General features: G+C 41.3%; 2 protein-coding genes and 1 long non-coding RNA gene across 9 annotated transcripts in view; 2 read left to right on the top strand and 1 right to left on the bottom strand.

Moving 5' to 3' along the window:
• SCAPER (S-phase cyclin A associated protein in the ER) overlaps nucleotides 1-7,645 on the bottom strand; it is a 591,234-nt gene extending 583,589 nt beyond the window's left edge. For 5 of the 7 annotated variants that reach the window (XM_058428043.1, XM_058428044.1, XM_032176149.2 and 2 more), the window contains exon 1: nucleotides 7,548-7,641. The gene's annotated coding sequence lies outside the window, so the exon portion shown is untranslated. Of the gene's footprint in view, nucleotides 1-7,547 lie in introns of all 7 variants that reach the window. The other 2 variants (XM_058428046.1, XM_032176146.2) reach the window with 2 other exon arrangements.
• Nucleotides 7,646-17,350: 9,705 nt separating this feature from the next.
• On the top strand, nucleotides 17,351-19,047 carry LOC131381258 (uncharacterized). The gene is made up of 3 exons (XR_009209881.1): nucleotides 17,351-17,497; nucleotides 17,744-17,806; nucleotides 18,695-19,047. It is a non-coding gene; the product is annotated as an uncharacterized LOC131381258 (long non-coding RNA).
• An 18,786-nt stretch (nucleotides 19,048-37,833) lies between these two features.
• RCN2 (reticulocalbin 2) lies at nucleotides 37,834-56,007 on the top strand. Its single transcript, XM_032174388.2, has 7 exons — nucleotides 37,834-38,244; nucleotides 38,620-38,725; nucleotides 41,778-41,974; nucleotides 50,227-50,340; nucleotides 53,855-53,951; nucleotides 54,844-54,986; nucleotides 55,506-56,007. Exons 1-7 carry the CDS (start codon nucleotides 37,939-37,941, stop codon nucleotides 55,656-55,658), a joined length of 1,116 nt encoding a protein of 371 aa, XP_032030279.1. The 5' UTR covers nucleotides 37,834-37,938; the 3' UTR covers nucleotides 55,659-56,007.
• The last annotated feature ends 16,082 nt before the right edge of the window (nucleotides 56,008-72,089 follow it).

Here is a 72,089-nt window from a genome sequence, read left to right as displayed (position 1 = left end):
TCATGAACTGGAAGAATTAACATTATTAAAATATCCATACTACCCAAAGCAATCTACAAATTCAACATAATCCCTATCAAAATCTCCACGATGTTTCTCATAGAAATAGAAAAAACAATCCTAGACCTGGCATAGTAGTTCATTCCTGTAACCCTATAATCCTAGCACTTTGGGAGGCCAAGGCAGGCAGACCGCCTTGAGTCTCAAACAAGAGTTTGAGACCAGCCTGGGCAATGTGGAGAATACACCAAAATACAAAATAATACCCGCAATCCACCAAAAATACAAAAAATAGCCAGGCATGGTGGCACACACCTGTAGTTCCAGCTCCTTGGGAGGCTAAGGAGGGAGGCTCACTTGTGCCCAGAGACAGAGGCTGCAGTAAGCTCTGATCATTCTACTGCACTCCAGCCTGGGTGACAGAGTGAAACCACATCTCTAAAAAATTATTTTTTTAAAAAACAAGAGTAAGTTCTGAAGTCAGACACAAATCCATATCCCAAGTCTGCCAATTACAAACTACACAGCCTTTAGGTAAATTCTTTAACATTTTTGAATCTCAGGGTACAGTGCTATAAAACAAGAGTAAAAATATCTACTTTGTAGGGTTATTTTCAAAATCAAAGAAAGTAAATGTGAAGAAATGTTTGTTGGCAAACAACCAGCACTAAATACTTGGTAGCTGTGCACCACAGGATTATGGGGAATTTTTTTGTTATTTTCAGATTTTCTGATACATGATTGCACTGCACTGCAATTACAACTTTAAAAACCTGTAATGATTTAAACTATTTCCAAATTACAGATTAAACTAGGCTCTGACTTAAAATTTTTCAGTCCAGAGTTTTTAAACTCTTAATTACAGGCCTTTTCCTCCAAAGAGGGAAAAAAAAAAAAATGTTAGTTCAAGATTGGCCAGGCACAGCGGCTCACACCTGTAATCCTAGCACTTTGGGAGGCTGAGGCGGACAGATTGCCTGAGCTCAGGAGTTCAAGACCAGCCTGGACAACATGGCAAAATCCCATCTCTACCAAAAGTACAAAAGCTTAGCTGGGTGTGGTGGTATGCCCCTGAAGTTCCAGGTACTCGGAAGATTGAGGCATGAGAATTGCTTGAACCCGGGAGGCAGAGGTTGCAGTGAGCCGAGATCACGCCACTGCACTCCAGCCTGGGTGACAGAGACTCTATCTCAAAAAAAAAAAAAAAAGAAAAAGAAAAAGACTGAATTATTATTTCTTAAGTCCCACCAGACACTGATTAACTTGAAATCCTTACATCACTGCATCTTGTGCACTACTGTTCAATTAGGCATCTGACAGATTACTGTTTCTGCCTCTGAACTGAAAGTCAGTGGTACTTAAGATGCATGACTTTTTTTTTTTAGATAAATTCCAGGTATTTCCAGGTGCACTTAGGTAAACAGGTACTACAATGTAATAATAAACATAAGTAGGAGATGTATATTTCACAGATTACCACAAAGGATTTCTGGGGAGCAATTCACTTGATTATATGAATAAAAAGCCAACAGAGAGCAACCAAGAGGAAGAATAAGAACCCATGTCAGGTTAAATAGCACCACTATGTCAGGTTAAAGGGTTTATGTTCTCATTTCTCCAAAAAATGTATATGAATGGCTAATAAACATAAGAAAACATGTTGAAATCACTAGTCATTAGGGAAATACATATCAAAGCCACAATGAGACATAACTTCGTACCCACCAAGACGTCTACGGTCAAAAAGACAGACAAAACAACTGTTGGAGAAGATGTGGAGAAACTGGAATCCTGACACACTGCAGTGGAAATGTAAACCGGTACAGCTGGTTTGGTAACAATCTGGCAATTCCTCAAAAAGTAAAAGATAAGTCACCATATAACCCAGCAATTCTATTCCTAGGTTTATACTCAAGAGAAATGAAAACACAAGTCCACACAAAAACTTCTATAGGAATATTCACAGCAGCAATAGCCAAAAAGTAGAAACAATGCAAGATGTTCATGAACTGATAAATGAATAAATAAAATGTGTTATATCCATATGATGGAATATTATTCATCCATAAAAAGCAATGAAGGGCTGATATGTGCTACAAAATGGATGAATCTTGAAAACATTACATTAAATGGAAGAAGCCAGACACAAAAGGCTTCGTATTGTATAATTCCATTTATGTGAAATGTCCTGAAAAGGCAAATCCATAAAGACAGAAGGTAGATTAGTGGGTGGCTGTAGCTGGAGATAAGATGGGGAAGTAGGGAGGGCGGCCAGAATGGAAAATGGCTGCTAATGCTTATGGGGTTTCATATTGGGATACTGAAAATGTTCTAAACTTGATTGTGGTAATGGATCCACAACTCTGTGAATACATTAAAATCACTGAAGTGTACATTTTAAATGGGTGGATTTTACGGCATGTGAAGTATAGCTCAATAAAGCTTCAAATTAAAAGAGAAAGCAAGCTATGTCCTAATCCAAAATGTCCAAAATTGCAATCATTCAGTTACTACCTTCATGATATTTGCCATAACTAAGTACCACCTATAAAATAATTTACATAATTTTCTTTCAATAAAATGACATTTACTCAAATAAAAATCTGTAACACTATCTTAAACATAAAATCAGTCAATATACAAGAAATATGGATATGGCGAAATATTGACAGTGGTACTCAAATAAATGAAATTTGAGAAACTCAGGGCTGCAAAAAAACAGTGGCCAAGCAGAAAGTGGAACACCCAAAAAAAAACAAAGAAAAAAGGTGGTAAACCGGGAATGAACACTAGGCCTGGCTGAGCCCAAAGTGTCTGAACAAGTTCCTGCCTTGTTCAGAACTGAAGTCTCACTTGTCTTATTCTGCCCTGCAATCCCAGAATATCTGTGGAGATGCCTAAGAATCCTAGAGATGGAAATGTAAAGATGGGCTCAAGTGCCAGGAAAGGCCTATCTTTTCTTTATCCAAGTTTGGGTATACAGGTTGTAAAAGAGCAAGGAGTAAATGGCAGACCCAAAGCAGTGAGAAGCCTGCTGGTAGCACTACTCCAAAATATAGGGGCCCATCTAACTGAAGCCAGGATAGTACATCTATGAATTATCCACATATTGGTCAATAAATTGTAGAAAAATTGAGGTTTGCAATCACAGTTCCTCTCCAGGATTCACAAAGTCTGTTACCCATGTTTTTGCCTTTTCCAACATTTAAGAAAATCTGAGTATTTGCCTTTCTGAGTCTGATACTTTAATGTTGTAAGAGACATACTCAAAAACTACCGTTCACATTTTTGCTAATTGGAAAATATGTGTATTATGGTAAAAATGAGTAGTTTGTAGCCAGGTGTGGTGGCACGTGCCTATAGTCCCAGCTACTCGGGAGGCTGAGGCAGGAGAATCGCTGGAACCCGGGAGGCAGAGGTTGCAGTAAGCCGAGATTGCACCACTGCACTCCAGCCTGGGGGACAGAGCAAGACGCCGTCTCAAAAGAAAAAAAGAGTAATTTGAAGAGCAATATAGACATCTTAGAATTCTAAATTGTTTAATAAGATTTTCAATTCTGATTACTTTCATATATACTGCCATGAATATGTCAACCAAGTTATTTATTTTCTCTCATGAATGTGGCATGCTCAATTGAAAATACTGAAACTATCTCTCTTTTCCAATACTGTCTTAAAAGCAGGCTTAATGCATACTAAAATCTTGACAAATTAAATATGTCTGAAACTTGCTTCAAAACAATTTAGTGGGGAGGTAACTTTTATGGAATAATATTGCCCATGTATAATGTATAGCTAATTTTTGAAATAGATTGATACATGGCAGTTCATCATACTATTTATCTCTTTTGCGTATGTTTCAAAACATAAAATGAACTTATTACTTTAAGAAGTTATCATTTTAGCAAAACTTTATGAAATCTTTAGTGTTTCATGTCATAGAAAAAAAAGTCTGTCCATAACTAATTTCTAATAATTTTTTTTTTTGAGTCAGAGTCTCGCTCTGTTGCTCAGGCTGCAGTGCAGTGGCATGATCTCAGCTCACTGCAACCTCCACCTCCCAGATTCAAGCGATTCTCCTGCCTCAGCCTCCCGAGTAGCTGGGACTACAGGCACGGGCCACCACGTCCAGCTAATTTTTTGTATTTTTAGTAGACACGGGGTTTCACCGTGTTAGCCAGGATGGTCTCCATCTCCTGACCTTGTGATCTGCCCACCTCAGCCTCCCAAAGTGCTAGGATTACAGGCGTGAGCCACCATACCCGGCCTCTAATAATTTTTAAGGCTAGTTCCATCATTGGACTCTAGATCTTTTCACTCTTTATATTTCACAAGACCCATAGCCAATTAGTGAAAGCCAAACATGTTTGTGAAAAAGGTTAGCTACAAATGCACCATGAAATACTATGCAGCCATAAAAAAGAACAAAATCATGCCCTCTGCAGCAACACGGATAGAGCTGGAGACCACGGTCCTAAGTGACTTAACATGAGAAAAGAAAACCAAATACTGTGTGTTCTCTCTTATAAGGGGGAATTAAACACTGAATACGTGATCGTAAAAGTCACAAACAACAGGCACTAGGGATCACTAGACCGAGGGGAGCATGGGCTGAAAAACCACCTGTTGTGTACTATGCTTATGGCCTGTGTGATGGGATAGTTGGGACCCCAAGCATCAGCATCAAACAATTTATCCATGTAACAAATCTACACATGTACCCTCTACTATATAATAAAAGTTGAATTTTTTTTTAAAAAAAAGGTTACCATCCAGCAGAAACTGCAAACAGAATTTTATTAATGATTTAATTTTTGCTATGCCAGCCATTTACAGTTTTCTCTTCTACTATTTCAGAAATGTCAATTCCACAATGGATATCGGATTGTACCCTTACAGAGAATTCTATTAAACTTCCCCCTAAATAATACCACCACTTTCTAAGTGTTTAAGTAACATTCACATGTGATCCCAAAGAAGTTGTTTATCCTTTAAAACTAGTCTGGGCTGTGGTCAGGTATGAAAGTGAAAGAGGCCAGGTGCAGTGGCACACGCCTGTAATCCCAGCACTTTGGGAGGCCAAGGCGGGTGGATCATCTGAGGTCAGGAGTTTGAGACCAGCATGGCCAACATGGTGAAACCCGGTCTCTAAAAATACAAAAAAAATTAGCCGGGCATGGTGGTTGAGTGCCTGTAGTCCCAGCTACTCAGGAAGCTGAGGCAGGAAAATCGCTTGAACTTGGGAGGTGGAGTTCGCAGTGAGCCAAGATCGTTGCACTCCAGCCTGGGTGACAGAGTGAGACTCCGTTTCAAGAAAAAAAAAAGAAAGTGAAAGAAATGACAGAATCTCAAGTCCCTTCATCTTACTTATCTTTAAAACATTCCTGCAGGCAAATGAAGACATTAATGACCTTAATACCAATCTTTTAGGAGTTCTTAAAATACCTATGAAGCACCAATGGCAAACATTTTTAAAGTCTGTTTAGAATACTATATCCTTTGGACCAGTCACCAAAAATTTATTTACAAACACATTTGTACAGTACTGCTGATTACACTTCCATGGTTGTTTGACCTGAACAACCGAGTGATTAGCCATAATGCTATGGTCTGCATGTTTGTGTTCTTCAAAATTCTTGTTGAAATCCTAGTTTCCAAGATCATATTAGGAGGTGGGGCCTTTGGGAGATGACTGTATTATGAGGGCAGACCCTTAATGAATGGGATAAATTCCCTTATAAGAGGCCAGAGAGAGACCGCTTCATCCTTGCACCATGTAAGGAGACAGCTAGAGGGTGCCATCTATTAACAAGAAAGCAGGCTATCACCAAACACTGAATCATCAGACATCTTGATCTATGACTTCCCAGCCTCCAGAACTGCAAGAAATGAATTTCTGTTGTTTATAAGCCACTCAGTCTGAAGTATTTTGTTATACCAGACCCAAATGGACCAAAGACACATAGAGAATATTTTTAATGCAGCTCAAAGGAGTGTGGAGAAAGAAGGAAAAGAGCATTTGTTGAGGGCTTACCATGGCCAGGAACAGTTCTCAATACTTTACAGACACCTAATTTATTACTATCAACAAATTTTTGAGGTGGATATTATTCCTACTTTACAGATGAGAAAGGCTCAGAAAAATTAATTTGCAAAAAACAAGGGGTGGGGCTGAGATTCAAACTCAAATCAGTCTGCCTTCAAAGCCATCAGATTACTTCTCCCACAAAGACAACCTTCCAAATCACATTAAAACTTGACTCTTTGATTGATTAAAATTATTAATTTTTTAGTGGATATCATTCTTCAAGTGGCATAAATCATCTGCAACCAACAAACTTTGAGGAAAAGTCATAGTTAACAGAAATAACAGAATGGACAGAGCACCAGTATAGGCCAGAGTGGGACATTGGTCAGACTACCAACCTTAGGTCAGAAAACTTAATCCCAGATTTGCCACTCGCCAGCTGGTGATCTAAGGCAAGTAATAACCTTTTGAGCCCCCGTTTCTCCATTCATAAAATAAGCATTACTCCTAGCCCAATTCATCCTTCTACCAGATTATTTATGAAGATGAAAAGTTAATGATGAAATTAATCCATAAACTAAGACAAACTATAATTCATATAAGGAATTAGTATCTGTTCGGTAAAATGACTATTAGTGAACAGCTATTTTCATGGAAAATAACTTGTCACAACTAGAATAAGAGATGCAGTCCACCAGCAACAGGAAGCTGCTCACAAACAGGCGGCCTCATCTCAGCTGGGGCCCCCTTAACAGCAGCAGGTGTTGCTTAGAGGACCAGTTTTGTGCCTGCTTTCTAACAATCCCGTTCCTCCCCGGTGCGGTTCCCATGAACTCGACTGGAAAACGGTGTAGAGGGAAGGCGCAAAGGAAGTGCTGGGAAAAGAGCAGCAACAGAGGCACGAGGCTGCGTCCCACTACTCCCAGGTGCGAGGGGATCTTCACCCCCTCCAGGCCTCAGCGCACGCATCTGGAAGACGGAGAGGCTATTCCTGCCCTGTTGCCTGGGCAGAGCTAAGATCAGAGTACAGGGAAAGCATGGTAAACCCCGCTGAGAATGAGAGAGGACGATGACGATCACCTGTCAAACGAAGGGAGGCTCCTCCAGGAGCCCCTCGCATTTAGACATTCCAGAAGCCTCGTCACCTGCGGCCGGGGCTGCCCCCAAGTGAGGTGACGCGGCAGCCCCCCACTCACCCCTCAGACCGCTTAGTGTGCGAGGTCTCACGTCCCTCACACCCCAGATGAGCCCACGGGGCAGGCCCGGACACGGCTCACCCGCGCCCCCGTCCCGAGGCCTCAGAGGCCGACCTCTGAGCCCTCCCCAGGCGACCGCGGCTCCCCTCCCCCAGCAACGATCCCTGCCCAGCTCAACTCGCACTCCCAGGTGAGGGGAGGGGGTGAAAGGGCGTACCCCGCCGCCATTTTGTCCCCCGGTCCCCGCAAGGCATTCAGACGGCCCGCGCCCCAACTCGGACCCGCCCGGGTCTGCGCTACGCACGCCCCTCGCGGACACTCACCCCCGGCCGCCCTGCGCAGTTCCGCGCGGCTCAGAGCGTCCCGCCGGGAAAGGGGCGTGGCGTGGCGGGGCGGGGAGGCCTCGGAGAGGCGGGGTGGCTTCCCGGCGCACCACGTGATCTCAGCCGCTGCCGCGCCGCTCCCGGCTGCAAGATCTGTGTCGTCCGCGCGCAGGCGCACGCCAGTTCGTGCCGTTGGGGCGCCCAGGCGGGAGGTCTGAGAGTTGATTTGGTTCGATGTCCCGGCGCGGCTTTTCCGAAGATGTTTCTTTTCCTAGGTTAAGCTTACACCGCCGCTTTTGGCCACACAGGTCCTTCTCGTACTCAATCTCTTCCCTCCTCCTGCCTTATCACCACAGTCAATCCACAGATTGAGGACTTAGAGAGGCGCCTCACAGAAATCTGTACTGGTGAAAGCACTTGACAGGAGCACGCTGGGCTGCGCTGAACACAACTAGGCCTCCGAGAAGCTTTATCAGGGCCCTTCTGTGTGCCAGGCTTGGAAGGTCGAAGTACAGAGACCTAACAAATACGTTTCATCTACTTCAAAGACAAACACATGATGAATTAAATACTTTAACGTTTAAATCAGTCTGAACAAAATAGAAAAAAGATTCAATGCAGACCGTAATTATCAAACGAATATTCCCCGTCCGTTTTCATCCAGCTGGGAAACAGCTCTTTACCCTTCCCTCTCCCTCCCCACCCGCAGTAGGCGGGAAGTCCTGGACTCACAAGCGCTGTGGGGGCAGGAACCATATGGCTATGTTCTGGCTCCCCTTCTCTCTTGCCTTCTTAGAGAACTCGCTTTTTCATTTATTCAGCAAATGTTTATTGACCACATACTATGTATCAGATGGTATTTTAGATGCTTGGAGTTAATACGTGAGCAAAATAAACAGAAATCTCTAAAAAACCTCCGACTTCTTGGAGCAGAGTGAAACCAGGCAAGTGTTACATCAAGTTTAGCCAAAAGCTGTGTCCTTACATATTTTAAGTTCAGCCTGAAGGTTTCTCCGTAAATAGTAAACTATAACCTAAATGGAGGTGTAAATACACTGCAACCTACTCGCGCCAATCACCAAGTTTTGGCCAAAGACGGCCAACTGTTCAAACCGTGTTCAAATAAGGTAAACGTCTAGCTATAACCATTCCGGCTGTTTCCCTACCTCACTTTTCTTTCTTTCTCTATAAACCTTTTTCCACCATGTGGCTCTGCGGGAGTCTGTGTGAACCTACTCTGGCTCAGGAGGCTGCCTGATTCGGGAATAGTACTTTGCTTAAACTCTGTTTACTTTGGCTAATGTTTTACTTTTAACACAAGAAATAGTAAGCACAATAAATAAGTAAATTCTATAACATAATAAGCACTACAGTAAACAAAATGAGTAGGATAAGGGGGATAGAGTAGGGAGCATACTACAATTCCATAAAAGGTGGTCAGGGCCTCATTTCTTAATTCCTGCTTCCTTTCATACTCATAAGCATGTAAACAACCTGAAGTCTCTCCCATCTTGAAATCTCCCGCCGAACCTACCAGACTCCACTTCAACCTCTGCTTTCTTTCCTATAATACATTTCTCCAATTATCTAAACAAGAGTGCCTCCAATTACTCAACCACTACTCAAGTCTGGACTTACTGCACTCTGGTTTCTGCCCCACCACCCCACTGAAACCATTCTTTCCAAAGTCACTAGGGGCCAGCTGCCATGGCTCACGCCTGTAATCCCAGCACTTTGGGAGGCCAAGGCAGGCGGATCACAAGGTCAGGAGATCGAGACCATCCTGGCTAACAAGGTGAAACCCCGTCTAGACTAAAAAATAGAACAAATTAGCCGGGCGTGGTGGTGGGTGCCTATAGTCCCAGTTACTCGGGAGGCTGAGGCAGGAGAATGGCGTGAACCCGGAAGGTGGAGCTTGGAGTGAGCCAAGATCACCCCACTGCACTCCAGCCTGGGTGACAGAGCGAGACTCTGTCTCAAAAAAAAAAAAAAAAAAGGTATGTCCACGTTGTAGCATGCATCAACACTTCATTCCTTTTTAAGGCTGAATAATAGTCCATTGTATAGAATATATAATCACCTTTTATTTATCCATCAGTGGAAAGACATACAGACTATCTCCACTTTTTGACTATTATGAACAGTGCTGCTATGCACATTCATTTACAAGTTTTTGTGGGGATATATATTTTCATTTATTTTGGGTATTCCTAGGAGTAGAATTGCTGGGCTACATAGTAACTGTATTTTTAAATTTTTCTGGAACTGCTAGATGATTTATCAAACCAGCTACACCATTTTATACTCCCACCAGCAGCATAAAGAGTTCCAGTTTCTCCACATCTTTTCCAACACTTATCGTTGTCTGTCTTTTTTATTACAACCATTTGAGTGAATGTGAAGTGGTATCTCTTTGTAGTTTTGATCTGCACTTCCCTGATAGCACAGTTTCATGTGCTTATTGGCCATTTGTGTATGGTATTAGATAAATGTCTATCGAAATCCTTTGCCAATTTTTTAATCAGGTTACCACTCATTTTCTTTTGCCACAAAATCTATTCCTATTAATGATATGCCAAACAGTCTGGTTCCCCTCCATGACGTGCTGCTTGCTGCCTTGGCCCCACTGATGGCAGACATATAACTTGCTTCAGCCAATAAAATGTAAGCAGGAATGTCAGTTCCAAGCAGAATTTTTAAGAGCTAGCTTGTGGGTTCACCATGTCTCTTTTCTGTCTGCCACAAGCAATTTGTTTTAGAGAGAAGCTATTCCATCAGCATAAGTTCCATACCAGAGATGACATGGAGCAGAACTGCAGCTGATCCCCAGTGGATATGTAGCATTTGATATGGTTTGGCTGTGTCCCCACCCAAATATCATCTTGAATTATAATCCCCATAATCCCCACATGTCTAGGGAGAGACCTGGTGGGAGGTAAATGGGTCATGGGAGCGGTTCCCCCATGCTGTTCTCATGATAGTGAGTTCTCACAAGAGCTGATGGTTTTATAAGGGCCTCTTCCACCTTTGCTCCTCATTCTTCTCTCTCTCACCTGCCCTAATATAAGATGTGACTCTTCCCCTTTCACCATAATTGTAAGTTTCCTGAGGCCTCCCCAGCCATGCAGAACTGTGAATCAATTAAACCTCCTTCCTTTATAAATTACCCAGCCTTGGGTATTTGTTTATAGCGGTATGAAAACGAACTAATACAGCATTTGTTTTTGTAAGCCACTCAGATGCTTTGGGACATTTGTTACTGCATCATAATATAGCCTGGCCTAGAGGACACACTCATCCTATGTGACTGGCTCCACTGTCCCTCCAGGCTCCTTGACATGGCCTACAAGGCCCTGAAGATCAGGCTTGTTGACCTGTACAGCCTCATTTTTAGGCAATTCCCTTAACCACCCTATCCTCCAGACAAAATAAAATGCATGCAGGCCCTGGAATTTACTTCTTCCTCTCTCTTTCTCCCTCCCCCTAACCTGACTTTGCCCAAGTATTCATTATTGCTGGATTAATATAATATTAATAGCTATCTTTGCCTAAATATTTTCTATGCCCACGACATATATGTGTGTGTGCATGTGTACACACACACATCTTGTGCTTTGTTGTCAGATACACACACACACACACACACACATATATATATATTTGGTCTGACAACAACCCTAAGAATTAGGTACCATATCCCATTTTACAAATCAACAAAGACCCTAGATTTACTTTTCCTGGCGCTAGGAAGGGGTAGGGCCAGAATTTGAACCTAGGTTTATTTGATTCCAAAGCCCTTCTTTGGGTCATTATGCTGTACTAAGAGCTAAAGGTAATTGAATTTTAGTAAGCATTTACTATGTGGCAGGCATTATGCTAAATGGATATTAGCATGGACTTTTCATGTATTATATTTAACGCACATAGAGAAATCCATGCACTCCAAGTATAGAATAGTGATATCCCACAGCAGTTTAAGACCCTGAATTTGGAGCTAGATAACATAATATGCAACCTTGAGCAAATTACTAAAACTCTCTAAACTCTACATTCATCATCTGTAAAATGGAGCAATAAAATACACCTCAAAGGGTTTTGTGAGTATTAATGAATCAATTTTTAGAAAGCACTCAGAAAGCCTTAGCATAGAGAAAGAGGTCAAATTATACCAACTATAATGTTTCTTTTGTCATCTAATCTCACAACAAACATATGAGGTGGGTACTACTGTATAACTACCCCCTTTGCTTCAGCTGCCCTGTCTTTTCCCACCTCCTGACTTCTACACGAGTCCTTCCAGAATGTCCCTGCTCCTTTTTGCTACCTGATCAACTCCCACCCACCTCTAGGACTTGCCCCAGATATCCTTTCCTGCACTTTGGCAGCAAGCTTGGTTGCTTCTTCCTCTGGGCTTCCATAGCATTTTTTATGAAATTCAATAGTTAGACTTCTTTGAAAGCAAGGAACAAGAATCCACTCAGCTGGGCATGGTGGTTCACGCCTGTAATCCCAGCACTTTGGGAGGCCGAGGCAGGTGGATCATGAGGTCAGGAAATCAAGACTATCCTGGCTAAAACAGTGAAACCCCGTCTCTATTAAAAAATAGAAAACATTAGCCAGGCGTGGTGGCAGGCACCTGTAGTCCCAGCTACTGGGGAGGCTAAGGCAGGATAATGGCATGAACCTTGGAGGCGGAGCTTACAGTGAGCCCAGATGGCGCCACTGCACTCCAGCCTGGGTGACAGAGCGAGACTCCATCTCCAAAAATAAAAATAAAAAGAATCCACTCAACTGTTTACTATACCATGCCCAGCCCAGACCCATTTCTAAAGTCAAATCTAGTGACTCAGGAGAGAAATGTAAGGCCTATTCCAAGAAAAAGAAACTTATACACCAAAACCACTGCAAAAACACGTGTATTTTCGTCAGCAGTAACCTGAAAAACATTTATGGGAGTAGATTCTAAGGATGTTTTATAAGAAAAGATAGAATATGATAACAGACCAGACTAAACTTACAATATGGATGTCTTTACCTGAGGTTCTCCTTTTAATGTGCTAAATTGAGTGACTGGGCTGAGCACAGTGGCTCACCCCTGTAATCCCAGCACTTTGGGAGGCCGAGGGGGGCAGATCATCTGAGGTAACGAGGTCGAGACCAGCCTGGCCAACATGGTGAAACTCCATCTCTACTAAAAATACAAAAATTAGCCAGGTGTGGTGGCACATGCCTGTAATCCCAGCTACTCAGGAGGCTGAGTCAGGAGAATCACTTGAACCCAGGAGGCAGTGGAGGTTGAAGTGAGCCAAGATTGCGCCACTGCACTACAGTCTGGGTGACAGAGCAAGACTCCATCTCAAAAATAAATAAATAAATAAGTAAGTAAAGCAAGTGGCAGCATCTCTAATGGTTTGCTTGGCTGACTGACTGAAACTAAGGTTCAGTGGTGGCCTACATTCAATGAAGCTGAGCTGAGATGCCAGAATATCTCATATAATGTAGAAAAAGCAAAGGTTTCATTTTTTGTTTTGTTTCGTTTTGTTTTTTTGAGATGGAGTCTCCCACTGTCACCTGGGCTGGAATGCAGTGACACAATCTTGGCTCACTGCAACCTCCGCCTCCCGAGTTCAAGTGATTCTCCTGCCTCAGCCTCCCAAATAGCTGGGATTACAGGCACCCACCACCACGCCTAGCTAATTTGTTGTATTTTTAGTAGAGATGGGATTTCACTACGTTGGCCAGGCTGGTCTCAAACTCCTGACCTCATGATCCACCTGCCTCGGCCTCCCAAAGTGCTGGGATTACAGGAATGAGCCACTGCACTCAGCGCAAAGGGTTTTATTAAAAAAAAAATAAAAAGTCAAACTACAGGGTAATATACAAAAGGATCAAGGTTATGAGAGGGTTGGAGTGGATTTATTATGTGTAACCTGTTCACCCACTTCCTGACTATGTTTCCTGGAAGGACCCAGAGGGCCCTAAAGCATTGAAAAAACATTAGTCAGAGAAGCATAGGCATCCTCAAAAGTTCTGCAATGGCTGTCCTTTCTGGACTAAGGATGATTGAAAAGGTCATCTGATTTCTACGGGAATGTTGGCATGGTGGCAGGGGCCATGTAGTAATACTTCACCAACAGAGACAAGGAGGCACAATTACCATAATGGGCAGCAGGCAGTCAGAAAGTTTTTACATTGAGAGGTCTGTGGGGGTGCTAACTCATGACAGGGTCCCTAGGAATAAAATAGATGGGCAGCCTGCTGAAGTATTCCTTGATATATGCAACTAGCAAAACTATAGATCAAGTGAGCAGAAACCTGTCTTGAGTTGCCACAAAAGGAAATTGTAGCCTCTCATTTAGTTCCCAGACCTAAACTTCTTCACATTTGCAGGGTCCAGGGATTGAAGCAGAAACTGAGTCCCCTTGAGGAAAGAAACTACAACACTCTCACAACTGTATACTATAAATATTTCTCCAAGCCTGTCCCAAAAGGACCTGTGGCTATTATCAGGATGAGTGTGCACTGAGGAAAGGGACATACCTAGGCTTTGAAGGATTATTACACACTACTCTGAGTTTATGCTAATCCTTGAGAACCCCTGGATAGATTGAGAGCTTTAGGTGGTCAAGTAGAAAATGAAATTTATAATCAAGTCCATCACTCAGAGGGCTCAATAGGTTCTGTGGACCCACTCTGAAGTTATTTGGACTAGCCATACTTGTCAACTGGCAAAATCCCTGCACTGGCTCCCTGACCCATAAAGAGAGGACTCTTATGGTTAGGTAGAGCCAAGTAGAAACCACTGGAACTGCTCTTCTCTAACAAAATGGTAAGCCAAAAACAATACCACATCCCTGTGGGAATTGCAGACATTAACTAGTGCCACCTTTAAAGATTTGATAGATACAAGAGTAAGGATTCTCATCACACTTCTGCATAATTCCTGTGTTTGACTAGTGGCAAAACTAGACAGTGGCTTCACTTGCAGCTTCCAATTTAGACATGGTATTGTTGCTGGAACAAATCAACATAGTCCTGCCATCTATTATGTAGCTATTGATCTGGAAAATCATTTCCCCTCATATCAATTAGCAGGAAAAATCAGAAAGCAGCAAATTTTTACCTGTCAGAAACAGCAATTCACCTTCACAGTCTTACTTCAGGGCTATGCCAGCTCTCAAACTCCGTAACAGTCTAGTCCACAGTGACCTTGGTCATCTAGACATGCCATAGAACATCATCATGTGATGCACCACATTGATAACATCATGCTGATTGGCTTGGTGAACAAAAAGTAGCAAATATTCTAGATGCCTTAGTAAATCACATGCATGCCAGAGACATAAAAATTCAGTGAAAGGAATGTTGGCATATCCCTGTATAGCAGTGTTTTTCAACCAGGTGATTGTGTCCACTAGGGGACATTTTGCAGGAAATGTATAGAAACATTTTTAGTTGTCACAACTGAGGATGGACAAATTAGTGGCTACTGGCATCTTGTAGGTAGGGGCCAAGGATGCTGATAAACATCCTGCGATGCAGAGGATAGCTCCCCACAACTAAGAATTATCAAGCCCAAAATAAAAAGATTGAGATCAAGAATCCCTACTGTAACTTATAGTAAGAGACAACTTTCTGCATCTTGCACATCCTAACACTAAGAAAGAGGCACATATACCACATTTGGGTGTATTTCTCTAACCAACTTACTGAGAACCCTTTTCTCCCAGAAAATTAAAGGGCTCTGTAGCAGGTCCAGCGTGCTAGGCAAGCTATCTTGCTACTCAAGCCTAATAATTCAGAAAACCCAAAGCGTCTATGGCAAGTAAGGATGCTGTATGGATCCTCTGGCAAAATAGGGGTCCAAAGCACAGAATCCCAGGGTTTTGACACAATGCTATGCTCTTTTCTGCTGAAAGAGCACTGGATTCTACTAAAGGCTAGATCTTGATGACATCAAGATCAATGGGCTCTGAGCTGCCCATCATGAACTTCCATAAGATTGGGTGTGCATACACAGCAACAATCCATCGTCAATTAAAAGTGCTATATAAAAGGTCAGGCTTTAGAAGATCAGGAGGACACAAGTAAGTTGCATAGGCAGGTGGCTCAGACTCTAGGGGCTCAAAAGGAATTTCCTATAACCAGTTATCAGAGGGGTGAAAAAAAACTTAAGGCTGATTTAAAGATGGGTCTGTACAATATGTTGGCATCAGCTGGAAGTGGACTACTGCAGTATTACCATTCTGTTGAGAAGTGTTTCTGAAAAAATGATGAAAGGCAATCCTCTCGGTGGGGAAAACTTTGGGCATATATTAGGATGTCCTCTTTACCTGGAAGGAGACAGGATTTTTGTATGAGGATTTTTGTGACCCATACGAATGCTTACAAAACGGCGTCCACTGAATAGGCTTTCAATAATCAGATGGGCAGGCCAGGCACGGTGGCTCACGCCTGTAATTCTAGCACTTTGGGAGGCAGATGCAGGCAGATCACAAGGTCAGGAGATCGAGACTATCCTGGCTAACACGGTGAAACCCTGTGTCTACTAAAAACACAAAAAATTAGCTGGGGGTGGTGGCACATACCTGTAGTGCCAACTACTTGGGTGGCTGAGGCAGGAGAATCGCTTGAACCCGGGAGGCAGAGGTTGCAGTGAGCCAGTATTGCACCACTGCACGCCAGCCTGGGCAACAGAGGCAGACTCCATCTCAAATGATAATAGTAATAATAATAATCATCATCATCATCAGATGGGCAAAAAGATCCATTCTGTGGATGGTGGTCAGCTTCTTTATTCAGCTACACCAGTTGTTGTTCAGTGGTCCCATATGTAACTAACCATGGCAACTGGGACGGGGCTATCCATGGGATCAAAAACATGGACTTCCCTCTCCAAGGCAGAAAACGCAGCCTGCCAACAAGAGAAGCCAACAGTGAGCTCCTGAATGCACCATTCCTTGGGATTCAGGGGACATATTGATTATGCTGGACCTCTTCCATCATGGAGGGGCAGAGATTTGTCCTCATTGGAATAGACACTTTTTTTTAAAACTTTTCCTATTCAAAATGGTTCTGCCAGCATCACCATCTGTGGACTTATGGAATGTCATGATGCTGTGATTCATTTTGAGGATATACACTGTTGCTTCTCTCCAAAGATATCATTTGAAAGCAAGAGAAACTGGCTCGTGTTCTTGGAATTCACTAATCTTATCACATACCCCAACACCTGAGAACAAGTAACCTGGCAGACTGGTGGATTGGACTACTGAAGCCATAATTAGAGCACCACATGTGAGACAACACCCTGTGAGATCAAGTGCTGTCCTACGGGATGGAGTATATGCTTTGGGCCAGTGACCAACAGATGGTGCTATTTCTCTTATAGCCCAAATACCCAGGTTCTGGAACCGATTACACTTTATGACCCACTGACAAAGTGTATTTTCCTTTCTCCACGCCTAGAGACTCTTGTGGTTTATAGATCTTTGTTCCTGTCTTAGTTTGGATTCTTGTCCTAAGACAAGGTATTGGGTGCAGATTGCTTATCTGGGTTGTGATCCCACTAAGCACAAGCAGGAAAAGAGGAAAATGAGTCAGAGAAGGGAGAAAAGCCAGTAAGGTGTGTAATGATGAGCAGGTGACTGCTGAGGGCAACTGAAGCTCAATCTCACCAAGAACTCTCTGAAAAAATAGTATGGAACAAGCTTTAGAATTGTCCTTTAAGAGGTTGGGAAGGCAAAGCGTATACCCACCAACTCCAATTCACAGGGTGATACGCATTTTCCTTTGGCAGAGTACAAGAGAAAGCCCACATGAAGAGAGGACAAAGGAGGAAAAGCTGTCATCGTGCAGGAAACTCTCTATCACAGCTGCCAGTGAAGTCAGGTGGGCCAAGGGGACATGGAGAGAGACATCTGCCTCAGCTGATAAATTTCCCAAGGGAGGTATGCTCTCATCTTTGGAGTACATAATAATGGTCTCATTGAGTGAGAAGTTGAAACTACCACCTGACTATTTTGGGGTCCTCATCCTACTGAACCAACAGGGAAATGAGGAATTATAATGGATGGAGTGATAAGTTCCAATTAACAGGGGAAATTTGGGTTGCTGCTACACAATGAGGGCAGGAAAGACCCTATCTAGAATCCAGTGGGAACCATTGGGGCACCATTTTGTTCTTCTACTTCCAGTAGAAAATGTTAAAAGAAGAACCCAATAAAGACAAGACCCAGTAAAGGCAAGACTCAATAAAGGTAAGACCACTAAGGACTCAGATCCTTTAAGAACAAGGGTTTGGATCACTACTCAGATGAAGGACCACAACCAGCTAAAGTGTTAACTAAGGACAATGGGACCAGGGAATGAGAGTGAGGGAAGGAACTGATAAGTATCCACTGTACCCTTAAGACCAGTTATGGAAATGACTATGCATATATTTGTTATGTATATATTAATATTAACCAATTATTTTTCCTCTTTCTTCCTATTTTGTACAAAAAGGTCAATGGTATTTAATTTTGCCAGTTAGTTCAGATATTACCAGACCATGAAAAGCCATAGTTTGATGGAGAAAACTGTAAATTCACTGAACATCTTGGACTCTAAGATGGCAATGATGACTAATCTCCCTATGTTGAGGAGACAATGAGGACATCTTCATTTGTATAAAGTATAATTACGTTGTGTTGGACAGAAACATGAAGTTGTTGTAAGATAGGAGGTAAATATAGAAAAATAGTAAAGATGTGGACTGGCTGGGCTCAGTGGTTCACATCTGTTGTCCCAGCACTTTGGGAGCCGAGGCAGGCAGATCACTTGAGCCCAGGAATTTAGGACCAGCCTGGGCAGCATGGTTAAACCCCATCTCTACTGAAAGTACAAAAATTAATGGGGCATGGTGGCTCATGCCTATAATCCCAGCTACTCAGGAGGCTGAGGTGGGAGAATTGCTTGAGCCCAGGTGGTGAGATTGCAGTGAGCCAAGATCATGCCACTGCATTCCAGCCTGAGCAGGAGAGTGAGACTCTATCTCAAAATTTAAAAAAAAAAAAAAAAAAAAAGATGTGAACTGTGACACTTATTTGCCTGTTAGTTCTTGGATCCATTCCCTGATCTTCCCCTATGCTGGTCTGATTTTCAAGGAACTACATTTCCCAGGATCCCTTGACAAATCGCTTCCAGGTATGTTTGGCCAGTGGAAGACCCTGATAGAACACCAGAGTATGGAAGTAAGGAATCATCAAGGCATTTCTCTCACTCCTTCCTCAGGCAGCATCTGCAATAGTGGCTATGTTTCCTCCGTGTCTCCAGCTCTCACTAAACAGTTCCTTCCTTCATGATCCAAGCACCTTGCCATGATCCTAGCTCTTAAGCAGCACCAGTTGCAGCCTCTGGTAACACTACCTCCTCCTGTTGTCCCTCTATCGCTAGAAGTGGCAGCAGCTGTGTAATGTTGCTAATACGTGGTTTGTCTAATTGTCTACTATTTGACTTCTCAACCCTTCTATCAATTTGTATAAGTAAAACCCTGAATTAAATCTCTCTGCTTTTCAGACCTAGGGTGGGTTATGTTTTCTTGATAAAGCTAACTGATACATAACTTAATGTTATTTCATCCCATGCCCAGTCTGGTTCTCTATGGGTGTTTATAATCTGCTGGTGGCTGACTTGGCATAGTGACAAGGGTCTGAGCTGTAGTCATCATCTCAGTGGTGAATGTAGGCAGAATAAAGTACCAGAGGTGAAAGCTACAGCTATGGGTTGGATGTGAGGAGCACATGGTCCAAGCTACCTTTGGCCCTTTTAATTTCACAACACTTTAGACCTGCACTATCCTACACTAAGCACTAACCACATGTGGCTACCAAGCAACTGAAACATGGTTCATCTGAATTGAGATTTGCACTAGGTGTAAATTACACATCAGATTTCAAAGACTGAGTATGAGCTGGGTGCCGTGGCTCATGCCTGTAATCCCAGCACTTTGGGAGGCCAAGGCAGGCCGATCGCTTGAGACCAGGAGTTCAAGACCAGCCTGGCCAACATGGTGAAACCCCATTCCTACAAAAAATACAAAAATTAGCCAGGTGTGGTGGTGTATGCCTGTAGTCCCAGCTACTCAGAAGGCTGAGGCAGGATAATCGCTTGAACCTGGGAGTTGGAGGTTGCAGTGAGCCAAGATCATGCCACTACATTCCAGCCTTGGTGACAGAGTGAGACTCTGTCTCCAAAAAAAAAAGACTGAGTATGAAAAAAAGGAAAATATTACATTAGTAATTTTCATATTGATTACATGTTGATGATATTTTGGGCATATTAAGTTAAATAAACCATATCATTAAAATGAATTTCACCTTTTTTTTTTTACTTTTCTAATGTGGCTACTAGAATAATTAAAATTACATATGTGGCTCACATTATATTTCTACTGGCCTGTACTGCTTTAGATGCCAAATGGCCTAAAAAAGTAGTAAAGATTGGTGATGAAAAGAATTATGGTTGGCTGAATTGGCCCTAAAAGATGTCCATATCTCTGAAACTTGTGAATGCTATCTTATATTGTAACAAGAGATTTGTGGGTGTGATTAAGTTAAGACTCTTGAGATAGTGGGTAATTCTGGATTAGCCAGGTGGGCCTTAATTGTCAATCACAAGCAGGAGGCAGAGGGAAATTTGACAAAGAAGATAATGTGAGGACTGGTGCAGGCTTCAGATATGAAGGAAGGGGCCTTAATCAAGGCACACAGGGAATACAACCCTGGAAGTGGAAAAGGCAAGGAAACCGACTCTTCCCCGGAGCTTCCAGAGGGAGTGCAGCCTGGCCAGCACTTTGATTTCAGCCCAGTGAAACTGATTTCAGACTTCTGACATCCAGAACTGTAAGAACATAAATGTGTGTTGTTTTAAGCGACTAAGTTTGTCATAATTTGTTACAGTAGCCATAGGAAACTAATAAAAGGACCAATATTTCTTTTTGTACTTTATGTACCTGCACTATACAAGTGTTACCTAATTTCACCCTCCTAACAACACTATGAAGTAGGTATTTTTGAGACAAGGAAACCAAGATATAAAGACACTAAGGAACTTGCTCCAGGTGTTATATTTAGTAAAGGGCAGAACCTGGATTCAAATCGAGGACCATGTGACTGCAAAGCCCATGCTCTTTCCATTACGTTGCACATGTCTCTCATCTCTCTGGACCTTGGTTACCACAGTTTTTTCCCATTGCTCTGACCCTAGAAGTCACTGCGGTACCTGGCAAATGAGTCAGTATGTTACTGCCACTTCCAGAGGTGGAAAGGTATAAACTGGCTATGTGACTGCCATTTTCTCAGGCAGAAAACTTCTCAAAGATCAGTGATTCTGGAGCAGTGGAAACAGGTGCACTTCATCCCATTCCCTGGAAGCGCTAACAAACTAAGTATCTTCTAGGTTTAATCTCAAAGAGAAGAGGCACAACCACCTCCATCCAAGGGGAGCATCTTGGTGTCAGAATTTGAGGATTGCACATCAGTGTCTAGCTTTAGCAGCTTCATGAATAGTGATGCCATTATGGTACGTAATGTGGATTAACTCAACCTCCAATCCACAAGGTGTCTTTCTGCACTGCAAAGACTGGAGAGTTGAAAAGTACACTTTCTGGACTTCTTTGCAACTAAGTTTCTGAATGTGAATTAGTCTCTGATAATATGATGAACTCATGAAATATGACAGGCAGAAGTGAGGTGAAGGAAAAACCCAATTTTAAATACTGTCTAGAAAATTTGTGAAAATGTGAGGTTTTGTTTTTGTTTTTGTTTTTGTTTTTTTTTAAGACAGAGTCTCACTCTGTTGCGCAGGCTGGAGTGCAGTGGTGCAATCTCGGCTCACCACAACCTCTGCCTCCCAGGTTCAAGTGATTCTTCTGCCTCAGCCTCCCGAGTAGCTGGGACTACAGGCACGCGCCACCACGCCAGGCTAATTTTTTTATTTTTAGTAGAGATGGAGTTTCACTATGTTGGCCAGGCTGTTCTCAAACTCCTGACCTCATGATCCGCCCGCCTTGGCCTCCCAAAGTGCTGGGATTACAGGCATGAGCCACTGCTCCTCTCCGAAGATGTGTTTTTTTTTTTCTGCAGTGGGACTTCAGTGGCCATTTTCCTGCTTTCTGAGTATCGAAAGGCAGTGCCAGCATCCATAGTCGCAGGAGCAGCTGCTTCTTCATTAGTTTCCTGACCTTTGGATCAAAGCTATGGTGGTGTGTCTTGAGTGGTTCAAATGACAACCTTGGAAGTAGGAATGTTTCTGAGTAGTCCAGTTCTGTATTTTTCTGAGAATCATTTCTAGTGGTCCAGCCTTGATCTTGCTGTGCTAGCCTTTCTAAGCATCAATTTCCTGCAATAAATCTATTCCTGTAAAAAAAAAATCCTGGAGTGGTTTCTACTTTCTGCATTGAACCTTGACTGACATTGTCTTCAATCGAAAAAAGGTGTATGACAAGTTCAACTTCAATGTATTTTATTTAAATTGCCGCTGAAGTATGCAGATCCAGTTGTTCAACAAATATTTAGTGAGTATCTACTATGTGTTAGTCACTGTGATAGTCAGTGAGGAAAGGCCAGTGAAAAAGAGACATATATGCCCTTAGTTGGCTTAATTCAAATAGCAGAGGCAGACGCACATAAATAATCAGGAATAGAGAGTTATAAATACACCGGTAGACAGAGTACTCCATGTTATAATGGTATATAACAGAGCTGTCTAACCCAGAGTTAGGGTCCAAAAGCATGTCTGGAGAGAGTGATATTTGAGACTTTGAATTAGTCAGAGTTCATAGAAGCTAATTCTGATTCATTTAAGAAGTAAACGAATTTGTTTAAATGATATAGGAGTTTGAATATGGAGTGGATTCGATAGATAATAGTATTATACCAAAGTTACATTTCCTAATTTAGATAATTGTATGGTGGTTATGTAAGAAAATATCCTTGTTTTTATGATATACACACCAAAGCATTTACAGGTATAGAACTACAATGTTTGCAACTTACTCTCAGATGAATCAGAAAAAAAAAAAATGTGTCTTTGTGTGGGTATTGCAAGAATAATTAAGGATTCCCATATTCCCTTTATTTAGATGTACTAGTTGTTTACACTTTGCCCAAATTTGCTTTACCATGTTCTCTTTATATGGTTCCTTGTACAAATGATTCCTTGACTATTCTTGTAATTTTGCTCTCAAGTATGAAATTATATCAAAATCAAAAGTTGTAAAGAAACAAACAAAAATATAATTCCCGGTGATGGCAGCAGCAGTCCATCTGGAGCGGCCACTGCCATGAGGCAGGCTGTGCGTTCCTAGGAGCCTGCGGAGCCCGGAACAGGTGGGAGCCCCGCCCCCTTCCAAGTTGGAGGGGCGGGAACCCTACCCTCCCAGGCGCAGCTGCAGCCGACCAGCTGCGGCTGCCGACCGGGGCATCTCTGCATTCTCAGGGACCGGGAGGTCCCCTTCCCCCGACAGGCTCGGAAGCGCCTGCTCTTCCTGGCTGGCCTCTCCCGCTGGCAGCACCAGCTCTCAGAGCAAAGTTGAGGTTGAGCCCAGGCGCTGTCGCGACCTGGCTGGGTGTGCACACGCTTGGGGCAGCACTAACACACCAGCCTCCTGCCGCCTCGGCACAGAGAAGCACAGGAGGGAAGCCAAGGGCAGCGCAGGCCTGCAGGCCCCCCTTGGCGCGAACCGCCTGGGCACCGTGGGCGCCACGGACGCCAGTGACAGCAGGCCGATGGTGGCAGGAGGCAGACAGGCTCCCGGGCGGAAAGGGGCAGTCCCGATGAAGCCCCACCTTCAAGCCAGGGATGGCCTGAAGCCTGGGGGCCAGGCTGTCAGTTCCGCAGACCAGAGTGAGAACTTATTGTGCTTTTTCCGGCAGCCCATGGACACCCATGGACCAATCAACACACACTTCCTCCCATCTGAAGACCATAAAAGCCCCTGAGTCAGCCAGACTCAAAGGACAGGACCACCTGCCTGCAGATAGTAGCTACCCGCTCCAGGTCTCCTCTCTGCTGAGGACTGCAGAGATGACGGGAAGACCTGCTTGCGAATTGGAGTTACTAATGAGTTACCCACTGCGTGTCTTCTCTCTACTGAGAGCTAGACACTCGTTTTCTCTCTGCTGGGAGCTACCCCCAAGCTGGACACTCATCTTTTCTCTGCTGGAAGCTACCGACTGCGGGTCTTCTCACCGCTGAGGGCTGGACACTCGTCAGGATGACCCAGACCTGCCTGTGGAAAGGAAAGGAGCTGCCCGCTTCAGGTCTTCTGAGAACTGTTCTGTTGCCTCTCTGCCTTCAGTGAAGCGCCTCTCCATCTATGAGGTAGTCCATGAGGTCCATGGATGTGGAACAAGAACTCAGGACCCACCAAATGGTGGGACTAAAAGAGCTATAACATAAACAGGGCTGAAACATGCCCCCCTACTCGCCATGTTGTGAAGGCGAGAAGAGCTTTGGCCCTTTGCGGAGCCTAGACCTAGGAGCTTTGGCCCTTCGGGGAGCCTGGACCTAAGGGTTCCCTGGGCCAGGGCTGTGACTTCCTCTTTGGGGTTCTGCCGTTCCTGGTGTCTCCAAGCTTCTGGGCGCCACTGCGTTCCTCTCACCCAGACATAGGTGCCTGCAGCGGAAGCTGCATACAGTACTTCTGGTCCAGCTGCAGCATGGCATGGAGCCGGCACCTGTGCTGGCACCTGGAGCTGCCTGCACTGCTGCAGCCAGTGTGCCTGGCTGTGTTCAGTGGCTGGACCCGCGCTTGCTCGCCCACACACAACCCTTGCTGCTCCGCCCCTGGCCACACTTGGCAGGTGTGGGATCCGGGCTGGTAGTGTGAAACAAGTGCAGCCTGCCAGGCCAAGTGGGTGGAACAAGCCCAGCAGGAACGAGCAATAGGCAGAAACGCGCCGCCAGCCACAGAGGTTTCCAGCTGGCTAAGCGACACCCCAAGGATCCTGTGACACCAGAATTTCTAGGAGGGCTGGAGAATCAGTCTCAGTGAGCTCAGGACAATTCAATCAGAAACGATACCGAAAATTCCCACACCAGAATTGGTCCAGTGAAGGCAGCACTGCTTTGGGAATTTGATCTTCCCGTGATGTTGATGCTGTCTGAGAGCTCCTCTCAGTCCTCTTGTGTCTAACTCTGATTCAGAGAATTGGAAGATTGTATTTGGTTAGGGGTGGGTCCTAGATCATGTACTCTAACTATAAGAAAGGCTAGGAGAGAGAGTATATGCCATTTTCAGCTTCTAGAGTGGGAGGCATACTTTAAGGTGGGGAGTTCTTCCAATATCAAAAAGAAAACAGATGCTAGATGGAACAGAATTTGGCAATATTCACCAGAGTTCACTTCTTTGCTATGCATACCCAACACTAACATAAACCCCTCTTCCCGTAAGAAAGAAAAATTATTGCCAATTATTGTAATGCTACTATTCCTTATAAAAGCACAATGCGCTCATCCCTTCCTTAAAAGGGTGATAACCTCATTGGCAGCTACATCCAGTTTATATAGAATCTCTGGGTGACACTCAGTCCTCTTCTGGTTCCATTATGATCCTATCTCAGTATTCTGTAACACATAAACGAAATTGTAAAATTAACCACCAGCTGCATGCCATGAAGAAAAAGGACAGAAAAAGGAAAGAAAAATTAGTTAAATATATATACATGATTGAACAATGCAGAAAATTAGAGAACCTTCAATCTTTATTTCTGCAAGTAGTCACGAGACTGTAATTAGTATTTCTAATTTCCTTCCTCCACCACCCATTTCATGTTCTCTTTGCCCAGAGCAGCTGGCCAGGCTTTATTACCTGATACAATGACCCAAATCTTCATTCCTAGAGGATCGGAGCCCTTGATGGTCTTGTCCACGTGAGACTGTTGTTACTAGAGAACTTTGCCACTGGACCTTGGCAGTACCAGGAGTCACCGCAAGGAGATCTGTGAGTCCCAGCCATAGTCCTTTTAGCCTCTGCTATTTATCAGCAACTTTATCTCCTCTTTTTTTTTGTTTGTTGTTTGAGACGGAGTCTTGTTCTGTCACCCAGACCATAGTGCAGTGTTGTGCTCTCAGATCACTGCAACCTCCTCCTCCTGGGTTCAAGTGATTCTCCTGTCTCAGCCTCCCGAGTAGCTGAGATTACACATGCATGCCAACATGCCTGGCTAATTTTTGTATTTTTAGTAGAGACGGGGTTTCGCCATGTTGGCCAGGCTGGTCTTGAATTCCTGACCTCAGGTGATCCGCCAGCCTCGGCCTCCCAAAGTGCTGGGATTACAGGCATGAGCCACCACACCTGGCCCCTTATCTCCTCTTGATAGTGAGGATTAATCATCTGAGCAAGTACCATTTTTGGCATGTTTTCCTGGTGACTTGAGGAACTTTAAGTATCCAAATGGCACTCTTAGTTTCCAATTCGGTGGGACTATAGTTGTGTCCCCTGGCAGAAGCATTCCCCCTGTGCATACTAAGACCTCTAAATGAGCACATTAAAGAGTTGTGTGGATGGAAAACAAAAAATTTGCTATGTGCAAAAAGCATACATTCTACTTCCATCTTGGATCCTACATTTTTGCAATGAAAAAAAGACCACATATTTGTTGCTGACTTAGAGCATATAACATATCTTAGAATGGCATCCAACTTTGGAAAATCTCCCTACCAACATTATTCCTGGGCTTCAGTAAACCATCCTACCTCTCTATATGGCCACTTGTTTCTGAGTGATGGGGTAAACGATAAGGCCAGTCAATTCCATAAACATCATTAATTGCCTTAATTCTTTCAACATAAAGTGTGTGTTCTTTGTTGGAAGCAATGATACATGGAATACCATGATGGTTAAGGGCGATGGATGGTGTTATGCTCAGGGGCTTGGTGGGCAGAGATATTGAATGGTGCCATCAGACAGCAACCATCCAAACACTCCAATACATCCCCCTTTAATTCTAGGCATCCTACATTCCAATGCCCTTATTTTCATATAAGAGAATGGCTGTGAATTCATTAAATGCCTAAATTCAGCAACCCACAGGATCAAATTTTAAATTGGGTTTTTAGCCACCTACAGGTGTAGGAAGTTCATGGTTTTCAGTTCATACCATCAGTAAGAGACACTACCCAACACAATTCACTGAAGGATCCCACACGCTAGTGTATGGGTTGTGTTAATGAGAAACAGTTGTTTGCTTAAAGAAAAATGTGTGAAAAATAAAAGATTAATTTAGTACTGGGTGCTAGAAGGAAAAAAATACACATACAAAGTAAATTACTAGAAATAATTTCTTGGTAATTCCTCCAACTAAAAGTGTTTAAAATACCATATTTAAGTTTCATTTTTGTTTTGTTTTATTTTTTTGTTTGAGACAGAGTCTCGCTTTGTCACCCCTGCTGGAGTGCAGTTGTGCGATATCACCTCCCTGCAATCTCCATCTCCTGGGTTCAAGGGATTCTCCTGCTTCAGCCTGCCAAGTAGCTGGGATTACAGTCATGAGCCACCATGCCCAGTTAATCTTTGTATTTTTGGTAGAGACAAGGTTTCACCATGTTGACCAGACTGATCTGGAACTCCTGACCTCAAGTGATCTGCACGCCTCAGCCTCCCAAATTGCTGGGATTACAGGTGTGAGCCACTGTGCCCAGCCCCATACATAAGTTTCTAGCTACCAGTCCATTCCTCCTGATGCCTGAAGAGCCCTCTGTTTAGTCTTCACCAAATGGTCATCCAGCTTGTGTTCAGAAATCTAAGCTTACAGGAAATTCAACCTAACCTGAGGCCACTCTAATGGCTAAAAGTTCTTTGTGCTCAATGGAATTTTTTATCACTGTAACTTATACCCTTGAAACTAATTTCAAATCTTGAAGTCTTTTATATTTCGTTGTTAATGAAGTTCCTACAGACACAATCTTCTATATAGAAAGTGACTCACAGTCTATTAAAATGCCTTAAAAGTATAAATATAATTTATACCAAGATAAGCTGTGGTCTGATGTTCATGATTTTTATAAAAGTTGAAGTCCAGTAATTGTTTCATACAATAACTTAGGGTCTTGTGGTCTCTCACCTATTAAAAATCCATTGGATGAATAACCTCTTTCTTGCTTTGGAGAAGGCCTTGGGTATGAGTAGTTTATTTGGGAGGTGTCTTAAGCAGGTTTCAGAAACAGCACAAGATGGGGATTTGCGTGCTTGTGATTTATCAAGGGTGTACTCAGGAGAGACAGGTAAGAGAGAGTGAAGCAGGAAAGGAAACAACATATGCAAGAATGAGGTTCCAGGTGAAATCTACCTTCAGCCATATCTTACAGGAAGCTCTGGAGTATAAAGTGAATGGCAGAGCCCATGTTGCATTGGACAAAGGAGTGGAATTTTTGTATTCCTGCCCCAGACAGTTGTTGGTCATGATCCATGAAATGAGAGGTTAGCATTACTCCCAGGAATCTCTAGCCACAGAGACTTCAGACATACATAGAAAATCATCTAGAGAAAGTTGCGGATATGACCCGTTACCCAAGGTATCTGTGGCAGGTGGGCATTAAAAACAAGAACCAGACTGAGGAAGAGGATCCTGAAGATCTGGGCGAGGCATCAACAATGTCCACAAAGGTTCACCTCTTGCACCATTCAGGTCCATGTGCTTTTCACATTAGGTTTACTCCACCCTGTTACAGCTTCTCTGGGATTCTGGTTGGTTATAATTTCTGGAACACTTAAGATAGGAAAGTTTGTGAGACGAACTACAAACCCCACTGCTGCAGTTGGACCCAAGGCCATCACTGATATTTATCACTTCTCTCCACCACACCCTCAGGTAGTACTTCTGCCCATCCGCATGGTTTTTTGGGTGGGTTGCCTCAGACTCTTATCTCTGAGGAGCCTGAGCTCCTGATTACCATGCCAGTATCAGGCTCTGGTTGCTGAATTTTTCCATGTACAGTTAAAACTAGGCATGGGAGTACCAAGATGGTGGATTATCCAAATGCCAAATACATTTCTTCTGCCTGCATCCCTTACTTACACAGCAGCAGCCCTACCTCCTCCTGATAATCAGAGTCAGTTTCTCTGCAGATGGTAACTCCTTTTCACTAGCACAAGGAACCCAAAGTGTCAAGGAAGCAGTTGTAGTATTAAGTTTAGTGGGATCCCCTGTTGACTGGTAGAAGTATATCCTTTCCAGAAATCAGAATCTCCACAACCACAAGACTTAAAATTGTGAGGACAGGCAGAACAAATTCTGGGTCTCCAAGAGCGATGAGGAGTGGGGCCACTCCCACTCCACTCTTTGATTCTCAGACCCATGTGTTGCATTGACTGGAAAAGCAGCACCATACAATGACTGTTGGTTTAAGGTTAAAGAAAGATAGTGACCTAACCTCACAACATGTCATTATAGCTAGATGTTCATTCTTTACCAGGGCAAAATAGCATGCCAGGAGATACTTTTCAAATGGTATAGAGTTCTCTGCTACAGATGTCGTGGCCTTGCTCTGGAACCCAAATGATCCATGCTATGACTCTCCTATGGGACTTGCCAGGTATTCCACGTAGCGTCTTTTTTCTATCACAGAAATTCTAATATTGTAGGATCTTCCAGGTTATATGGTCCTAATGGCAGGACTGCTTTTACTACAGGTGGATCTGCTATAGATCTCTGATTCTAGACTAGCAACTTTCTGCATCTCCGATAAATGTGTTTGAGCAGCATTCCCAAGTGTGGAATATGCTGCTTCCAAAACCTGAAAAGGCCTTCTAAGGATTATGTTTATTTTTTCTCAGTGGGTGTTTCTTTCCTAGTGGTAGATGGTGCAAGACACAAAAACTTGTCTTTTATCTTGGATAGATTGCCTTAGGCCACTGGACTCCTAAAAACTTTATAGATATGTCAGGCTCTTATATTTTTATAGATTTATCTTCCACACTGTGGACTGGATTGTCCTACCAAGGTGTCCAAAGTAGACATCATTTATTATCTGTCCAGTATGGTTAACATGATATCACCAGCATAGTGGCCCAATGTGATGTTCCATGGTATGTCCATATGATTTGGGTCCCTTTAGATTAGAGCAACACTGTGAGTGTATATTGTATACTGTCCTGCATCCCACGTGAAAGAACTGCTTCTGGTCACAATTCCTAATGGGTAGTTAAAATAATGCATTCGCCAAATCAATAGCTTTATATCATACACCAGCAACCATATTAATTTATTCTAGTAAAGATAGCACATCTAGCACAGCACCTGCAATTGGGACTACTACTTGATTAAGTTTGCAGTGGTCTACTCTCAGCCACTATGATCCACTGAGTTAAAAATATTTTTGGGAGCTGTAGTTCATATACCATAAAAGTCACCATTTTTAAATTTAAAAAAATGTTTATTTTTCTTATATTGGTAAAATATATGTAACATAAATTTTACTATTTTAGCCATTTTTAGGTGAACAATTCGGTGTCATTAAGCACATTCCCACTGTTGTGTCACATTACCGCTATCCATTTCCAAAACTTTTCATCATCCAAACAGAAACTCTGTCCCCATTAAACAATAACTACCCATCATCCCTCTCCCAGCCCTAGCCTACTTCTATTCTGCTTTCTGGCTCTATGAATTTGAATATTCTAGGTACTTCATATAAGTAGAACCATACAATGTTTGTCTATTTGTCTCTGGCTTATTTCACTTAGTATAATATCCTCAAGGCTCATCCATGTTGTGGCATGTATCAGAATATTACTTGTTTTTAAGGCTGAATAATATTCCATTGCATATATATATATATATATATCACATTTTGTTTATCTATTCATCTGTTGATGGACATTTGGGTTGTTTCCACCTTTTGACTATTATGAATAATACTGCTGTAAATATTTGTGTACAAGTATCTGTTTAGATCTCTGCTTTTACTTCTTCAGAGTGTATATTTAGAAGAAGAGTCACTGAATCATATGGTAATTCTACATTTAACTTTTTAAGAAACTGTCAAACTATTTCCATAGTTGTTGTACCATTTTCCATTCCCACCAGCAAAGCAAAAGAGTTCCAATTTCTCCACAACTTTTCCCACACTTATTCTTTACATATATATATAAAATAACTTTATATTTATATTATATATATAAAATAACCATTCTACTGAGTGTGAAATGATATCTCATTGTGGTTTTGATTTGCATTTTCCTAATGATAAGTAGCAATATTGAGCATCATCTTTTCATGTGCTTATTGGTCATTTCTTCTTTAAAGAAGTATATCTTCTTTGTAGAAATGTCTATTTGGATTCTTTGCTCATTTTTGAATTGGGTTATTTTGGTTTCTTTGTTGTTGAGTTGTAGGAATTCTTGATACATACTGAATATTAATCCCTTATCAGATATATTATTTGCAAGTATTTTCTCCTACTCTGTGAGTTGTCTTTTTGAATTCTAGACAGTGTTCTTTGAGTTACAACAATTTTAAATTCTGATGAAATCAAATTTATCTTTTTATCCTTTGATTGCCTGTGTTTTGGTGTTATATCTAAGAAACTGTTGCCTAATCCAGGGTCACAACAATTTCACCTATTTTTTCAGAGTTTTGAATGTTTAGCTCTTACATTTAGGTCTTTGATCCATTTTGAGTTAATTTTTGTGTATGGTGTGAGCTAGAGATCTAGATTCATTCTTTTGGGTGGATTCATTCACGTGGATATCTACTTGTCTCAGCATTATTTGCTGAAAATACTATCTTTTCCCCATTCAGTGCTCCTGGCAACTTCGTCAAAAAATCAATTAACCATAAAGATATGGATTTATTTCTAGACTCTCAATTCTAGTCTATTGACATATATTTTTATGCCAGTACCACATTGTCTTGACTACTGTCGATCCACTGGACTTTAGTAAAAGCTAGAATAGTAAATTAAGAGTGTATATAGGCTGGGTGCGGTGGCTTACGCCTGTAATCCCAGCACTTTGGGAGGCTGAGGAGGGCAGATCACCTGAGGTCAGGAGTTTGAGACCAGCCTGGCCAACATGGTGAAACCCTGTCTCTACTAAAAGTACAAAAATTAGCCAGGCGTGGTGTCGTGCACCTGTAATCCCAGCCATTCGGGAGGCCAAGGCAGGAGAATTGCTTGAGCTCAGGAAGTGGAGGTTGCAGTCAGCCGAGATTGCACCACTGCACTTCAGCCGGGTGACAGAGCAAGACTCTGTCTCAAAAAAAAAAAAAAAAGAAAGAAAGAAAAGAATAGGGTAAATATGTGGGAAACTCTAAATAAATTTTAATTGTATGAAATAATAATAAAATCTTCTAGGCAATAATAACATCAAACAAGGTAGAGTTTACAACAAAAACTCTACTAAAGATAGAAAACACTTTGTAGTGATTAAACCGCAGTCCATGAGGAAGATAAAACAATCATAATGTGTAAGTCCTGAATAATATAGTCTCAAAATACATATGACAAAAATTGACAAAACTTAAAGAAGTAGAGAAATATACAATCAGAGCAGATTATAAAACATCTCTCAGTAACTGATAATGACAAGCAAAATATCAGTACAGTGAAGATCTATACTGCACAGTTAACAAATGTTACTAATTGACACAAACAGAAAACTATAAACAACTTCAGAATATAGACTTTTTTTCCCCCGTTGCACATGGGTGGGAACTCTTTCAAAGAAGGCGCAGGTAGCAGAAGTCTGAGGTCTGACATCTCTAGTAGAATAAAGAACAGATACAATAAATGAGTATTTCCATGCCCCCTGTACATTTGCATTCTAATTCCACTATTAAGTGGGGGCCAGGTGGGAGTTTGTTTAGCCGGAGGATGTGGGATACCTCTCACTTTGGGTATAATGGGTAGACTCAGAGTAGAGACCAGGAGTTATATTTTGGAGGGGACTCAAAGGTCTAGCTTGCTATATTTAATTCCAAAATAGATTGCAGGTTCCCAGAGTTCAGATGGATCCGGGGGAAGCAGTATTTGTGATAAGAGCTACAGAAACTCCACCAAAGAGGTAAAAGATAAGGAAAAGCATACCAGACAACAATTAATTGATACAGAGAAACTCCTGAGATGAAATGTGCTTATTTGCTGAGGATTTTTAAGGGATTCCCAGGCTTTTTAGGTCATTCTGGACTGTTTCTCTGCTTTTCTGAGCTATTTCAATGACAGTAATAGCTTCCTTTGTATCCTATTTTTGCAAAAGGTGTATCTGCCTGCTATGGTTTGAATGTTTTTGGCCCCTCCAAAATTCACATTGAAACAGAATTCCTAATTTAACAGTATTAAGAGGTGTGGCCTTTAGGAAGTGATTGATTCAGAGCCTTCATGAAAAGGACCAGATGCCCTTATAAAATAATTTGACAGAGAGAGTTAGCCGTTTTTGCCCTTCCATCCCTTCTGCCACGTGAGGACACAGTGTTCTTCCCCTCCGGAGGGTGCAGCAACAACGTGCCATCTTGGAAGCAGAGAACAGCCTTCTCCAGACACAAATCCTGCCCATGCCTTGATTTTGGACTTTCCAGCTTCCAGAGCTGTGAGAAATAAATTTTTGTTCTTTATAAATTATAAATACAGATTTATAAATCTTTATAAATTATAAATACAGATTTATAAATGTATAATATATTTATAATATATAAATATATGTAATATTTAATAATTTAAATATCATTTAATTTAAATATTAATATTAAATGTTTAATTTAAATAAACACATAATTTAAATAATTTAAATATAATATTTAAAAATAAATAATATACAAATATATATAATAAATTTATAATATATAAATTATAAATAAATTTATAAATACAGATTTATAAATCTTTATAAATTATAAATACAGATTTATAAATTATCCTGTCTCAGGTATTTTGTTCTGGAAGCACAAATGGACTGGGATACTGCCTTTAGAAGTGTGTATACTGCGCACAGAAAACCTCTGGAAAGTTATGCCCCAATGTTAATAGCAATTATTTATGAGAATGGGATTTGGGATCTTTTCTTCCTTTTTCTTATTTGCGTACACTGATTTCCCTAAAATAAACAAGTAAGCAAAAATAAACAAGTAAGCATGCATAAGTTGTGTAACTCCTTTGTTTCTACACTGTCGCCCAGGCTGGAGTGCAGTGGCACGATCTTGGCTCACTGCCTCCTCTGCCTCCCAGGCTCAAGCCATCCTCCCACCCCAGCCTCCTGAGTAGCTAGGACTACAGGCACATGCCACTACACCCAACTAATATGCTTTTCTGTATTTTGTTTTTATAGATCTGGGGTTTTGCCATGTTTCCAAGGCTGGTCTTGAACTCCTAGGCTCAAGCTATCTGCCTGCCTCAGCCTCCCAAAGTGCTGGGATTACAGGCATGAGCCACTGTGCCTGGCCAATTTTTAGTTTTATTTTTTAAACAGAAATTAACCTCAAAATCCCATAGATTTGAGTTTCATCCTGAATCAAAAAACCAAAGCCCAAATCAATCACAGTCCCCTGAACACCATCTTGTGATGGAGTTGCAATCAGAGCAACTGCATTTTCTCTTCCTCAGTGAGATCTGTGAATATCTAAGAGTTGAATGCATGGTGTGACTATAAAGCCATGCCTGAGTTTTCTTAAACACTTGAGAACTTATAAATTCAAGAGGTGCTGTCTTTCAAAGTCACTCTGCTTGTTTCAGCTTTGGATTTCCTCCGTAAAATTGTCTTCAGAGCTTGTTTAGTAATGCCAAAGAAAATAAATTTCATTATAATTCATAAGAAATGCTTGCTTAAGCCACAGTCTTATTCCTCCTTTCATGCCCTCTTAGTGTTCTTTATTTTTACTGCTAATGTGTTTAACTAAGACTTCAAGGTCCTATTGTTGAAAACCTGGGGAAAAGAGTGTGGGAAAATGTTCTGAGGCATAATAAAGACTGGGGCTTGGGGAGGAGTACAGGGAGGGGGCTGGACAGTTTGAATGTGAGGCCCAAAGGTAAGGTGACCATATAATTTATCACCCCATTCTGGTATACTGTTGAGTGTGAAAGAGTCATGATTAATAATCATGTCAGGTCGACCAGGATGTATGGTCACCCTGTGTGAATAGGGAGCAAGTCAGGAAGGCACTCTAATATCTGTCCACTTGAGCTACCTTTAGGGCAAGAGATGCACCAGTATGGTCGGGCACGGTGGCTCACGCTTGTAATCCCAGCACTTTGGGAGGCCGAGGCGGGCGGATCAAGAGGTCAGAAGATCGAGACCACGGTGAAACCCCCTTCTCTACTAAAAATACAAAAAATTAGCCGGGCGCGGTGGCGGGCGTCTGTAGTCCCAGCTACTCGGAGAGGCTGAGGCAGGAGAATGGCGTGAACCCAGGAGGCGGAGCTTGCAGTGAGCCGAGATTGCGCCACTGCACTCCAGCCTGGGCGACAGAGCGAGACTCCGTTTCAAAAAAAAAAAAAAAGAGATGCACCAGTATAACTGGCCAAGGGCCATAAATGTGAATTGCTGGAAGTGGAGGATGGCTTCTATTTGAGAATGGAGCTATCATTACATTTGATCATTGGGACAGATCCATCTTTAATTTAGGGAAATCTTATTCAGTGAAAAAGTTACATTGAATTTCTTGAAAGTACTTCGAACAGGTTATAAAGATTTTGTGACTAGTTACACATTCAGATACTCTTTGGAAATGAAAAGATTTTTAAGGTATTATAATACACCCACCCACCTACACATTTTCTTGTCACCTTCTAAGACTCCACCATAACCCTGGAATTCTCACATTTCCTTCTCCCCTCAAAAGACTGACAAAAGATTAAACAGCCAACAAAATCCCCCTAATTGCATGATCATTCATTCTAAGTTGTTCTCCCATTCACTGCCTTATAGTCTGTTCTTTTGTCTTGTGTTTTCCATCTGTGCAAAGCTGCAGTCTCATTGAGTTTGTTGGCTTTCCCACTTAAGTTGTTTATTGTGCCAAATCTCATTCATTCTGATGGAAATCAGCCTGTAACACAAGGGTCCACGCCATATATGTTAAGTATTGCTTTGTTTTTTAAGCCACTGCTTATTGTAACACACATCTTACCAAATTCAAAAAGCAAGAAATCTACAAATCTTTCTTTCAATAATTTCAAAGTTAACTTTATTACCCATAATACATACTTCTAAAAGAATGCCAGAATAGCTGAATTCATACATTTCACAAAAATTTATTGAGTTCCTCTTCTTTGTAGGTGCACTAGGAGAAATCACACAGTTCCCTACCTCAAGGCTCTCACAGTAAACAAATCTTAAAAAATGATCAAACTGTGTACTTAACATTTGTGTACTTTAGGTAAATTATACCTCAATAAAAATATAAATAAAACCAATTTTGCTATATGCTATGGGCTTTTATAGGTCAAGAAAATTGATGTTTGGATTCTCATAACACATTTTTTTCAACAGGTTATTTATTTTTGATATTTATTTTTCCCTGAGTAGAATGGATTAATTACAAGTAATGACACTGGATCAGTCTTGCCTCTTTTAAGCATAGGCCTTTACTGTAATCTGCTTCCAAACAATCCCAATAAAATCGTTGATTTTAAGAGTCAAAAAGTTGCTCAGAGCCTTCTTCAGGGACTCTTAACTTTTTCTGCCACATGGATCCTTTGAAACTCTGATAAAAGCAAAGCTATAGACTTCCTCCCTGGAAATATACACATACACCAAGATTTTGGGATAAACACACCACTGAAAACCATGCAGGGACCCACTTAGGAACCCAAAGATCTCAAATTAAGATCCGCTGAGATAACATAATCCTTTTCCTCCAGATGAAAACAATAGACCCAGGGCGAGAAAACAGCCTGTTTAGGGGCTGAAGACAGAACCCAGCCTTCTTATACTGTTTACTCCACTTTCTCTTTAGATATCATTAAGTTCCCTTGGCCCCCAAAACTCTCATCTGTGGATCCCCTGAGTTTAGAAGAACTTCCACAGTACCTTGTAGCCTACCTTTTATAATTGGAGTCACACCGGAAGCTGGTCAAAGTTTACCTTTTACTAATTGGAGAACAACAGGTACAAAGCAGAGTTCCTTATATTAAATTGGGACATTTTTCTCTTTTTTTCCTCAAAACCGAGAATGGAAGTGAAAATTAAAATCCAGCAATAAAGGGTTTTCTTTTTAGTTTAATGAAATCAACTCTAAAATTTGCTTTTATTTATACTCTGAAATTTAAAACTTTGTTCTTCGTTGATCTTTACAACATTGGAAAGATTGAACTTACACTTTGCTCTGTGAATCTTTCAATGGTTTGTGACCAAACAATAAATTTCAACCCGACCCAGGAAATTTCTGCGACTTGTGCCCACTCAGTTTTGCAGTTTGGAACAGAATTCTTGCTCCCAATCCAAATAGAGACTGAGAAATGAAAGAGGACCCAGAAAGCCTTTTCTTCTATGTGAAAGGCCTGATCCTAAGTGGAGCAATCAATAAAGAAAAGGGTTCAAGCTGCAGCCTATAAATTTCTCAGAGTTTAATGTGTTCAGGATGAGGTGGAGAAATAACATAAACCTGTGAATAGACATGGACTAGAAGCCATGTGTATATGTGTTCTGTCCCTAAAGGTTTTGCTAGGTACTTACTAAGCTATTCCTTCTGTGCAATCATCTTGTTTTTCTACTTCCATGGATGAAAGCCTACCTTCACTAAACACTTCACCTTATGTGCCAGCTATTGTTCTAAACCCACTACATTATTTAATCTTCACGACAATTCTTTAAGGTAGTCTTATTACTATGCCCATTTTATAGATGAGCAAACAAGTTTTCAGGGGCCAAGAAATTTGAGCAAGTTCACATTAACTTGTAAACCACGAAATTGAGCATCAGATACAAGCATCTGGCTGCACTTCCTGAGTTTGTACGTCCTACTCTCATAAAATAAATAGAGATACATTGAAGATGAGAAAGAATACTGTTGGCCGATTCCTCAGGCAATAATTTTTTCGATATTGTATTGTTGTCACAGAAACCTCCAGCCTCTCTCATTGATGGACGGTAGGAGGGATACATGGAGTGGACCAGGAGTTTATGGCAGTAACGAGGCTGACGGGAAGACAGGGCAGGAGTGGGGTGGGGGCGTGCTTTTCGATGCGTGTCGAGGGAACGAGAAGGCGCGGGTCGTAGGGATCTCCCTTCTCTGCAGTCCCAGCATGGCTCCTGGAGCTCTCTGGGCTGCTGTTGACCCCGACATCGCGGCGGCCGCCCCCAGCGCCGCGCTGCCCAATCAGCGGCGCGGCCTTGTGCCCCGCCACTCCGCGCCGGCCATATAGGCCTCCTCCTGGCGAGCCTCCGCACCGCATTGGTGGGCCGGCCCCCGGCCCGTCCATGGGCGTTGTGGCCGCCATCGCAGGGTCCGCCTCCCGTTCCCTCCGCCCTCAACGTACGTCGCACCGCCTCTCTGTAGCCACCCGCGGAGCATCGCAGCCGTCCCGGGTCCCCGCCAGCCTCCCTCCTCGCGTCCCTCGGTGTCCTCCGCGGGCCAGCGCGATGCGGCTGGGCCCGAGGACCGCGGCGTTGGGGCTGCTGCTGCTGTGCGCCGCGGCGGCCGGCGCCGGCAAGGCCGAGGAGCTGCATTACCCGCTGGGCGAGCGCCGCAGCGACTACGACCGCGAGGCGCTGCTGGGCGTCCAGGTGAGGCGGCCAGGCCGGTGCTGGGAGGGCCGGGCCTCGCACCGCGGCTGCCGCGGGCTTTGTCCCGGGACAAAGGGGGGCGGCCGGGCGAGGCCTGGCAGGGGCGGCCTGACAATGGGAGCAGGGCGGCGCGGCACTCGCCCTCTGGGGGTCCTGGGGCCTGGAAAGCCTGAGGAGATAGCACGGCCCAAGAGCTGGATCCCTTCTACCCCTCAGATCATGGAGGGTGTGTAGGCAGTAGGGGCCTTGAAGTGCAGGTGCGGGTCACCCCGAAACCCTTTGGCAAGGGGGTCTTCTAGTAGCCCTGTTTTTCTCCACCATTTTGCCCCACTGGTCGTAATGCTTGGCCCTCCTGTGTGTCGCTTCCCCCTAAAGGAAGATGTGGATGAATATGTTAAACTCGGCCACGAAGAGCAGCAAAAAAGACTGCAGGCGATCATAAAGAAAATCGACTTGGACTCAGATGGCTTTCTCACTGAAAGTAAGGACTGCCCTGCACGACTAACAATGGAGACAAATACAAATATGTTAAGCAGGGATGTCTACTGAATGTATAGATTGCTAGTGTCCCAAGTTGGAAGTCCTGTGAGAAGGAAAAAAGGACATGGAGAATAGGTTTTATACCTACAAATCTTTAGACACTGAGAACCAAGTAAAACTCGGTGCTTTCTCCAGTTATATATAAACATCATTGACCCTGTACTCTATGTGCAAGTCACACCTTGAGACACCCTCTTTCTCACATGACTTTTGTTAGTGTCAACAATATGATTTATTTTAGAGAAATATGCCCCAAAACTTTAAGGCAGTAAATGATTTATCGCTGTTTTGATATACGCTTCATTTAAATTTTAGGAATTTGCTTCTTTTTGTAAGCAAATAGAAAAAGACCTGTTGCCTGTGAATTACGTTTATTACAACATTATACCAAAATGTTAGAGCTAGTAGGGGCCTTAGGATCATCTTGTCCACATCACTTTGTAGAGATGAAGAAATGAAGCACAGGGATGAGTGCCTTCTACAAATAAGTGGCAAAGCTGGTCTAGAATCCAGGTATCCTGCTCTTAATTCAAGTTTTAATATCTTTCAGTTAAAAAAAAAAATCTGAGTGCTCTCAGGTAAATTCTCTAGTCAGAAATGAAATGCACAGACTACTAAAAGAATGTTCTAAATAAATTGCTGTGCAATTGTCTCTCCCCATTGTTCAATTCAAATGATGTACCCTGTCAGCATTCCAAGTGGGTCCTCAGAAAAATTCAGGTTGTTACTGTGACTCTTAAGTTAGCTGTTTTTCTGTAACTCTCATTTAAATGCTGTTCACCATCAAGGAATTAAGTTGCTGGAGAAAATTAAAAACTGGTAAATTTAAGATGTGCTGTCAAGACATTGGAACCCTCTGGAAGATTAAGGGCTTTTTTCTTTCTCTTAATTAGACAATAATAACAAAACCTTTGGATTCTGATTATCCAATCTAAGAATAAGTCAATCTTTGGTTATACTAATCAAAGAACACAACACGTTGATTTGGAAGACTGTGTGGTACCTATCTGTCAAGACCTAGATATGTTGAAATATTTAATAGTAAGGTTTTAAGAAATTTAAAGTTAGAAAAACTTTAGTCCAAATATTCATTATACAGATGAGAAGAAAAGCTTGAGACGGTAAACTACTCCCTGATGGCAAAGCTGAAGTGTGAACCCACATTTCTGATCCCTGTTCCATTGTTTTCTTCTATGCCGTGGTGATCTCTTTAAATAAACTAGAAGAAAGACTCATGGTGCTTATGAAACCCTTCATTGTACTTGAGGACTCTTAAGATAATTTTGGCAATTTGCTCTTTGAGGGCCAGGTCTGGAATCAGATGTTAAGAGGTAGCAAAACTCAGTAGGAGTTGGCTTTGAAGCCAAACAGGTTTGAATCTGGACTCTGCTATTTACTAGTTGTGGAGGGTTGGACTTTTCTGAACCTCAGTTTCCTCACCCGTATAATAGTGATGATTATAATTGCATTGTTTTGAAGATTAGAGGCAACATGTACAGAGGGACCTGATAAATGGTATACTCATGCTGTCCTCACAAATATTAGTGTTCGTCCCTCCTTTGTTTTCTTTAATGTAGTTTAGTAAATATTTTTATGAACAGTTTTTTTTTTTTTTTTTTTGAGGCAGAGTCTCGCTCTTGTCACGCATGCTGGCGTGCAGTGGTGTGATCTTGGCTCACTACAGCCTCTGCCACCCAGGTTCAAGCGATTCTCCTGTCTCAGCCTCCTGAGTAGCTGGGATTACAGGCACTGGCCACCACACCCGGCTAATTTTTGTATTTTTAGTAGAGACGGGGTTTTACCCGAGACCAGGCTGGTCTCAAAATCCTGACCTCAGGTGATCCGCCTGCCTCAGCCTCCCAAAGTGCTGGGATTACAGGCATGAGCCACTGAGCCCAGCCGAATAGATTTTTTAAAAGTTGATTCAAAAGTGGACATTTGAGTTTTAGAAACTTTTTTCCCATGCCTTCAGGTACCAAGTTAAGACAGATAGCTGTTGCAGGAAGGGCATAAATTGCTACCCATAACTTTGTTAAAATTTCCTCCAGATGTTTTAACGACATATTTAAAGGTAACGTATTGAAGCAGTATTCTCACTCACTTGAATACCTTTTCAGAATTTAGGCCATATCTACTTAACCGTCTATTATTTTCTTAATATAGTTTTAATTCAACTCACATAAAATTTATTTTAAAGGAAGACTTTATATCACCTTCATAAATAAAAAACACTATTTTTTCTCATACATATTAAAATAAATAGCTATCAAAATATTTATGCTTCCTGAGAGATCTGTGGTAGTTAGCAAAGGTTTTCTGCAAGATTTTGGATAACATTTTTTTAAAAGTAGAGTGCTATTTTGGCCAGTTGGTAATTCATTCAACAAATACTTACAGAGCCAGGAACTTTCCAGGCATTTGATGTACATCAGTGAACAGAACATACCCAAATTTTATGGCGCTTACATTATATTTAGATCATATGTTATAGTATAGAAGCTCCGGCCAGGTACGGTGGCTCACGCCTGTAATCCTAGCAGTTTGGGAGGCTGAGGCAGGTGGTTCATGAGGTCAGGAGTTCGAGACCAACCTGGCCAATATGGTGAAACCCTGTCTCTACTAAAAATACAAAAAATTAGCCAGGCGTGGTGGCGTACACCTGTAGTCCCAACTACTCAGGTGGCTGAGGCAGGAGAATCGTTTGAACCGGGAGGCAGAGGTTGCAGTGAGCTGAGATCGCACCACTGCACACTCCAGCCTGGGTGAAAGAGTGAGACTCCGTCTCAAAAAAAAAAAAAAAAAAAAAAAAAGCTCCATGAGCTCTTCTAAACAGCCTTTCCCACTTCCTACCCCATTTCTATTAATACAACTAGGCCAATTCTCAGTATTTGCAAACATCAAAGATTTTGCCTTTTCAGAGAAGGTTTGTAAATCCTTACTCTTAAGTATCAGAATTAACGTCACATGCGTTGTGTTCTGGGAAATTCTCATAGGTGAACTCAGTTCATGGATTCAGATGTCTTTTAAGCATTATGCTATGCAAGAAGCAAAACAACAGTTTGTTGAATATGATAAAAACAGTGATGATACTGTGACATGGGATGAATATAACATTCAGATGTATGATCGTGTGATTGACTTTGATGAGAACACTGCTCTGGATGATGCAGAAGAGGAGTCCTTTAGGAAGGTGAGTTCATGTGCACAAGCTGTTTCTTTTCATGTTGGTTCACTTTACCTTCCTGCATGAATGAGCACATTGAGGGCCTGAGGTCGTAAGCTGGATTGTCTTGTTCTCTAGGAAATCACCTGTTCCACTTCAGCAGTCATTTTGATGGTGTCCTTTCTGGCCAGATTTAGGACTCTTATTCTAGATTACCTCCATGATCCTTCTATCTGTTTTTCTCAGCTGCATCATTTAACTGTCCTCATTTTCAGAGTTGCTTTTTAAATGTGTTTTGAATGAGTATTTCAATATTTTAATATTATTGAATAATCAGTTTTATCTTTATTAAGAAGGCCATTATGGCCCATTCCCATTTTTAAACACGTAGTTTTATATACTCATTTAAAAAAATCTGTGGGTTCCACATCTGTGGATTCAAACAACTGAGAATCGTAAGTATCCAAAAAAGTGAGTATTAAAAACAAAAAACTGTGTCTCTATTCAACATATACAGAACTTTTTTCTCTTGATTATTCCTTAATATAACAATGATTTATTTCTTATTTAAGTTGTAATTTATATTATAAGTAATCTAGAGATGATTTAAAGCAGAGGTCCCAACCCTTTTGGCACCAGGGACCAGTTTCATGGAAGACAGTTTTTCCACGGGACAGTGTGTGGTGGGGGGGTGGGGAATGGTTTTAGGATGAAATTGTTCCACCTCAGATCAGCAGGCATTAGGTTCTCCTAAGGAGTGCACAACGAAGATCCCTCACGTGTACAGTTCACAATAGGGTTTGCACTCCTATGAAAATCTAATGCCACCACTGATGTGATAGGAGGCAGAGCAGAGCTCAGACGGTAATGCCTGCCACTCACCTCTTGCCGTGTGGCCCAGTTCCTAACAGGTCATGGACCAGTACCTGTCCGCCACCCAGACATTGAGGGTCCCTGATTTAAAGTATTCAGGAAGTTGTGTGTAGGCTATGCGCAAATACTGCACCATTTTATATCAGGGACTTAAGCATTCTCAGATTTTTATAGGGAGGTCTTGGAACCAATTTCCCAGGAATGTGTGAGGGAGGCCTGTGTAACAAATTGACCATTGTAACCATTTTAAAGTGTACAGTTCAGTATTGTTAAGTACATTCATGGTGTTGTACAACCAATCTCCCCAACTCTTTTCATCTTACAGAGCGGAAACTCTCTACCCATTAAACCATAACTCCCCATTCCCTCCTCCCACTAGCTCCTGTCAACCACTGTTCTACTTTCTGTCTCTGAATTTGGCTACTCTAGGTACCTCATCTAAGTAGAATCATATGCCGTATTTGTCTTTTTGTAACTGGCTTATTTTTACTTAACATAGTGTCCTCAAGATTCTTCCATTTTGTAGCATGCATCAGAATTTCCTTCCTTTTTAAGGCAAAGTAATATTCTGTTGTATGTACAGGTTGAGTATCCCTAATTCCAAAATCAAAATGCTCTTAAATATGAAACTTTTGGAGCACTGACACAACACTCAAAAGAAATGCTCATTGAAGCATCTTGGATTTCGGATTTGCAAATCTCTATGGGATCCTGCTTTCCATTGTTTTGGGTATATACCTGGAAGTGATAGTGCTGGATCATATGGTAATTCTATTTTTAATTTTTTGAGAAACCACAGTACCATTTTTCATAGTGAGTACACCCTTTAAAATTACTCCTTTTTTTTTTGAGACAGTATCTCACTCTGTTGCCCAGGCTGAAGTGCGGTGGTATAATCTCAGCTCACTGCCTCCTGGGCTCAAGCTGTCCTCCCAACACAGCCCCCCAAGTAGCTGGGATTTCAGGCTCGAGCCACCACGCCCATCTAATTTTTGTATTTTTTGTAGAGATGGGGTTTTACCATCTTGCCCAGGCTAGTCTCAAACTCCTGAGGTCAAGCAATCTACCCACCTCAGCCTCCCAAAGTGCTAGGATTACAGGTGTGAGCCACCACACCTGGCCCCAAATTACTCATTTTTTGAAAATTTAGTATCTCCATGAGTTCTAATGTGTCTAATGGTTTAATTTGTTGAAATATATGCCGCTTAAGCAGAGCTGAGAAAGACTAATTTTATTTAGGAATTAGGAACTTTTTAACACTTCTAGGAAGTCTATTAAACTAAAAGTATATCAACAGAAATGACTGAGCTTGAGAAATTGCTGTATCAAATACTGTTGTATTTCAAAGCTAATTTTAAAGAATTAAAATCTTTTTTATAGGTACATGATAGTTGTATTATACATACAGGGTACATGTGGTATTTTGATATCACACAAACATATAATATAATGACCAAATCAGGGTAATTAGAGTATCACTAAGAATTTTTTTAAGATAGTTTTTATGTGTAGAAAAAAATAAAAATAAAACATGCTGTTGCAAACTGTCCCAAAATATTAGTCAAGGGTGCTTGGAAAATATTCAAGGCTCTTCTGTTTCTTAACTTATCCTGTTTTGGTATATACCTTTTAATTTTTATTGTGGCCATAATTTATTGTATTGAACAATATAGTGTAGCAATGATTTTCTCCTCATTTAAATTGTAATTTGTATTATAAGTAATCTAGAAGTGATTTAAAATATTTGGGAAGATATGTGTAGGTTATATGGAAATACTATGCCACCTTATATCAGGGAATTGAGCATCCTTGGGTTTTGGTATCCGAGGGAGGTTCTGGAACCAATTTCTTACAAATATGGAGGGAGGAGTGTATAACAAATTTACTATTGTAACCATTTTAAAGTGTGCCATTCAGTAGCGTTAAGTACATTCACAGTGTTGTGCAGCTAATCCCCGGAACTTTTTTCATCTTGCAAAGCTGAAACTCTGTACCTGTTAAACAACACCCTATTCCCTCCTTGGTAAATGCTTTCTAAGTGTGCTATTTATTTAGAATCATATTGGCCGCTTGAACTCTGTAAGCCACCACTAACTCTAAGTTGGTTAATTCTCTGCTAATAACTACAGCATCAGTGTGGAGGTTTGGGGCTCCATCCTTAGAGCCAGTCTGCTTAGCTTCACATTTAGCTCCAGTACTTCACAGTTGTGTAACTTTGGGTAAGTTATTAAACTTTCATGTGCCTCAGTTTCCTTATCTCCAAAACTGAGGATAATAATTCCCATTCAGGCCAGGTGTGGTGGCTCACACCTGTAATCTCAGCACTTTGGGAAGCCAAGGTGGGAGAATCACTTGAGCCCAGGAGTTCGAGAACAACTGGGCAATGTGGCAAGACCCCGTCCCTATGGATACGTTTTCCTCTTAAAAATTAAATCCTAACTAATCTAAAGCTGTAGAGTTAACAAATGCCCAAACAAAATTTAAAAATGAGATGGGCATGATGGTCCGTGCCTGTGATCCCAGCTATTTGGGAGGCTGAGGCAGGAAGATTGCTCAAGCCCAGGCAGTCAAGGCTGCAGTGAGCCATATTTATGCCACTACACTGCAGCCTGGGCAACAGAGAGACCTCGTTTGTAAAAATAAATAAATAAATAAATAATTAATTAATTCCCCTTTATTTAGGATTATAATAATGTGGATAAATAGTAATAAATGGTAGCAGTTGGAGGGGTAAGCAGTTCTGTTTTGATTTAAAAGAATATTATTGAAGAAAGCATTTACAGTTCACATAAATTTATATTTAATCAACTTTTTAAAACTTTATGCATTTGTTAACTATCAGCTTTAGATTAGTTAGGATTTTTTTTTTTTTTTTTTGAGATGGAGTCTTGCTCTGTCGCCCAGGCTGGAGTGCAGTGGCGTGATCTCTGCTCACTGCAAGCCCCGCCTCCCAGGTTCACGCCATTCTCCTGCCTCAGCCTCCCAAGTAGCTGGGACTACAGGCACCTGGCACCATGCCCAGCTAATTTTTTGTATTTTTAGTAGAGACGGGGTTTCACTGTGTTAGCCAGGATGGTTTCGATCTCCTGACCTTGTGATCCGCCCACCTTGGCCTCCCTAAGTGCTGGGATTACAGGTGTGAGCCACCGTGCCTGGCCAGGATTTTATTTTTTAAGGGGAAAATGTATCTTTTGTTTTCTTTTTATTTGGGTCTTCATTCTATAGTGGACTAAAGTGAGTAAAAATCAGTCTTTTTACTACTTGTAAATACTAAAGGAAAAACAAATGGTGATAATGAGATTTGGGATCATCTGTCTATTAAGTATCCTCATTTACTATAGGAATTAACTTATCTTAAACCATCGTAACTTAACTAAAACCAAAGCAGGGTATGGTATAATTTCCCTTCCTAGGAACAACAGAGAAGTTAAATACAGTATTTTTAAATCTTGCTGGAATTAGATTCTAATTGTGTTTTCTATTTTTATTTTTTTGTTACTCAAAAGACTTAATTACTAGCCCATTAAAAAATAAGAAGTGAATGTTCCCGTATTCTTAGAAGGGGGTGATGTAATAGATGGTGCTGAGAAGAAAATCTTCACTTTGAAGAGATACATGACTTATGAATTGTTTATGAACAGTTCTTTTAAAAGGTGTCTGGTTCTAATTCTGTGTTCTAGCTACTCAGAACGTGTTGATTATAACACTGTGCTTTTAAAGGATGAATTAGATGAATCTTAACAGCCAAAAGGAATAGATTGATCCCTAAAATGAACACTTCAATGGGAGTCCTTTTGGTTATTTTCTTTTTTTGACAGCCTAGGAATACGTCTCTATCTTCATGAAGTTCTAATCATATGTTTTTAGAATTTGCTGTAAGTAACTTCCTGTGTGTACGTGTAGTCCCAGCTGCTCAGGAGGCTGAAGTAGGAGGATTGCTTGAGCCCAGGAATTTGAGGCCAGTCTGGACCACATAGTGAAAACTTGTCCCTTTAAAAAAAAATAATAACGTCCTAAAAATTGATGTGGAGTGTAAAGATGAACCCAGAAACCATATGCATTATTTTTCAAAATAAAAAATAAAGGATGAGGAATGAATCAGTCTCAAAGTTATAGACTAAACACTATACCATAAATAAAATAATCATAAAAAGTAACTGGATATGTGAATAAAATAAAGTTTTCTGTAAGAAAGTCTGTTAACAAAAGTCAGCTTGATATCTGAACTTCACCTTTTTTTTTTTTTTCCGAGAGGGAGTCTCGCTCTGTCACCCAGGCTGGTGTGCAGTGGCACAATCTCGGCTTACTACAGTCTTAGCCTCCCAGATTCAAGCAATTCTTCTGCCTCAGCCTCCTGAGTAGCTGGGACTATAGGCACGTGCCACCATGCCTGGCTGATTTTTGTTTTGTTTTTTTTAGTAGAGACTGAGTTTCACCACGTTGGTCAGGCTAGTCTCAAACTCCTGACCTCAAGTGATCCGCCTGCCTTGGCCTCCCAAAGGGCTGAGATTACATGCGTGAACCACCATGCCCAGTCTGAATTTTATCTTATATTTAATAAGTTTTCATATAGAGAATAAAGATAACCCTTTCAGGCTGTGAAATGCCTGAAGAAGCGTTTCTTTATAATATAAAGGACAGTTATAGTCAACACAAGATAAAGTTTGGGGATCTATCTGGCAAAAGTTCAAGTGTTTTTTTGTTTTTGTTTTTGTTTTGAGACAGAGTCTTGCTCTGTCACCCAGGCTGGAGTGCAGTGGTGCAATCTTGGCTCACTGCAACCTTTGCCTCCCAGGTTCAAGCAATCGTCCTGCCTCAGCCTCCCAAGTAGCTGGGACTACAGGCGTGTGCCACTATGCCCAGCTAATTTTTTAGTAGAGATGGGGTTTCACCATGTTGGCCAGGCTGGTCTTGAACTCTTGACCTCAGGTGATCCGCCCGCCTCGGCCTCCCAGAGTGCTAGGATTACAGGCGTGACTGCTGGATGTGCATATATAAACAGTATTTATTTATGTAAGATATAACCTTGCATGTGGCTAATCAGAATTTTTAAGGCCTAGTCATTTGTTCTAGTATCCCACATTATATATTTCCTCATGTAGAATCATTAGTCTACCAAAAGATGGCAGTTTTGTTCCTCACAAGTTTCTGTTGTAATCTAAAAATAAATGATTATGGTAGCTTTTTTATTACTGTACCTAACACTTTTTACCCTCTACTAGAATACAAGGTTTTTATATAGAAGAAAAAAGCGTTGAAGTTTTATGAAACTGACCATCTTTTTTGTTGTTTTTTTAGGAATTTGCCACTTTGTAAAAAACAGTCTTTCTGTTTTTGGCTTCTTCGATTTAATGTGAGCTATTCTTATTTTGTGTTCTTCAAATGGCCATGAAATGTGAACCAGAAAAAGCTACCCCCTTCACTTTTTTTTTTTTTTTTTTAAGAAATCTCAGCTTGTTGAAAGAGATCCTTTCTTTCCATAGGCAAATTTGGCCAAATTTAGCTCTTCTCCTGAAACATGGACCTTTTTGCTCCAAAGTGAAGGGTTCTTTCATAAGGAAATCAAAGCACTTGGTATTTGGAATAATGGTTTATTCAAAAACAACTCGATTGACTCAGCAAAGTACCTCAAATTCTTGTTTGTCTGCTTTTGCCATGTTAAACCTGAACATAAAATGCAAATTATTTGGTCTAGTTATTTAAAATTATGAAACATTAAGTTAAAAGGAGCTATTTGGAAACAAGTTATTATTTTTTCTTTTCTGTCATGATTGGGTGAATATAACTGGCTTGTAGAGTCTAGATGTTAATAAAACAAATTATTTGGGGAAAGAGGTGAGCCGCTCCGCTGTAAATCAGTAATTGTAAAAGAACTAGTGTTTAGGTAAATGGCTGCTACCTGACCTCTATTATTCTAGAAAACTGAAAAGGGTATTTTTATTCAGTAGTGAAACACTTAAAAGCTTCTAAAATATTTGAAATTGTGCTTTAAAAAAATGCACAGTTTAATACATATCAGTTTATAGGAAGGAAAGCTATTCCCAGAAATTCTCAAAACAGAAATTATGCAAGATTAGCAATATAGCATTATTGGCTCCCAAGGCTCTTGGTTACAGAATTACCATTGAAAATTTTATCAAAAGCAGCCTTGTCCTTGATAGCTGCCGAATCATTTAAAAAAGGGGGGGTGGATGGGAAGATGGATGAGAAAGTAGAAAAGGATATGTTTGTTAAACCTCAACATGGGATCCATTTAAACTTTTGATGTATTTATATCTGAATATACAGAATTAACACTATAAAGAGCCTGCTAAGACTAGACTTCCAGGCTGAGCACGGTGACTCATGCCTATAGTCCCAGCATTTTGGGAGGCTGAGGCAGGTGGATAGCCTGGGCAAAATAGTGAAACCCCATCTCTATCAAAAATACAAAAAATTAGCTGGGTGTGGTGGCACGTGCCTGTGGTCTCCACTACTTGGGAGGCTGGGGTAGGAGGATCACTTGAACCTGGGAAGTGGAGGTTTCAGTGAGCTGAGGTTGCAACACTGTACTCCAACCTGGATGACGGAGTGAGACCTCATCTCCCCACCCCCCCAAAAAAGAAAAGATTTCCAAATATTAGGTACATATACTAATATTATGAGATTCTCAACATAAGAAGTCTGTTTTTCTGAAACAATAATGTATTTTTGAAAAGTCACTTAAAGGACCAGGAACAATTTTTAAAAGCCCTACCTACCAAGATTTAATACATGGTATAAATTTATTGACTTTTGGGCATTCAAAAAAGTATTAATTATTAAAGTAGACTGTATAGTACTGTAGAAAGAATAGGGAGGATCCAAGTTCAGTAGTTTTGTTTGTTTTTTGAGTCAGGGTCTTGCTATGGTGTGAAGGCTGGCCTTGAACTTCTGGGCTCATGCAGTCTTCTCAAGTTGCTGGAACTACAGGCGTGCGCCACTATGCCATGCTCAGTATTTTTTAGCTGTATTTCTGACTTTTATCAAATCATTCAATCTGCTTTTCTATCAATAATAGTATATAACACTAAATACTTAATACTTAAGGTTTATTAATTGTGTGGTAGGGATTCTCATCCCAATTGCTTATTAGAGATTTTTATCCCAATTTGATAGATGAGGAAACCAGAGAGGTTAAGCAGTTTGTGCTGACACCACAGCTAGTAAGTGGCACTGCTGGAATTCAGGTCTGGGTCTATATGACTCTAGAGCTTGTGAGTCTGTCCTGCCTCTAATACATGTATTTGTGTAGCTTACCTTCAAAGGGACGATGTGAAGATAAATGAGATAATGGATAGGAATGTACTTTAAATTTGACATAGTTTGCATTTTTCAAAGTATTTAAAATGATGTGGTATACTAATGAGAAATTTTAATTTTCAAAGCTTCACTTAAAGGACAAGAAGCGATTTGAAAAAGCTAACCAGGATTCAGGTCCCGGTTTGAGTCTTGAAGAATTTATTGCTTTTGAGCATCCTGAAGAAGTTGATTATATGACGGTAAGAAAGAAACATTTTTAAGAGAATTATTGAGTGACCAAAACTTTAAAAAAAAATTTTAAATTTTTGTGGGTACATAGTAGGTGTATATGTTTATGGGATACATGAAATTTTTTTTTTTTTTTTTTTTGAGACGGAGTATTGCTCTGTCGCCCAGGCTGGAGTGCAGTGGGGCAATCTCGGCTTACTGCAAGCTCCACCTCCCATGTTCATGCCATTCTCCTGCCTCAGCCTCTCTGAGTAGCTGGAACTACAGGCGCCCGCCACTACACCTGGTGAATTTTTTGTATTTTCAGTAGAGACAGGGTTTCACCGTGGTCTCAATCTCCTGACCTCGTGATCCGCCTGCCTCGGCTTCCCAAAGTGCTGGGATTATAAGCGTGAGCCACCGCGCCCAGCCGAGATGTTTTGATACAGGCATGCAATGTGAAATAATCAGATCATAGACAATGAGGTATCCATCCCCTCAAACTTTTATCCTTTGTGTTACTAACAATCCAGTGAACACTCTTTTAGTTATTTTAAAATGTATAATTAGTTATTACTGACTATAGTCAACCTGTTATGCTGTCAAATAATAGATTTTATTCATTCTTACTATTTTTTTTGTACTCATTAACTGTTCCTAGCGCCCCCTCCCCCAACACTTCCCAGTCTCTGTTAACCTTCCTTCTACCCTCTATGTCCATGAGTTCAATTGTTTTGATTTTTAGATCCCACAAATGAGTGAGAACATGCGATGTTTGTCTTTCTGTGCCTGGCCCATTTCACTTAATATGATCTCCAGTTCATCCATGTTGTTGCGTGGATCAACATGTTGTTGCAGGATCTCTTTCTTTTTTATGACTGAATAGTACTCCATTGTGTATATGTACATTTTCTTTATCCATTCATCTGTTGATGTACGCTTGGGTTGCTTCCGAATCTTGGCTTTTGTGAACAGTGCTACAACAAACATCGGAGTGCAGATATCTCTTTGACATAGTGGTTTCCTTTCTTTTGGGTATATACCCAGCAGTGGGATTGCTGGATCATATGGTAGCTTTATTTTTAGTTCTCCATAGTGGTTGTATGAATTTACATTTCCAAGTAACCAAAACTTTAAAACCCGTTCATTAAGTTGTTAAAATGAATTGTATAACCAGAATTTTAAGAGATACACAGATTTAAAATGATCCTAATTCTCCCCACTTAAAATTAGGAGTGGTAAGGAGGCTTTCTGGTGGTGACGAAGTTGCTTATTGGGAGGGAGAAGGTGAAGGACTGAATTTTTAAATCTCTGTACTATGTATGGGCAGCAGGCTTCCTCAGGCTATTTTCTCTCTCATAACTGTGTTACCTTCAGTGCCTTCCTTACCCTTTTATAGGTTTCAGACTTTTTTTTGGTTTTTCAATGTTAGTAATACTAGGATTTCTGTTTAATTTACAACATCACTTATGAAAGCTTTTGGTCTGGAAAAACATCATGTTTTGATTCTTCTTCATAGGGTTGGTAGGGGTGCAGCTGCTAGTAACTAGTAATGTTTTTGCAATTTTAAGCATAATGAGTCCTCTCATCCCTTTAGTATTTAAAATAAGTACCAGTTTTTCAAAACTTTTGTTGAATTGTAAGTTTAACTCAACAAACATTAATTGAGTCCCTATTATGACTTGGCCAAGCTTGAAAGCATACACCATCACGTTGGGAAATAAAGACTAATGTAACAAATAGCTTTTTAAAAAAGAGACTAAACATTTATATTGAAGTCTGTTGCATGACATCAGCCTCCAGCTACGTGGCTTGGTTCCCTGGATATATCAAAGAAGGAAGATACAGCTTTTTATTTAATGTGTCATGGTAGACCCTGCTGCCTTGCATAACAAGGCTGCAGATACATTTTTCTCCATAGCTCAGTGGTAAGACACTGTCATTAATACCACTTCTCTTGCCATTGTGAAGCTTCTAATTTCTCATTGGCACAGAATACATGATCCAGTTTAAGAACAGTGCTGGGTGTAATTTAAGTACCAAAATTAAGTTGGGACAAGCTAATTGAGCCCAAGAATGACAGGCAAAGGATGCTAGATCTTGATTCTCTGGAGAATAAGGAACAATTGAAGACTAAAGTGGGGAATTACCAGTAAAAGCAATGAAATAATTTAGGCATAATGTGATACGGCCCAGAGTTCTATCTGGCAATAGAATGAAATAGATTCGAGCAACATTTTGAAGAAAGCATATGCAGGAATGTTGACTTACTAAATAAGTGTTAAGGGAAGGTAAGAGTCAGAGATGGGCCAGGCATGGTGGCTCACACCTGTAATCCCAGCACTTTGGGAGGCCAAGGCAGGAGGACAGCTTGAGGCTAGGAGTTCAAGACCAGCTTGGACAACATAGCAGACCTTGTCTCTACAAAAAAGTTAGCCAGGTGTGGTGGCATGCACCTGTGGTCCTAGCTACTTGGGAGACTGAGATGAGAGGATCACTTGAGTCCAGTAGTTTGAGCCTACGGTGCCACTATTACTGTGCCGCTGCTCTCTAGCCTGGGTGATAGAATGAGATCCTATCTTAAAAAAAGGGTGGGAAGGGCTAGGCGGGGTGGCTCACGCCTGTAATCTCAGCACTTTGGGAGGCTGAGGCTGGCAGATCATCTGCGGTTAGGAGTTCGAGATCAGCCTTGCCAACATGGCAAAACACTGTCTCTACTAAAAATATAAAAGTTAGCTGGATGTGGTGGCATACGCCTGTAGTCCCAGCTGTTCGGGAGGCTGAGGCAGGAGATTTGCTTGAACCCGGGAAGCAGAGGTTGCAGTGTGCTGAGATCACACCATTGCACTCCAGCCTGGGCTAAGAGCAAGACCCCATCTGAAAAAAAAGGAGATAGGAAGATACTGAGGAAAGTACTGAAACAGCTGGCCATTGAACAGGTCATCTTTAGGGAAAAGGATTGGTTGTTTGATAAGAAGCTTTGATAAGAGGGAGGAACAGATTTGGGGGCAGTTTGGGATGAATAGGGCTAGGTTTGCTGAAGGGGAAGCAAGGAGGTTGAGGTATAATGGCGGGCTGGCACATTTCAGATCTGGAGGCAGAACAGCAGTTCTAAGGTAAGGGCTCTTTTAGGGTTGTTCATGGATTGGAGGGCAAATGGAGTTAAAGACAAGGGTAGTATAAGATGTTTTTCTTGAGAGGGAGAGGTGTGCAGAAAATAGCATGAGAGTAATGCTGAGGTTGTTTATGAGAGTGAAAGTGGAGTTCTTCACATTATCAGAAGTTTAAGGATGTTGAATTTAAAGCTACATAGTACTTCAGGTTTTATTCTTGCTTCTAAATTCCAGTGTTTAGAAGGATTGTCTTGAAGATACGGACAACCAAAGTGATTTTTCCTGTATAAGTACCTTACTAGCTGATTGCACCACTAGAGCTCCAAAAATTATCATTTATTTCTAAAGAAGTTCTGTAGTAGAATTGAATCAGATGGCAGTGGGACTGAACATTTTGTAACTTTTTTTTTCTTTTTTAATGAACGTGGAATAGGAATTTGTCATTCAAGAAGCTTTAGAAGAACATGACAAAAATGGTGATGGATTTGTTAGTTTGGAAGAATTTCTTGGTGATTACAGGTGGGATCCAAGTAAGTCACCTGGGAGAATGTGAAAAGAGAAAAGGAATTGAAGAAAGACATTGAAAGACAGCCTTGCTCATTGAAAGCTCTCTTCGACGGGAAATGTAACGAGGATCTGTGTCTGATCCTACTTGTTTCGTTAACTGTAATACAACTTCAACAAATGGATTTATAGCTTATCTGAGAACACTGTCTTGCTTACTTTTACTTCCGTGTCTAGAGTCAAACATTTTTCTTTCTTTTCAAACAAATCTAATTTTATTATCAGTTTAAATGGGGAAGGAAGTAAGGTAGATATTTTTAAACAAAATCCTGTGCTGTTGCAGGTGGATCTTAAAAGAGATAGAAACATAAAACACTACAAATACTGGTGTAAACACAGTATCAGAAGCTTAGTAGAAGGTGAATAAGTGTTTGAAATTAAGAGTTTGCTTTTATATAAGCAGCTGTTTTTTCAGAATTGTTGCTTAAAGACACCAAGCATTGCCATTTTTAAATTGGTCACCAGTTTTACTTATTCTGATTGTCACTTTAAAATTACACATGGCATTACTTTGTGAAAACATGTAGGAAACTTTGTATAGAAACATGATATACAGTAAAACATTACCCACCTCACATTTGGGAAAACTAGATATCAGAACAAATAGCAGTTAACAAAATTACTAGTTTGTGAAAACATCCAATGATTTTAAAACTGGGTTATTTAGACTTGTGTCACTTTTGAAAATTACTATATATTTGTACTTATGTCAGGATTTTTCAGTTAAGTAGTTCCGTTTTATTGGGCTTTCTTTAGTAAACTTTAAATTCACTTCCTTTATTCTAGGGATATACCAAACTTCTTATTGGATACATGTGATATTCTTGTGTATGTATATTTGTGTTTTTTTATATTAAGCTGCAAATGAAGATCCAGAATGGATACTTGTTGAGAAAGACAGATTCGTGAATGATTATGACAAAGATAACGATGGCAGGCTTGATCCCCAAGAGCTGTTACCTTGGGTAGTACCTAATAATCAGGGCATTGCACAAGAGGAGGTAAGTGTTACAGAACAACTGTTTCTCTCCACCCCCTCCCCCCAAATTTGGTGTTGTTGATAGGAAAAGAAGTTCAAAATTTTAAGCCAAAGAAAGAAGTAGTGGAGTTATTTGGGATTGATGCATTGCTATGTCTTGAATTTACGAACTGTTTTAGATTGTCAGGGAGACAAGGAAGTTAAGATTGTGTCATGTATTAATTTGAGAGTACAGTGAATAGACTAATGGCTTGTATTTACCTGCAGGGACTCAAAGTAGGTTATAATAATTTTGCATTGCCTTGATATATCCTGGATTGGATTTGAGTGGAGAGAGACAGAACCCAGCAGAAATGAAGAAAGGAGATAATTGGAAAAGCAGTAGACAGACCTGGTTACAACATGTAACATTTTTAGATACTTAAATAATAATGAGTACTTGTACACCTGGATGATTTTGACAAGTCAAATCACATTAAATTATGAACATCTTGCTGAAAATACTTAATTACACTTGACACTTTTTTGTTTTATTTTGAAGGCTCTTCATCTAATTGATGAAATGGATTTGAATGGTGACAAAAAGCTCTCTGAAGAAGAGATTCTGGAAAACCCGGACTTGTTTCTCACCAGTGAAGCCACAGATTATGGCAGACAGCTCCATGATGACTATTTCTACCATGATGAGCTTTAATCTCCAAGCCTGTCTCAGTAGAGTACTGGCTCCTTTTATAATTTGTTACCAGCTTTACTTTTGTGATAAAATATTGATGTTGTATTTTACACTCTTAAGTCTTAACCACAGTCAGAATTATCTTAATGTAGATTATAATTTTGGTCTTTTAGAAAAAAAAACAAAAATCTGATATTTATTTCAAAACGTATTGAAGCAACGAAACATTAATACTGTGCCATATGACAACAAAGTCTTTCCTAAATACTCCATCTGTTTAGTACTGTATTGTGGAATATTTGAGTTCTATTTCCATACTTGAAAACATGGAGGATTTTAGAGATGCCTGAACAATATTATTTAAGTAGTACGTGACTGAGCTATAAATTTTTGTTTTTGTTCTAAGTAGATTTAATTTGGGAACTGACAGGACAATGTTTTTAGGTTTAGCATTTTGTTTAAAAACCTTTAAAGAAACCTTTAGAAGGACTTAGACCTCACATATTAATGTTGAGAAGTTCTGTTTAATTTTAAAATGGTTTCTATAAAGGGTTTTATTGTATGAAATAGAACTTTATATTTTTGCATATGTATAGATAGTAATTATATTTAATGTATAACTATAGCATTATGGTGAGTGGAATTTGACATTGTCCAAACCTTTTTCATTTTTGAGTGATTAAAAATGAAATGTCCTATCTTTGAGACGGATCTGTCCCCAGGCTGGATCATGGCCATCGGCTCACTGAACCCCTCCCTCAGCCTCTCCGAGTAGCTGGGACTACAGGCGCCCGCCACCACGCCCGGCTAATTTTTTTGTATTTTTAGTAGAGACGGGGTTTCACCGTGGTCTCGATCTCCTGACCTCGTGATCCTCCCGCCTCGGCCTCCCAAAGTGCTGGGATTACAAGCGTGAGCCACTGCGCCCGGCCAGAAATGTCCTATCTTTTTATATGTTTGTTTGGTTTTCTTTAACTTTCAGATAAATCTTGAATTTAGCATAGGTTTTGTGGTATTGTACATTATCTTGCCTCATCCATTCCTTTATGTGGATAGTTCCCAAAACTGTCAAATTATTCTTGCTGCATTTTCTTATTTTGTTTTAAATAAGAGAATCATGTTATAATATAATTGAATGTGCACCTGACACATTTTAATAATTGGTCTTGTAGCAAATGTGGTTTTGCTCTTTGGGGCTATAAATAATCTTGAGTAATGCAGGTTGGAATTACCAATAGAGCTGGTCAGATATCAACAGTAGAGTTCAATATCAATTTTACTGAAATTAAAATCATACTTGATAAGCATGATAATCAATTTTAACCTAAATCAGTAGGTCAACTTATTTAACTTTGGTGGAGGTGGGATAGGGAAAAGTGAAGGGAGGAATTAATTTTTTTCTAGTTCTCATGTACAGAGATCGTTTTTCATTCTTTTTTTTTTTTTTGAGACGGAGTCTCGCTCTGTGGCCCAGGCTGGAGTGCAGTGGCACTATCTCGGCTCACTGCAAGCTCCGCCTCCTGGGTTCATGCCATTCTCCTGCCTCAGCCTCCCTAGTAGCTGGGACTACAGGTGCCTGCCACCACGCCTGGCTAATTTTTTTGTATTTTTAGTAGAGACCGGGTTTCACCGTGTTAGCCAGGATGGTTTCGATCTCCTGACCTCATGATCAGCCCACCTTGGCCTCCCAAAGTGCTGGGATTAGAGGCGTGAGCCAACACACCTGGCCTCTAGTTTTTCATTCTTTAAATCACTTTTATTTGTGGGTGAAGAGATCAGCTATGCATTCTCTTAATCACTTTCCAGGCTAAAGTTGTCTCATATACAGCACACTGGGGGCTCAACAAGTACCTATGACTATTTGAGAAGACATGAAACTTTTCTCTGATAGAATCGACTGCACCTATATACCTCTCTATTGCCGCATCTTTGCTGATGTGAGGTGTGCTTGCAAATTGTAAGCTTCCATACCTTAATGACTGCTTGCTTACTTGGGTATCTACGTGGTTTTCATTTTAACCTATAATATATGTCTGGCTATAGCAGTTTAAGAATTACAGATTTACCACTATCACTCATCTGTCATTTGTCAGACTCACTGAAGCTGGCATATTTGAAATCACCAGTTTGACTAGTATGTTAACTATTTGTTTTTCTCTCTAGCTTCTCCAAAATCTATGCCAGAATAGATAATCAGATATGGATTCTATTTCAGTCCTTTGCAGAAATGCAGTATCTGTACTACTTTCCTTCCTAGCATAAAGAAAACTACACTTCCCAGCCCTCTTGTAGGTAGGCGAGGGCTAGTTCTGACCAGTTAAACATGGGTGGAAGTAGTGTGTGTCACTATCAGACGATCTCATGACAAACCCATTTCCTCTAACACAGCATCGTGCAGGAGGCCTCAGCTGAAATGGTGCAGCCACAAGATCAAAGTGGCTTTGATCTTGAGTCTGTGTAGGTCAGCTGGATCTACAGTGGGCTTTGTATGATCAAAAAATAAGCTTTTATTATGTTAAGCCACTGAGATTTGGTTGTGCTTTTTTGTTTTTAACCACAGCAGAGCCCATCCTGCCGTGACTGAGTGAAGATTTCGCATTTAACGATAGGCTTTTAATAAGCATGCAGAGAAAAAGAATCATCTGCTTGAACAGAGATGCTATATCTACTGCTGAGTCAAAATAGAAAATTTTAAGGGTTTTTTGGATTTGAATTTTAAATAAGACTTTAAAGCTTTTATTTTGGTTTTAATATAATTAGGATAATTTGAATTTATCCTTGAGCATGAGAGTAAAAATAGTTTGAGACTTTCTGAATCATTGGCTGATTCTGCCTGAAGGACTTAATCACTTCCATTATTTGACTTCAGGTACAATTTCAAAGGGGAAAATTTAATGGGATGTGCACATGTTGGCTCATATGTAGTTCTGATTGGGCCATTTTGCAGGACAAAATGACTGTCTAGGTTATGATATAAATTTAAAGGAAGCCAGGACATTCAGAGGAAAAGCTAGCATATCATGTTTGCCTTACTTAGTTCTTACCTTTGCAGTTTTAAAAATAGGCTTTATTTTTTTAGTGTAGTTTTATGTTCACAGCAAAATTGAGCAAAAAGTAGTACAGAGAGTTTCAATATGTCCCCTGCCCCACGTATGCACAGCCTCCCCCACTATCCTATCCTATATGTCATGAGATAGTACCTACCAGAGTGGTACATTTGTTAAAATCGATGAAACTATATTAACATATCATTATCACCCAAAGTGCATAGTTTACATTAGGGTTCACTCTTGGTGCTGCACACGCTCTGGGTTTGGACAAATGTGTAATTACATATTCCCACCATTGTAGTGTGGTAGAGTATTTCCCTTGCCCTAAGGTCTTTTCTGCTCCACCTATTCATCCCTCCCTTCCCCGTAACCCCAAGCAATACTGATCTTTTTTTTTTTTTTTGAGACGGAGTCTTGCTCTGTCGCCCAGGCTGGAGTGCAGTGGCGCAATCTCGGCTCACTGCAAGCTCCGCCTCCCAGGTTCACGCCATTCTCCTGCCTCAGCCTCTCCGAGTAGCTGGGACTACAGGCGCCCGCCACCACACCCGGCTAATTTTTTGTATTTTTAGTAGAGACGGGGTTTCACCGTGGTCTCGATCTCCTGACCTCGTGATCCGCCCGCCTCGGCCTCCCAAAGTGCTGGGATTACAAGCGTGAGCCACTGCGCCCGGGTAATACTGATCTTTTTACTGTTCGTATTTTTTAAAATTGTAGTAAAATACACATAACGAAATTCATCTTAACCATTTTTAATGGTACAGTTCAGTGGTACGGTATTAAATACATTCAAAATGTTGTGAAACTATTACCACCTTCCATCTCCATGAACTTCATTTGTAAAACAGAAATTTATACCCATTAAACAATAAAGCCCCTTTTCCTCTTCCCTTTAGCACCTGGCAAACACCATTCTAGTTTTTTTGTTTGAGATGGAGTCTTGCTCTTGTTGCCCAGGCTGGAGTGCAATGGCGTGATCTCGGCACGCTGCAACCTCTGTCTCTCAGGGTCAAGCGATTCTCCTGCCTCAGCCTCCCGACTAGGTGGGATTACAGGCGAGCACCACCATGCCCGGCAAATTTTTTGTATTTAGTAGAGATGGGGTTTCACCATGTTGGTCAAGCTGGTCTTGAACTCCTGATCTCAGGTGATCCACCTGCCTGAACCTCCCAAAATGCTGGAATTACAGGCATGAGCCACCGTGCCCAACCTCCCATTCTAGTTTTTTTTTTTTCTTTCTTTTTTGAGACGGAGTCTCACTCTTGTCATCCAGGCTGGAGTGCAGTGGCACGATCTCGGCTCACTGCAACCTCCACCTCCCAGGTTCAAGCGATTCTCCTGCCTCAGCCTCCCGAGTAGCTGGGATTATAGGTGCCCGCCACCACGCCCGGCTAATTTTTGTACTTTTAGTAGAGACGGGGTTTCACCATGTTGGCAAGGCTGGTCTCGAACTCCTGACCTCAGGTGATCCACCTGCCTTGGCCTCCCAAAATGCTGAGATTACAGGCATGAGCCAACGCGCCCAGTCCCATTCTAGTTTTTGTCTATTAAAATAGACTCATATAGTATTTGTCTTTTTGTGAGTGGCTTCACTTAGCATAACGTCCCCAAAGTTCACCCATATTGTTACCAGAATTTCCTTGTCAGGCTGAACAATACTTTATTGTTTGCATATACCACATTTTGCTTATCCATTCACCCTTTGATGGACACAGGTTGCTTCCACCTTTTATTGTGAATAATGCTGCCATGAATATGGGTGTACAAATATTTCTTTGAGATCCTGCTTTCAGTTCTTTTGGATATATATTATACATAGAAGTGGGATTACTGGATCATATAGTAATTCTATTTTTTTTTTTTTTTTTGAGACGGAGTCTAGCTCAGTCGCCCAGGCTGGAGTGCAGTGGCACGATCTCGGCTCACTGCAAGCTCCGCCTCCTGGGTTCACGCCATTCTCCTGCCTTAGCCTCCCGAGTAACTGGGACTATAGGCGCCCGCCACCGCACCCGGCTAATTTTTTGTATTTTTGGTAGAGACGGGGTTTCACAGTGCTAGCCAGGATGGTCTCGATCTCCTGACCTCGTGATCCACCCGCCTCGGCCTCCCAAAGTGCTGGGATTACAGGCGTGAGCCACCGTGCCCGGCCTTTTTTTTAAAAATAGTAGCCATCCTGATGGGTGAGACGTGGTATCTCGTTGTGGCTTTGATTTGCGTTTCCCTAATGGTCTGTCTCTACAGTTTTGCCTGTTCCAGAATATCATTCCTTTGCAATTTAAATGTGAGGATAAATTTATGCTGTTGTTTCTCAAACGTTTTTGTGTTACAATACCTCCTTTTGAGTGACAAATTTCAACTCAAACTTACACTTTTTTACTTAGGAAGAGGATTTAGGAAAGCCACTTAGAGTAAAAGTTTTTAAACAACTGTAAAAACTAATTTGCTTCATTGCAGCATTTGAGTTTTGTCGAATAAATATTTGGCCAGATTTCCTGCCTGTTATAAAATGTTTTATAACTAGTAACCAATTACCTAAGGGCCTCCAGTGCAGCTACTAAAACGTCTCTATTTTATTTGGGGGTGGGGGGAAACACCTCAATCCAAGCACAAAGAAAAACAAGTACTGCTGAATATCTAGAGTTTGCCCTATCTTTATCTCAAATTAACCAGTTAGTTCCTGAGCTGTAGAAAGGAAACCATTTGAGCTTATAAAACTATTTTAAAGTGATTATGGGGATTTTTAAAAATCTCATAGCTTTTAATCATGATTTTTCATACCTTAAAGAAAAAAACCCTACTTTTGCTTTCTGTTCCACAGAGATATTTTTCTTCTGAGACCAGTTTCCAATGAACAGAGGGCATCACCATTTTGCTCAGTTATTTTACCATTAGCAGTGATTGGTAACCTAAGTAGAGAGACTGTTCCATTACAATGACACACTAAAAGCATAAACTAAAGTCTTTTTGTGCCAGCTGCTGGCCTGTCTGAATTAATGCTTTGTTGTTCCGTCTACAACAAATGATGTCATGCAAGTGATTTATTTTGTAAGAGTACTCTAATGAAAAACTTGATTGAAGTTAATTGTGGACTGCCTTCATGGTGGTAAGGAGGCTAGGCTGAGGCTGAGCTATGACTAAGCTACTTTACATTTATTTTACCTTGCTGTCATATAGCAATTAGTCTTCAGCCCTTCCACTTTATAATCCCAAATGACTAGGCAAAACTCTCCTAAACTCCCAAACAACTCACTAAAGCAAAACAACTATTACTAGGAGCTTAGAGAAGGAAAGAGGCAAGAATGATTTACTTTAATGCCACCTTCCCTTCTGCTAAATTTAAAGACGTGAGAAAATCTAATTTATAAAATTTCATTTGGCAAAAAGAAAAGGTAAAAAGTTTACCTGGAAATCAATTGTCCTACATTAAAGTGAAAAAGGCCAGGCACAGTGGCTCATGCCTGCAATCCTAGCACTTTGGGAGGCTGAGGGGGGAGAATTGCTTGAGGACAGGAGTTCAAGACCAGCCTGGGTAACACAGGGAGACCTCATCTCTACAAAAAAAAAAAAAATTAGCAGGACGTAGTGGCTTGTGTCTGTAGTTCCAGCTACTCAAGAGGCTGAGGCAGGAGGATTACTTGAGCCCAGGAGGTTGAGACTGCAGTGAGCTGTGATGACACCACTGCACTCCAGCCTGGACAACAGCGTAAGACCCTGTCTCAGAAAGAAAAAAAAGAAAAAGTAAGCTCCTTGAGGGCTGCAACTGTTTCTTCATCACTGTATCTCCCCTGCCCAGCAGGTGATTAGGACATACTAGATAGTCATTGAATAAATTTACTAATGGAATGATACAAGATGAGAGAGAGCTGACACAATATCAGTTTATTTCAGTGACTGTGTTTTTTAATGTCTCTTAGTCTGTTCTTGTGATCTTTATATTCTTTATCTCTTTGGATATTTAAATCTATCTTAAAATACTTTGGGATTGTTCTGTTAATTCTTGTGGTGGTCCCATCTGTTAGTTCACTAACTCACATGTGGTTTGCACACTTTGACTGACTGCATCTTAATGAGCTGTTTTCATGGGAGTCAGGTGTGTCCAAGACAGTGGAAGTGTCCTTACACAGCATGATTTCCAATTTACCTCTTTATTAAGCCCTGTGGGTTTTGTCAGTTCTGGACAGTTTGAGCAGGAGCTGGATTCCTCATGTAAGGACAAGTATGAAGTGGGGGAGGCCCTTGTAAGGCCCATTTAAAAATATATGTGGGTACAGTAGTTAAGACAACATGGTGTGGTACTGGCATAAGGATAGGCATATAGATCAATGGATTCAAATTGAGAGTTCAGCAATAAAATCTCACATTTATAGACAAGAGTATCAAGAAAATTCAATGGGGAAAGAATAACTTCTTCAACAAATGATGCTGGAACAACTGGATAGCTACATGCAAAAGAATGAAACAAAAATATAGATAAGTTGGACTACATCAAAATTAAAAATTTTGTGCTTCAAAGACACCACCGAGAAAGTGAGAAGATAACCTATAGAATGAGAGAAAATATTTGCAAACCATATACTTGCTAAGTGATTTATATTTATATATCTAGAATATATAAATAATTCTTATAACTCAATAACTAAGAAACAAAACAACAAATCACCCAATTAAAATATGGGCAAATTATCTGAATAGATATGTATCCAAAGAAGATACACAAATGGCCAACCAACACATGAAAAAATGCTCATTAGGGAAATACAAATAAAAACCACACTGAAATACCACTTCAGATCCATTTAAACGTGTGTCTATAATGAAAAAGCAGACAACAAGTGTTGGAGAGGATGTGGAGAAATTGGAACCCTCATACCTTGCTGGTGGGAATGCAAAATGATCCATTTGCTTTGGAAAACACAGTCTGGCAGTTCCTCAAAAAGTTAAATACAGAGTTACCATATGACCAAGCAATTCTACTCACAGGTATATACCCAAGGGAAATGAAAACATATCCACACAAAAACGTGTGCAAGAATGTTCATAGCAGAACTATTCATATTAACCCCCAAAATGGAATCAATCTGTACTTTCGTCAGGTAATAAATGGATAAAATAAAACATGTTGTAGATCTATTCAATGGAATATTATTCAGCATAGAAAGCAATAAAGTACTGATATGTGCTACAACATGGATGAACCTTAAAAACATTATCCTAAGTGAAAGTAGCCAATCATAAAAGTCCACATATTGCATGATTCCATTTATGTGAAATGTATAGAGACAAAGTATATTAATGTTTGCCTAGGGCTGAGGATAGAGGTATGGAGTGTTGGCTAATAAGTACCTGATTTCTTTTTGGGGTGATGAAAATATTCTAAAATTCGATTATGGTGATAGTTGCACAATACTCTGAGTATACTAAAAACCACTGGATTGTGCACTTTATTTTTAAATTTTTTTTTAGTTTTTTATTTTTGTGGGACATAGTAGGTATATATATTTATGGGATACAAGAGATGTTTTGATACACTTATGCAATGTGAAATAAGCACATCATAGAGAATGGGGTATCAATCCCCTCAAGCATTTGTCCTTTAAGTTACAAACAATCCACTTACACTCCTTAAGTGTTTAAAGTTATTTTAAAATGTACAATTAAGTTATTATTGACCATAGTTACCCTGTTGTGCTCTCAAATAGTAGGTCTTAATCATTCTACTTTTTTTACTCAAACTGTGCACCGTAAATGGGTGAATTTTGAGGCATGTGAGTTAGTTATATCATCATAAGCCCATTTTAAAAAGAAAAAACATAACTCACATGGCTTTCCCACCAGAAAGCCTCTCCTCAGAAGGCTTCACTAATCAGTGTGAGCCAAGAATAGTGACGACCACCTGAGAGAGAAGCACATCCTTACCAGAGATGGTCACCAACCCCCACCTGGCTCCACCCGCACCCCAGCAAACTACACAACTACCCCACCCCACTGCAATCCCCTGAAATTTAGTGCTCAACGAGAGCACCCTTGGGACATTTTGAAAGCACTTAAAGAGCAGGGTCGGCCAGGTACAGTGGCTCACACCTGTAATCCCAGCACTTTGGGAGGCCGAGGCAGGCGAATCGCCTGAGGTCAGGAGTTTGAGACCAGCCTAGCCAATGCGGTGAAACCCCCGTCTCTACTAAAATGTGAAAATTAGCTGGGCATGGTGGCACACGCCTGTAATCCCAGCTACTCAGGAGGCTGAGGCAGGAGAATCGCTTGATCCCAGGGGACGAAGTTTGCAGTGAGCTGAGATTGTGCCACTGCATTCCAGCCTGGGCGACAGAGCGAGACTCCATCCCAAAAAAAAAAAAAAAAAAAAAAAAAAGCATGGTTAGGAATCTTAGGATGCTACAATTTATGAGACAGTCTTGTACAAGAACTAATTGTCCTCTGTCTTTCATGGTTTTAGAACATCCCAGTGGGCATTCACGTAGATCAGCGGTCCTCAACCTTTTTGGCACCAGGGAGGGGTTTTGTGGAAGACAATTTTTCCATGGACCCAGGGTTGTGGGGATGGTTTCAGGATGATTCAAGTGCATTACATTTATTGTGCTTTTTATTTCTATTATTATTATTGTTACATTGTCATATATAATGAAATAATTATATTAATACAACTTACCATAATGTAGATTCAGTGGGAGCCCTGAGTTTGTTTTCCTGCAACTAGATGGTCCCATCTGAGGGTGATAGGAGACAGTGACAGATCATCAGGCATCAGATTCTCACAAGGAGCATGCAACCTAGATCCCTTGCATGCGCAGTTCACAGTAGGGTTCGAATCCTTGGAGAATCTAATGCCATCGCTGATCTGACAGGAGGCGGAGCTCAGGCAGTAACGAGAGTGATGGGAAGCAGCTGTAAATACAGAGGCAGTGTCACTCCCTCGCCTGCCTGCCACTCAGCTCCTGCTGTGCACCTGGCTCCTAACAGGCCATGAACTGGTACTGGTCTGTGGCCCAGGGGTTGCAGACCCCTGATGTAGATGAAAGGCCTGCTTATGATCATTTGAGTCTAGAATCAAACTCTATTTTAAACTATTTTTATATAGTTTTCACATACATAGCATTTCCAGAAATTCAGCTACTATGTAAATCAAAGGAATGTGATGCTTTGTTTTATTCAGAACATTCTCAAGAGTTATTTGCCATTTAGAAAACCAAGTCACAGGCCAGGCGCGGTGGCTCACGCTTGTAATCCCAGCACTTTGGGAGGCCGAGGCGGGTGGATCACGAGGTCAGGAGATTGAGACCATGGTGAAACCCCGTCTCTACTAAAAATACAAAAAATTAGCCGGGCGTGGTGGCGGGCGCCTGTAGTCCCAGCTACTGGGAGAGGCTGAGGCAGGAGAATGGCGTGAACCTGGGAGGCGGAGCTTGCAGTGAGCCGAGATCGCGCCACTGCACTCCAGCCTGAGTGAGAGAGCGAGACTCTGTCTCAAAAAATAAATAAATAAATAAATTAAATAAAATAAAGTAAAACAAAATAAAATAGAAAACCAAGTCACAAATGGCACTGCCACTGCCTGCATTTGTCCTTAGGGCCATTTGCAGTGCAAACATCTGACCACAGTACTTCAATAGGTCTCTGGTAAAGTCATATCCATGTATTTACATATTGAAATAATACTCCTTTAATAAAAATTACTTTCCTTTTCTTCCTCCTTCCTATTCTAGTCAGAGCATTACACTGTGTGTCAGTAAGCCCCCCACCCCCACCACCTGCTACAACAGGAAATGGGGGGTTCAATATTTGCAGAGTAGAGGGCAGGTTTAAGGGAACCAACTGGGCTTGGTGAGACAACCTGGGATAAGCAACAGCAGAAGTCTTTACTGCCCCTTGGCCTGAAGGGGCCTGGGACAGGTATGATGTTGGTGAAGCCCAGCCCCTCCTCCCCCTACCTCCATGAGCTGTGACCAGAGAGATAGGCCTGTACTGTAGGTATCTTGGTGGGTCAGGGAATAAATGCCCTCATCTCTTTCCTTCTCTGTTGCATCTCCTGTCTGTGCCTCCCGCTGGCCTGCTGCACCACGAAGCCAGAGAGCAAGGGAGGCGGGCCGATGCAATCTGTGGAGATAATCACAGGGCAGGCCAGGTCATAGGAGGATACAGAATAGACAGGGGAAGAGAAGTAAGAAGTACATGTTGATCTTTTTTAATTTTTATATGTAGATAAGTTATACTGCCTATGAATTTCATTTCAAGATTGTAAAGCAAATGCTACTACATAATTATAGCAAGGGAGCACTGAATCTCTTTACGATTGACAATCACTGCCAGAACCACCAGGGCCTCTAAGGGAAACCAGTTTTGAATAGAGACCAGTCAAAAATGAAGAAGACTGTGTCTTAAATACTGTGTTTTAAATAGTGAAATGAGGGAGCTATAGCCACAAAAATGACAGGCAGGTGAAGGAATCTGACCAAGATATCCTTAAGGAACCAACCCCCGCACTGAGAAAGATAGGCTTAACCTAATCACATTTGGAGGACCATTATTTTTTAAATGTATCAGTTACACAAAATTGCTTGTATAACTTGTATAATGTTAAAGAAAATAATAATGCAGCCTGAATTTACTCATAGAATATATTATATTTAATATTATTAAGTTATGTACAATTATAATTTTAGGAGAAAGATAAATGGTGAATCTGGTTCTAGCAGAGTGAGAAAATAATTCTTTTTCTGATCATAGAAGTAAAAGTATAACAAGATGCAAAATGAATGAGGCAGTCTTCACCGAATAGGCTTAGCTTTGGCAATGACCCCAGGGAGTCCTGGTTTCCCACTGCTGCCATGCGCTGCCCCCTTTCCCATCACGCTTCTCACCCTTTCTCTTCATTTGTTGCCTAACTTAGCCTCAATGAATGACAGTTCTTCTTGGTTTGTTTCTCACCCGTGCTGTAAGCTCCCTGAGGCAGGGACTGTGTTAGTGATGACTTCATGTTTCCTTTAGTTTCCACCAGACATATAATAGAGGCTAAATGTCTTATTTGCTTGACTGTTTGTTCATTTTCCAATTTGTGGAGGTTTAATCAGTGATTCTCAAACTTGGGGCACATTAAGACCATCTGGGGAGCTTTTCAAAAATATCAATGCCTGGCTTCCCTCCCTGGAGATTCCGATTCAGAGGGTCCGAGGTGGCCCAGGTGATTCTAATATGCAGCTAGGGTCGAAAGCTTGTTCTAGCGCAGGGTTTCTCAGCTGTGGCACTGTTGACATTTTGTGCAGAATAATTCTTATGAGGGGCGGGGAGGGCTGTCTTGTGCTTAGTAGGATCTTAGCATCCCTGGCCTCTACTCATGAGATGCTAGTACTTCCCTCCCCCAGCCAAGGTGTGCCAGACAAAAATGTCTCCAGACATTGCCCAAGTGTCCTGGGGGTGCTATATCACCTTCTATTTAGAACCATTGGTCTAGTTGCTCTGAGTTGCTTTAAGAGCCTGGTTTTAAGCCGGTCGCGATGGCTCACGCCTGTAATCCCAGCACTTTGGGAGGCTGAGGTGGGCGGATCGCCTGAGGTCAGGAGTTCGAGACCAGCCTGACCAACATGGAGAAACCACGTCTCTACTAAAAATGCAAAATTAGCCGGGTGTGGTGGTGCATGCCTATAATCCCAGCTACTTGGGAAGGCTGAGGCAGGAGAATAGCTTGAACCTGGGAGGCCAAGGTTGCAGTGAGCCGAGATCCCCTGGGCAATAAGAGCGAAACTCCATCTCAAAAAACAAAACAAAAAGCCTGGTTTTGAAAGCCCATCGTCTTGTTTTCTGTGTTCGCCTTCACAGGAAGCTGCAGGGCAGTGTCTGGGAAAAGCACTGAGCTGATGTCAGAAGTTCTGACTGCCATTCAGTAATGGGACGTTCAACATTAAAACTGTTGCCAGGTAGCTCTCTCATATTCCCTGGGTCTGTTTCCCCAGCAGAGGGCTAACGAAGAGGTCAAACTAGTGGATCTTTCCATTTCCTTCCAGCTCTCACATTTTCTCTCTGCCTGCTTTCCCCTAGCAACCAGTTGGAATTGGAGTGTATTTTACATTAGATACATTTATTGAAAATAATTTTATATTTCCCAGTTAATTATGAGTTAATTAAATTGCTTTATGGTTGTGACTTTATTGATTTTCTACCTCTACCTCAATAAGTTTCTTGTACACCCTCCCCCATGCCCAGCCTCCCAGGGGACAAACTAAAAGTAAGGCCTGACATTGTTTTCATTCCTAAGTTACATAACCAGTTTCAGTGTGGAATATGATTTAAACAGACAGGAAGAAACACTGCCTTTTTATGAGAGGAATTTAAAAGTGGAGATGATGAATTTAACAATTTAACTTTCAAAGACAAAAAAGTCTGTAGGAATTTTCAAAAGTAGATGTTATTTTTAAAAAGGGCAATGCTGGTATTAAATGAATTTAAATGAGCGATTTCCAGTTTGGGGTGTGTGACTTCAAATGACTCTGTGATAATCCAAAGAGATGCCCACCTACCTGCCTGCCTGCCTGCCTTTCTTCCTTCCAATGTTGTTTATTGAGCTGTTCACAGGTGAAACATTGTGGTGGAGCAGCGCATTGCCCATAGATCACACTGTGAATGGAGCACCCTGGAGTTGTGCAAATGATGGTCCTGAAACAAAAATGGCTGCCACGGGGGCCTTGCCCTTTAAGAGCTAACTATCAAATCAGAGGAACAGACCTGTATACAACTACCTGTCAAGGAGACAGGGTAGAGTCCCTAAGACCTCCTAGTCAGTCCCAGTGAAGCCTTCCTCACTCTCCCAACCAGAAACCTTGGAGTCTTTGACTCCCATCTTTCACTTCATGTCCAGTCCAGCCACTTCTTGCTGTCTCCACTGCCACTGCCTGGGTCATCTCTTGGCTGCATTAACGTGATTGCCTCTTCCCCACCCTCCACCCCCTTCTCCATTATTCACTCTCTACAGGGCACCAGAGCATAGAACGGCTGCTGCCGTTCCCCATTTCACTCAGTGTAAGAGCCGAAGTCCTTACAATAACTAAGAATTCCTACAGGATCATCTCCTACTGTTTTCCCCTCATTTACTCCTCTCCCTCCACACTAGACACCATGATAGTTCCTCAAACACACCAGGCTCCTGCCTCAGGACTTTTGCACAAGCTGTTGCCTCTCCCAAGAATGTTCCTCCCAGATAGCTGTAGGGTGACTGTGTTATATCCCTTAGCTCTTGGTGAAAGTCATCTGCCCCATGCAGCTGCCCTTTATCACCCTATTTAATACTGCAACCTGCCACCCACATACTGACTCCCCAGCCCCTAAGCCTGCCCTTGTTTTTTCCCCACAGTATACCACCTTCAAACACACCGCATAATGTATTTATAATGTCTGTTTCCTTCCACTAGAACATAAGAAGATCCCGGGGGGCAGGGTTGTTTTCTTCTTTCATATTTCCAAGCACCTAGAACAGTTCCTGGAACATAATAACCGCTCCAAAAAAAATCTTACTGAATGAGTGAATGGATGAATGAATGAATGGTTGAAGCCCCCCAGTCTCCCACTACAATTTCACACTTCCACCACAACACGTATGGATCTTCATCCAGAAACTGTGAAGTCTGACCTTGGGCAAGTTCCTTAGCTTCTCTGGGTCTCTGTTTTAATTACTGCTAAGTGGGGTTGATAAGTTCCTGTATTTGCCTAATAGGGTCATTGTGTGGATTAAATGAGTTCTTGCCTGAAGAACAGTGACTGGCACACACAGTCCTCAATAAATGTTAGCTGTTATTACAGTTTTTTAATTATTAGGTTGATGCAAACGTAATTGCAGATTTTGCCATTTAAAAGTAATGGCAGAAACCATTATTCTTTTGCACTAATCTAATTAAAAATATATATATATTTAGAGGCGGGGATTTCCACTATGTTACCCAGGCTGGACTTGAACTTCTGGCCACAAGTGATCCACCCACCTCAGCCTCCAGAGTAGCTGGGACTTCAGACCAGCACCACTACTCCTGGCTCTATTACTGTTGTTCTTAAAGCTGTTGACCAGGGACAGAATAGGGGCTTGATGTGTGCTGAGGGAAGAAACGAATGACTGAATGAGCTCCTGTCTGCCTGAGAGACTAGCAATGGCTGGAAGGAGGCTGGAATAGCAGGTCAGGTGTGCTGAGCTGGGAGCCTGGGCAAAGCAAAGCTGGGAAGGCAGGTCAGGCGGGGACGGAGGCTCTGTGGTGCCCCACGAGGAGGAGTTTGGACTTGATCCTGCAGGCTATGAGAGAGGAACCGGTGCCCAGATCTGCGTTTTGAGGAAAGTGTGTGGAGAACGGATTATTAGTAGGTGGGGAGATCAGTTAGGAGGGTGTAGACGCCTCTGGAAGGGAATAATGGGCCTTTGAGTAGAAAAACTGTTGTGGGAACAGAGAGTGGAGACATTTTGGTGGCAGAACCATCAACAGGACTAGTCTGACATGCTTCATTAAAAAGCAAACCCTGTATCCGCTACTTCAGTGCAAGCTTAGGAAGCTGATCCACTTTTGATGCTCTATCAGGTAGAAAAATATGATTAATATGAATGATATTGATTCATACCTACCATGAATTTCTAAATGAACTTTAATTTTTATTAACCAGCTCTTTGGGCTTATTAGTCAATACAGAAACTGATGGTTTTCCTCCTGGGAGAATGTTTAGACTAGAAAAAAAAAAAAAAAAGAAGGAAATTCTTTCCTTGCTAGGTAATAAGAGAAGGATGAGGTAAGCATGGCCAAAACACAAAGCGAAGAAAAGCTCTGGAACCCGCTGTCATAAAATAGTCCTGATCAAACCTCAGCAGGTACTGGCATAGCTGCTTTTAAAGGTTAAAACAGGAAATACACACATTCTGATTAAAGCCCATCTAAGTTCTGATAAGAGCTGATGATGGTTTGAAAACGTTGGCATTTCAGGATCTCGGTAAAGTGACTTTCTAAGCAAAACAAAGCAAAACAAAGCAAAACAAAACAAACAAAAACCAGAGTGGAGGGAGGGGCAAAGCTTTGATAAGGCTGCAAGGTGAGATGAACTCAGCAGCTGGAGTTAAGATGCCAAAGATGAAGGCTCCTTGTCTGCATATATTAGCCACCAATTGACAGCTCTGCCCCTTGAACATAATTGCCTTCCCTCTTGGTCTGGGAAATTTCACAGTTTGTTGTCAGTCTTTGATGCTCAGGTGGTGTTAAATATTTTAAAACCAACAGAAACCTCCAAATCCTAACATCTCTGCCCTGATGTCAGCCCAGATCTGGCTTCTCTTTCTCCAGAGCTGTGATTGTTAATTGTTACTTTAAAGTAGTTCTCATCCATTGAACGTCACATATCCTGAAAACCTGTGTTCTCAGAATTTTGAAATTTG

This window comes from Hylobates moloch, unplaced genomic scaffold (genome assembly GCF_009828535.3).
Source record: "Hylobates moloch isolate HMO894 unplaced genomic scaffold, HMol_V3 SCAFFOLD_14, whole genome shotgun sequence".
Classification (NCBI taxonomy): domain Eukaryota; kingdom Metazoa; phylum Chordata; class Mammalia; order Primates; family Hylobatidae; genus Hylobates; species Hylobates moloch.
The sequence above is the reverse complement of the archived record's forward strand: the minus strand, read 5'-3'. Positions and strand labels throughout refer to the sequence as shown.

Bases quoted from the DNA above. Each gene is read 5' to 3' on its own strand.
- RCN2 (XM_032174388.2), top strand. From the start codon at position 37,939: ATGGGCGTTGTGGCCGCCATCGCAGGGTCCGCCTCCCGTTCCCTCCGC. The intron at 38,245-38,619 runs GTGAGGCGGCCA...TTCCCCCTAAAG, and splicing joins AGGCGCTGCTGGGCGTCCAG to GAAGATGTGGATGAATATGT. The intron at 38,726-41,777 runs GTAAGGACTGCC...AAATTCTCATAG, and splicing joins AGATGGCTTTCTCACTGAAA to GTGAACTCAGTTCATGGATT.